We start from the raw sequence: 70,676 nt of genomic DNA, 5'->3' as shown, positions 1-70,676 counted from the left end.
TTTGGGGAGGCACTCCCTCAGTGCTTGGGGTTGGGCAGGAGGAGCCTGCATTTTGTAGAGGAAACTTGATCAGCAGATGCTGGAGAGGCAGAGGCCAAGAGAATCACAGAATCACAGAGGAGGCTGGGCAGGGGACCTGTGGTCTCATGGGCATTTTATAAGTCCTTCAGTCACCCAGGCCTCCCAACCCCAACCATGAAGGACAACAGCCAACTGTGCCTGGTGGGTGACTCCTGCCCCAGGCACTGCCAGGGAAGGCACACCTCACCCCTCCTGGGGTAGGGCAGCGCCCCTCTGATTTGCCATGCCCGCCCCAATGCCCCGACTGCCAGCGACCACAGGAAGCACGGCCCCAGCTCAGCACTTCCCTTTTCTGAAATCTGTCCCCAGCAGCCTGGTGGCCAGGGAAGGCAGACTTCCCGCTGCCCCCTCCCTGGGCTCTTCCCACCCGTCATGAGTGGTTTGCTCCTGAGCTTCCCTGGGCAGAGGTGACCTTCTTGCCACAACCACAGATCAGTTATTTATCAGAACAGGAAAGATGGCACCAGAGATATGTCCTCACCCCACCCAGGAGGGCCTGGCCTGCTCCAACGACCACGCGTCTGTTCCCCACATCATACGGGGCTGTTCCCCACATCACTTGGATGTGTGCGGCTGGCACGTGCGTGTGGGGCTACACAGGCAAGAGACGGAGCAGGAGGCCTCGCGGGCGGGAGGATGGGATAGGCGAGGCACCCTGGCTGTGTGCTCAGGTGAGGCTCTGCTGGGAGGAGTCTGGGTACCTGGTGGCCTTTGGATCCTGGGGGCCTCAGGATGCTTGCTCCCAGATCCGTCTGCCCAGATCAGACATCCTGGGGATTCCGGATCCACTAGTGAGAAAGGGGAGAAGTAGCCATCAGGGTTTCCCAACAGCAGTGTTATTGATGTATGGGCCAGATAACTGTTCTTGGGGTGTTTTATACCTTGTAGGGTATTTAGCTGCATACCTGGTCAGGATCCCCTAAATGCTAGTAACATTTTCCCACCAGTACCATCAATTGTGATGACCCCAAATGTCTCCAGACATTGCCAATGTCCTCTGGAAGGGCAACATTGTCCCAACTCAAGAACCATTCATCTAAGTGCACTAAAGGGCCCTAGTTTCCATGGTTGGAAGGTTCCAGTTCTCAACTGACCCATTTTTAAATTTTGTGTTAGCTGGCACAAAGGGGAGGCTGAGATAGGAAATAAATGATAAAACAGTGCTGGGGGTGTGGCTTGGAGGTCAGACATCCCTGGGTTCCATACGTATTAAAGGGCTGGAAGTGTAGCTCTGAGGTAGAATTCCCTGGCTTCAATCTGTAGTTTTTTGTTTTGTTTTGTTTTTTAAGTACCAGAGAGAATGAGTACTACAAAGGAATGACAATTGGACTGACAAGACTTCTCACATTATCAGTGGTTATCAGAAGGCTAGAGGAAGGTGTCTTCTAGGTGCTAAAAAAAATAATTTCCCACCCAGAATCCTACACTTAACTAAGCTACCGTGAAATAAAGAGTTGAGGTGCAAAGGAGTGTGCTTTGGGCAAGGTGCTGGTGTTTAGGAACATGACAATCTTTAGAACAACTCAACTCACGGTGGGTGGAGCCAGTGGGGAGTGAGCCAGTGGGCCTTTCGGACGTGGCTTCACTTTTAATGGACTCTTTAGATTGGAAAGTGCTGAAAACCCAACACCAAAAACTGAGACACTTTCCCAAGAAGAATGAGCTCGAATGGCAAGAGAGTCCTGCAAGCCAGTTCTGTGCCTGCTCTGCTGAGGCCATGAGTGTGGGGTCAAAGGTCACACGTGACCCTTTAGTCCAGGAGCTACTTTGGCTGTTAAGCACTGCAACCCTCCCCTACATCTCCACCTGACCCCTCTTGACGCTCTACTCAGAAGTTAATTCTCTTGTGTGTCTTCTCCGACCCCTCTTTCTCTTATGAACCATCTTAGATTATTTTGACTATTCTCTAGGTCCATCCAGGGGAAAGGGCAGCCTGGAGGAGAGGGGGCCCGGTGCCATGGGCTGCACAGAGGGTGGTCAGCATCCTTGGTTCAAAATATCCTTCCTTGAGGGCACTTGGCCACTGCCTGACCGCTGTTTCCTCATGGGGAAGTTGGACACATGGACGCCTCTCCTAGCCGTGGCTGATGGGCAGAAAAGAACAATAAGATAAAGATAGTATTGTGCCGACAGAAATAGTAGCAATAACAAGAACTTACACAGATGTTCTCTGAATTACGGTGGGCTACATCCCATTGAAAATTCCTGCCATGGCTTCTCATTGTGATTTTTGGTTTTGATACTGGGAATTGAACCCAAGGATATTCTATCTCCAAGCTATATCTCCAGCCCTATCTTATTCTTTTTTATTAATTTTTTATTTTTATTTATTTATATTTTTGGTGGTACTGGGGTTCCTGGAAACCCTTCTACCTCCAGTCTACACTCCCAGACCTATTTTATATTTCTTTATTTGAAAACAGGGTCTCTTAAGCCAGCGAGGCTGACTTCGACCTGCGTGATCCTCCTGTCTCCGCCTCCCAAGCGCGGGGATTACAAGTGTGTTCCACCACGCCGGGTGCTATTTTATTATTATTTTTTTAAATTTTGAAATAGAATCTTTTCAGCTATGCCACTCCTGGGTATGTTTTCAAAAAACTACAATCATAATATTGTAGTAATATAGTAATATACGCATATCCATGTTCATAGCAGCATAATTCAAAATAGCCTAATTATGAAACCGACCTAGGTATCCATCAACAGATGAATGGATCACAAAAAAAAAAAAATCATTGTGTGGGATATCCACACAATGGAATTCTACTCAGCAATAAAGAAGAAAAAATTGCATAATTTGCAGGAAAATGGATGGACCTAGAGAACATTATGCTAAGCCAGATTAGCCAGTCACAGAAAGTGATGTTTTCTCTCATAAGAGAAGCTAGGGAGTAACTGGGATTATCAGACTTCACATAACAGAGGAGAAACTCCAGGGGAGCCGGGGAGGTGGTCTAGTGGAAGGGGGAAGGAGGGAGGGAGGATCAATGAAGGAATTATTTCCATCAATATTATGTGCATATATGAGAATACTAATGTGAATCTCAAAACCCTGTATGGAGAAGAGGGAGGGGAGCTGGGAAAAGCCTACCGATGCTGTGTACATGTATGTGAACCACATTATGATGTGAGATGATAGCACACCAATAAAAGTACATACACACACACACACACACACACACACACACACACACACACACACGGTCTCAGTAAGTTGCTGAGAGCTTTGCTAAGTTGCTGAGACTGTCCTTGAACCTGGGATCCTCCTGTCTTAGCCTCCCACATACTGGGATTACAGGCATGTGCCACCATGCCTGGCTGTCTGCTATGGTTTAAATGTGCCCCCAGAAGTTCAGGCATCGGAAACTTAATCCTCAAATTTCCATGTTAATGATACTTGGGGAATGGATGGGACCTTTTCGAGATAATTAAGATTAGATGTAGGAATGAAGGTGGGGCCCCTGTGATGGCTTCTTAAAAGGAAGAGAGACAGCTGGGCATGTGGACCAGTACTTGGGAGGCTGAGACAGGAGGCTCACGGGTTCACTGGCCAGCCTCAACTTAGTGAGACTGCTTCAAAATAAAGAATAAAAAATTTGGCTAGGGGTGTACTTGAGGGTAGAATGCCCCTGGGTTCCATCCCCAGTACCACAAAAAAAGAGAAGAGAGACCCAAGCTGGCAGGTTTGCTCTGTCTTGCCATAGGATGCCCTCTGCTGTGCTATGATGCAGCAAGAAGGTCCTAATGAGATGCCATGCACACACCAGCTCCGTGCTCTTGATTTCCAGCCTCCAGAACTGTGAGGCAAATAAACATTTTCTTTAAAAATTACCCCATTCCAGATATTTTGTTTTAGCAACAGAAAATGGACTGAGACAATATTGTAAGTAAAAAATGCATTTACTACCTCTAACCTACCAAAAATCACAACTTATCCCATAGTTCACTGAGCAGTTCCGGTTATTTTCCCTTGTCATGACTTGGCTGATGGGGAGCTGTGGCCACTGCTGTCACGGCCTGGCCTCACACGGGTGATCATACTGTATGTCACGAGCTCGAGAAAAGATACAAATTCAAAAGTGTTATATGTGATTTCTACTGATGTGCATCATTTTCACTCCATCATAAAGCGTAAAACTTGTGAGTCAATCATTGTAAGTTGGCGACTCCCTGTACTTACTGAGCACCTGCTGTTTACTAGACATGGTTCTGGGCACTTTGCATGTGAACTTATAAGAGATTTCCAGCCTTGCTCATGGAAAGGCTACACCTCACTACAGTATGGTACACCCAAGGAAGATAAGACCTCCACAGCACCTAGGCTCAGCGCTTGTGGGCTGGAGAGAAGGGCTGGGACCTGGACCTGGGCAGGTCTTGGGTGCAGGACAGAGGGAAGATGTCCTAGGACAGGAGCCAGGAAAGAGAGAGATTGCATAGGTTGGCAGCATGGAAGTCCCAAAAGACCCCAAAGTGTCAGGCTTTCTCCTGGAGCCAGTGGGAGCCAGCCAGGCCTTTGAGCCGGGGAACTGCAAATGGGGGTTCTGAGCCCCACCTCTGGGACAGCCAAAGGAGCAGAGGTGAAGTACAGCTCCTCAGCCAGCCTCCCTTCATGGCCCCATGCCCATCAAGTAGCCTGGGAGCCACCTTTGGGTCACCCCCAGGGGATCCAGAGACCATGCACAGGGTTCCCAGCAGCCAGTGGGAAGCGGGGCAGGCAGGCACCCGCCTGGCACTGAGGGCCACTTCCTAGTTTCATCCTGTCCTAGCTGTGAGCATGACTCCTGGCCAGACAGGCCGGCTCGCCACCCTCTAGTAGGGCCAGATCTGGGGCTGGGAGGGGACTGTAAGCCTCTGCTGACCCGGAGGAGGGCTGCAGTCCAAGCAGAGCCAACTAAGGGCACTGTACCCTCAGCCAGACTGGCATGGGGGGGGGCTCCCAAGAGCCGAGCGCCTCACCCTGGGAGGGGGTCATCTTGGGAGTTGGGGTCTCTCACTTGCTTTGCACAGGTCATTACTCCAATGACCTAGCGGCTGCCCACGGCCCCTGCTCACCCAACTCTGTCAGGGAAGCCTAATAGGAGTGACCGGTACTGACAGCTGTGGCTCTCCACAGGCAGGGATGAGTGGAGTGAATGAAGGTCACTGGCGGTGGTGACCTTGGTGAGTAGTGACAACAGGCAGTGGCCACTCCGCCCTGCCCTTGAGGGTGGCAGGGCGGCCCCAGAGTTCTGTCTGAGCCAGGATCCTACCTCTGCTCCACCTTTTGCAATCTGGGCCACCCCCAGAGAGAAGGCAGCTTTCACCTTAGGGCTCCAGTGGAAGGGCCGCACAGGCCTGGGAAGGAGCCCACAGGAGGGCTAAGGCCACACCTGCCTCTGTGGCCCCACCCACCCAGCTCCTTCACAAAGGACCATGAGGCCTCACATTTTCCTGGAGCCTGGGGCACTTTGCAGCAGAAGAATCTGGCTCCTGGGGTGGAATGTCAGGTTGAGGCTGTGGGTCACAGGTCTCCAGGCGCTGATCTCCAAGACAGGTCCCCGGCTCTGACGTGCTCAGAGTCAGAGAACTGAGGCTGGCCCAGCCAGGGCACTGGGAATGACCTTCTGCATGGGGGTGGGGGGAGCAGAGGTGGGTCTGAGCACAAGATGAGGAGACCCCAGCCCATATGAAGTCCTGTATTCAGAACTGCAAAAGGTGGACTGAGAGGTCAAAGGGTGTGGGGCCCTGCTGGCCACCCTAGGTCAGCCAAGAGGGAGCAAGCAGAAGGTACTGACCCCAAGGGGTACAGAAGGGTGCTTGGCTCTGGTAGGGGCTCCTCAAGGCAGACCCAATGAGGCGACAGTCCCCACTCTGAAGGGTGCAGGGTCAAACCCTGGCTCCCTCTGAATTTCTCCCCCGTCCAGTTCTCCTGAGCTCCAGCCTCTGCTAAGTGGGGGCTCGGGGACTCCTCAGGCCTGTGGCCTTGGGTCCTGTAGGCTGACCCCGCTGCTCCCTGAGTCTGCATGTGCACCATGAGGAAGAGCAGCAGGGCCTGGCGTGCGTTCCTGGCGTGTCAGTATGGTGTGTGTCATGTTTAGTGTGTGACATCTGTGGGCTGTGTCGGTGAGGTATGTGTGGTCTGTGTGAATGTTGTGCGTCTCTGTGTGTTGTGTGATACCTGCAGACTGTGTCAGTGTGGTATGTGTCTCTGTGTCTCTATGTGTGGTACGTGTGGTATGTGACATCTCTGGGCTGTGTCAGTGTGGTGTGTTTCTGTGTATGTGTTGTGTGAAACCTGCGGGCTGTGTCAATATGATGTGTGAGTCTGTGTGTTATGTGACATCTGTGAACTGTGTCAATGTTGTATGTGTTGTATGTGTGTTATATGACATCTATGGGCTGTTTAGATGTTGTGTATGTCTGTGTGGGGCATCTGTGGACTGTGTCAATGTTGTGTGTCTGTGTGTAAGGCATATCTGGGCTGTTTCAGTGTGTATTTGTGTGTGTATGTGTTAAGTCTGTGGGCTTTGCCAGTGTGACACCTATGGGCTGTGTTGGTGTGTGTGTGCGTCTGTGTGTGATGTCAGTGCTCTGTGTTGATGTTGTGTGTGTCTATGTGTATGTATTGCCATCTGTGAGCTATGTCAGTGTTGTGTTGTGTCATGTCTGTGGGCTATGTCGATGTTGTGTCAGTGTGTGTGTCTTGTGTGACATTTGTAGGCTATGTCAATGTTGTGTATCTGTGTGTTGTATGACATCTGTGAGCTGTGTCATGTGTCTGTGTGCCCCATGCGCATACGGATCTGATTGGAGCCCCATCTGGGCCTGGTGGAGCATGGGAACGGGAGGGGCCCCAGCCTCTGCAGGACCTGGAGGAGCCTGGGTACCCTGGGCAGCCCTGTCCACAGTCTCTTCAGGGGTGTAGGGAGGATCGGTTCCCCTCAGGACCAAGGCTCTACCTTCTCCTTCCCTACAGATGTAACTGTAGCCACAGGGCGTGGGAGGCCTCGGCCACTTTCCCCCTCTCTGGCAGCCAAGGAGGTCCCTGGGCACCTGAGTGGGCAGAGGAGCCTGCGCAGACCCAAGTACACCTGCGGCCATATGGCCCAGCTCACCCTGAGGGCAGATTTCCCACTTGGCGGCCAGGTGCTCCCTCCTCAGCAGTCAGCAGAATGGTTGTCACACAGGCCTAGGTGGGGTCCCAGGCTCGGGGCCTCACACTGTAAGCCTGGGTTCCCATGGGTGGGTTGCGGCACGTTGTCCCCACCTGATTGGTCCATCTCCTAGATAGAGAAGAAAGAGTGGTTCCCAGAGAGCCCACAGGTGGGAAGCCTGGCCAAGGCCACGTGTGCGATGCAGGCCTCAGTGAGACAGGCTGTAGTGGAGCCTTGTGTGCCCCCGCACCACTGACCTCACACACTTGGCTGGATTGGGTCAGCCCAGGAAATTTCCCACCCCAACCTGACCCAACAGTGTCCCAGGGAAGCAGAGCAGCAGGACCTGAGGGTCCTTCAGTGAGTCAGGGATCGCCTGTGGCCAGTGCACCTGGAAGTCAAGAGCAAGGCTCATAGGACGGGGAGGGGGAGGGCTCCTGGGCTGAGTCAGGCTCATTGAGTGGATATCCTTGACTCTCCCCTTCTTGAGCCTCAGTCTCCTCCCCCACGGTGCTACCCCAACCAAGCACTCCTCGCCTGAGTCTCCCATCTTAATTGGTAACCTCTCTCTCTCTCTCTCTCTCTCTCTCCCCCACCCCTCTCTCTCTCTCTCTCTCTCTCTCTCTCTCACACACACACACACACACACACACACACACACACCGCCCCATTCCTTCTGTCTTCCTTTTTCCTTTCCTCTTGGGAAAGGGAAATGTCTCATAACTGAGACGCTGCCCCTCCCACTGTAAACACACACACACACACACACACACACACACACGCACGCACACACCAGAAGATATTGCTGTGGGGCCCACAGGCTTCCTTCAGAACACCCATGGAGGAACAGAGGAGTAGGAGCAAAGGAAGGCAACCTCTGGGTAAGGGTCCAGGGTGGCCAGCCTTCAGGAGGCAGCGGTGTCTGCCAGGGAGGCCAGGTTGTATCCTCAGAAGAGGAGGCTCCTGCACCTCCACAGGGCCCACGGGTTTTAGCAGATGGGCTCAGGCCTCCAAAGGGAGCAGGATGAGCAGGCAGAGCGACAGGAGGCCCAGGAAGCACCGTGGGGCCTCCGAGCAGCTCCTTCCTCATTCCCAGGTCAGGGCCTTAGTCCTGGGCTGACTAGGGAACTGGCTGCAGTGTCTCCCTGGCAGGCAGTGGTCTCTTGCCCTGCCGTTGGGAGCAATGTGGGCTGCGTGCCATTCTCAGCTGCATTCCTGTCCTGTCCTGGGGGTCTTTCTCAGTCGGGACAACTCTAAGAAAGTTTTGAGCCTCAAGGCCCTGAAAGTTTGGGAGGGATGGACACCTTTGTGGGCCTCACAGAGAAGACAAGAAGGACAAGGCCTCTTCACTAAGGGCTCCCAGGGCCCTTGGGCCCCAGGAAGGAGCTCCAAGCCCTTAATTCACAGCATGTTTGGTAGCTTCATCTCCAAGCTTGGCTCCCCCTGGCCGAGCCCCATACCCGGTGCCTGCACTGGGTGGGCATCCAGCTACACAGCAGCCCTGAGTCTGCAGAAGTTGGGTCAGTGGGAACAGACAGCCTCACACTCTCCCTTCCCCTTGAAGGCTGGACCGAGCCAGGGTTCAGCCCCTCACCCACCCCAGAGACCAACGCAAAGATTGGTAAAAAGACCGGTAGGTTCAGGGGTCACCATGTGTGGCCAGGCCAGAGATCAAAGATCTGCTGACAGCAGCCTGGGAGGCATTGATCTGGTGGGGGAGGAAATGGATCTCTGTCCCCTGCCAAGGGCTGTGGGCACGAGCAGGTGGTCAGCAAGATGGACTGGGCGAGCAGGCTGTGCTGAGGAACTAGAGGTTCCAGCACCGCCCACAGCCCCAGCTCCACAGCAGGGGACCAAGGGGTCAGTCGTAGCACAGTGATTCCAGGGTCACTCGTGTTGATGTTCAGTGCATCTGGACCTGCCTGGCCAGGGGCAACAGGGACAAGGAGGAGGCATGTGCTTCAGCCTCTCATGCTTTCCCAGGCTTGAGACAGCTGAGGAATTGAAGGGTCAAAGAAAGACCCCCATCACTAGTCCACTAGCAGGGACTGAGGCTGAGTTGGCTTTGTGTGTGTGTGTGTGTGTGTGTGTGTGTGTGTGTGTGTGTGTGTGTACTGAGGATTGAACCCAGGGGTGTTTTACTTCTATGCTAGACCCCAGCCCTAAAAAATAAAAAAATTATTATTTTTTGTTTTGAGACAGGGTCTCATTAAATTTCTGAGTCTCTCCTTGAACCTGTGATCCCCCTGTCTCAGCTCCCAAGTACTGGGATTACAGTCATGCAGCACCATGCCTGGCCCGGACAGAGGTTCTTTCAGAGGGCATAGGCTGGGCGCTGGGCTGGCCTCCTAGGACAGAGGTCCCTAGCTGCATAGGACTTCCATGGCTCTCCCAGGCTTACCTGCTCCAAGGGTGACCTTGGGTCCCCCCCGACACTAGAGATTGACCAAAGCACCCACCTTGGTTCTTGGCCATAAGATGCCAGAGCAAATCCAGTTCCCCACCACAGAAAGCTGCAATGAGTGAGCCCCAAGGAAGGCTCCAGAACCCGCCTCTGTTCAGAGCAGCTCCAGGTGTGGCTGGTCAGTCCAGCTGCCCGTACTCCCCCTACACACACACACACTCTATCCAGGCGAAGGACAAGCTGGCCCAGCGGGGAGGAGCAGACATGTCTGGTCTGGGTGGGTGGGAAGAGATCTCACCCCCAACTGAATTCACCCAGAACAAATTGGTCCTAAAAGTGTCCTCAATCCATCTCTGAGCCTGGCTGGGGAGAGAGCAGGGAGTGCATATGAGTAAATGAGTGTACATAGGGACTTCTGAGCATGTGTGTGTGCACTGTACTTGTGAGTACATGTGTTTGTGTGTACATGTTTGTATTCGTGGGCATCATGCAAGGGCAAGCACATTTGTGTGCATCTAGGCATGCACATGTCTACATGTGAGCACATGTAGTCTTGTGTTCCGTTGCATGCATTGGCTTGGGTCTGGCCAGGGTCTGAGGCTTGGCTGGCCCCCTTCCAGGTACTGACTGGAGAGACATCGCAGCTGTCCCTTGGAATGGCTCCGTCTGGGCTTAGCCAGAAACCCTTACCAGTCCCCGTGGTCCAGGCCCTGGCAGATGTCCTGGAGCTGAGGGCTTTTTGACAGGCACTGGCCAGCTGGCAGCATGGCCAGAGGGCAGCTCTGTCCACTGGGAGGACATGTGGAGACTCCTGGCTCAAAACAGACCCAGGCTGGAGGTCACTGGCACTGAGGTAGAGACACATGGGTCCTAGTGGGCCTGGAGCACTTGATTTGGCCAGGGCCTGGCGGAAACTTCCTCCTACCAGTGACCCCTACTGGCCATATCAGGTACTGCAGACTGACTCTACTAGCCCTTTTGAAAATGGATCCCCTCCATAGAAATGGTGTTTCTCCCGGAAATGTGAAGGATCTTGAGTTTGATTTGTGGTTTTCAAACTGTGCTCTAAAGAACCTCTAGGGTTCCTCACAGTTCCTTTTAAGGGCTTACCAAAATTCGTGACCCCCATCTCCCTCATCAAAGGGAGCATAAATTTCTAATAATGTGGCTTTTTTTTTCAGTACTAGGAATGGAACCCAGGAGCATTCTACCTCTGAGCTACACCCCCAGCCCAATTGTTTATTCTTTATTTTTATTTTTATTTTTTTGGTGGTACTGGGGTTCCTGGAAACCCTCTTACCTCTGGGCTACGCTCCCAGACCTATTTTATATTTTTATTTGGAAACAGGGTCTCTTAAGCCAGCGAGGCTGGCTACGAACCTTCACGATCCTCCTGTCTCCACCTCCCAAGCGTGGGGATTACAAGTGTGTGCCACCACACCCGGCCATTTATTCTTTATTTTGAAACAGGGTCTCACTGAGTTGCAAAGGACCTCACTAAGTAGTAGCTGAGGCTGCCTGCAAACCATGATCCTCCTGTCTCAGCCTCCCAAATGCTGGGATTACAAGTGTGCACCACCAGGCCTGGCTAACGTGGCTTTTCTTTTCTTTTCTTTTCTTTTTTTTTTCCCCCCCTAGTACTGGGGATGGAACCTAGGGGCATTCTACCTCAGAGCTACACCACCAGCCCTATTTTTTATACTTTATTTTGAAACAGGGTCTCGCTGAGTTGCAAGGGTCTCACTAAGTAGCTGGGGCTGTTCGTGAACTGTGATCCTCCTGTCTCATCCTCCAAAATGCTGCGATTACAAACGTGCACCACCATGCCTGGCTTAATGTGGCTTTTTCAAGACATTTATTTAAAACATTTTTTTAAATCTATAGGCTAGATTTTGACCTTTCATCTCTAGGAATAAGTATGTCTCAGTCATATGTTTCTGAATATAATAATATAATATAATATAATGTAATATAATATTATATTATATTATGTAATTATATATAATATAATATAATATATAATATAATGTTTCTGAATAATTCTGAAAATAATTTTCAGAATTATTTAATGGATTTTCATGCATTAATGACCCAATTGTCTCCTAAAAAGTAGACAAAATTACTTCCAGGAAACTAAATAAGCCCCAAATCAGGGGGAGCTGTGATTTAAATATCTCTTGAGGACCAAAAGAGGAAACGAGGAGGAGCGGCATCCTTCTCAGACCTGGCTGCCTCCGGTAAAGGGACCTGTGGGAGGTTCCCAGGGAAGCTGCCTTACCACTCGATCCTTGGCATGGGGGACCCTAATAGCAGAGTGTCTCCATCCAGGTGTAGTAGCCCATGCCTGTAATCCCAGTACTTGAGAAGCTGAGACAGGAGCATCACATGTTCGAGGCCAGCCTCAGCAACTTTGCGAGGCCCTGTTTCAAAATAAAATATAAAGCAGGGCTTTGCACCTTGGAGATAGAAAGCCCCTGGATTCAATCCTCAGTTCATAAAAAAAGAATCTTTACCTTTCCCACTGCCCTAACCCACCCAACCTCTTCCCCCAGCCCAGAAGACACTTTCTAGGAGCCTGGCCACTGAGACAGGCCAGCCTGGCTCTGCCTTCCTGAGGAAGCCTCAGTCCATGGGAGAAGAGCCCCTCTTGTGCTCCTTGGCTCACAGGGTTGTCAGGGTCACATCCTGTTTGATTCTCTGAACCAAAGCATCCTCTCCTTACCAGTCACCACCAGCCCCAAGCGGGACAGGACCTAGGGTGACATGCTGCTCTGCAGAGGGGATGGCCCCAGAGCACCTGGGGAGAAGGCAACTGGGCCCAAGGCCCTCAGTTTCCTCCACCTGCCAGCCCCCATCATTGCAGCATCCACACAGCCTCACACTGGCCTGGTGGGCTTTATGAATCAAGTTCAGAGGAGGACCTGGCTGGGGACAGGGTAGAGAGGTATAAGCAGGGACCCTTCCATGCCACTTCCCTGAGGGAGGCAGGCAGAGGAGGTGTAGGGCCAACGTGTGAGGGGAGGGGATGCTGGCAGGAGGGGCCACCTGCAGCGGGGCAGCTGAGCAGGTGAGGGCTAGGAGAGCTGCAGGTGAGGGCTGCCCCTCCACACCTCCCCAGCTCCGTCCTTAGCTTGGACCGGAAGTGGTAAGGAGGTGGGAGGGGGTGGACTGAAAGGGGCAATAAGACTCCACCCACTCAGCACAGCTAGTGGCCTCTGACACCTTGACAGGCCAAGGAGCACCCTCTACCTGCAGGAGTGGGAATAGCTGGTGGGAGAGGGGGTCTGGCCCCTCACCTGGGGACCCTTTTTCTGTCCTGTGTGCTCCTGGTGACACCTGGTGGCCATGATTTTCCGATGCATGTCTGCCCTCATTCTCCCAACAATCTTCTCTCTGGGATGGTCCCAAAGAAAGCAGGGGCACCCCTGCCCTAGTCTCCACCCATGGACTCATTCTCAGCGCCCTCCCCCACAAGTGCAGTCTCTTGGGCACCTGCACCCACACACTCACTCTCACGCCCTCTGTCTTGGCTCATCACACACACACACACACACACACACACACACACACACTCCCAGAGTGAGAGCCACATGGGACCATTGGTGGGTGTCCTCAGGCCCCTGGACAGAAGGTCTTTTCCGGTGCCCCCACTAGGCTGCTGCATCCCTCCAGCCACCCACCCCAACCCCAGGTGTGCCTGCCCAGGAACACCCCCAGGAACAGCCTCCCCACGGCCCAGCCAGGCCTCACAGCTGCTGCTGTAAAAACAAGTCCGGGAAGAGCCAGGAAACCAGGATCAAGAACCAGCAAGAGCCCAGGTAGGAAAGAGGTCACCAACCTGACCAGAAGCCTAGAAGGAACCGGCTCAGAGGCACAGCCTGTGTGGATGAGGGCCAGGCCCAGAAGCCCAGGTCCACATTAGCCAAGAGCAGCCTCCTGCAGGGCCAGGGCCAGGCTGCCTGGATCAGGAGGAGCCTGAGGAACTGGGGGAAAGGCCTGGAGGCGACGGCGCCCAGCACCCGGCCAACTGAGACACCGGGCACCCGTGACCAGCGGTCCATGACAGCCCTGGGGAGCTGAACTCCCTGGCGTGGCTGACCCGAGGGGGCTGATCTCAGGTATGCCACTGGGGCTTAAACTGAGGCCCCCACCAGGAGAGGGGGTGGAGGTCACTTGCCCCATTCTCCAGCTGGAGACGCTGAGGCCCGGCGGGAAGTGACAGGAAGGAGATGCCAGATACTTCGCTTCCCAGGCATGGGGGGTGGACCCTGAAAGGTACTGGAGTTCTACTTCCTATGCCTTCCCAGGACCAAAGTGTGCCGGTTCGGAGGTAGCTTCATTTTCTAGGGTGCTCCTTGGCCTACACTTCCCCGCCTGGCTTCTCGTCCTGTACTTTATGCCGAGGTCTCAGGAGTCTGGAGGTGGGAGGGCCAGGGACCGAGTGGGCTGAGGAGCAGGCAGGTGAGGGCAGGCAGAGCCTGGTCCTGCCCCTCCGATGGTCCCAGCCTGCTCGCCTGCCACGAGCCTTGGTGGGGGCAGGCGAGCTTCAGGGCAGATGAAGAGAGAAGTGGCCGCAGAGGGTGTTGCAGCTGCCACCATGCCCAGTGCCCAGTGACCCAAGGACCCAATAGGGTCCTACAGGCCTGCACTCCCAGGGGACCCCCAGGTAGGAATTGGGGTGTCCCCTGACTCCCCAGTGCTCTCCCTCAGCCTCAGCTCCAATTTGGCCTGGAGTGATTCTTGCCTGGTGTGCACTTTCAGGTGGAGAAATTCCAAGGTCCACCTACCTGAAGGGATGGGGAGGAGGCCTGGCAGCCGGTGGCACCCAGGACCTTCCCAACTGAGGTAGAGGGCACACCTTCCCACATCCTTAGAGAAGGGAAGGAAGCTTGAAGCAGGAAGGCAAGATTCCAAGGTGGCTCCCAAGTGGATCTCCTGAAGGGCTGTAGCCCTGTCTACCGCATCCTCACAGCTCCTTCAAGTCTTCCCCTTAGAGTCCCTGCTTCCCTTTGGGGGAAGGTAGAAGCCCCTTCAGAATGAAGACAGGATTGAGCCTTGACTGGCCACTAATATCTATGATGCCTTTTAGGGGACTGTCTTTGAGCCATGACTGAGAAGAGAGAGGAAAGGCCCTTGCTGTAGGGCAGGAAATACAGATGAGAGGTGTGCTGGGAGCTGCCCCTGCAGCCCAAAGCCCAGGATGGGAGGCTGGCCCATCCCTTCAAGGGAGGGTGCAGCTCTTGAAGGCACCCAGAGGAGAATGCCTGGGCTAAGAAACTCTGCCAGACCAAGGGTGCAGATGAAATTCCAGGGTGACTGCAGAGAAAACGGCTCAGAGGAATGTTGGTGCTTCAAGCAGCAGAAAGAGAGAGATTAGACAGTGGAGCCAGTGGAGATATGTTGGGAATGAGTCAGATATCCCTGCAGGGGCCAGTAGGCAGCAGCTGAGACAAAGTGGCTGGGCCTGAGGGAGAAATGGGGACAGTAGGTCTCACACATGTGTGGGGAAGGGGCTCGGCTGCTCTTATCCCACACACCTGCACTAGAGAATCAGGGAGGCCGGAGTTCCTCAGCTGTGTCTGTGCTTCTCCCACAGGTCGTTTAGAAACATGAGAGAGATTTTGGCTATTGTAACAATGAGGGTGAGCTGCAGTTCGTTTTCTATGACAAAATATCCCAGACTGGTTAATTTATAAAGAACGGAAGTTTATTTAGCTCACAGCTCTGGAGGCTTGGGCAGTCCAACACCAAGACGCTGGCATCTGGTGAGGGCCTTCTTGCTGCATTCCAATATGGCAGAAGGCATCATGGTGGAGACAGAGCAAGGAATCAGAGAACTTGCTCTTATAAAAAAGTCACTCAGCTCCCAGAGTCCCACCCCACAAATGCCACTATCATAGGACTTTAGTGATTAAGCTTTTGACACATGAACTTTGGGGAAACATATTCAAACCACACATGGTACTCTAGGCATTAGGGTGGGGATCTGGGAATCCAAGGACTTCTGTTTGGCAGCAATCTCTCCAACCTACAGAGCCTCTAGATATCCCACCAACACTCGTCTAGATCGTTACTTCCCAACTACGGGCAGTCTTGCCCATCAGGAGATATTTAGCAGTGTCTGAGACACTTGGCTGTTACAATCTATGTGGGGGGTCACTGCTGGCACTTGATGGCTAGAGGCCAGAGATGCTGCCAGACCTTCCACATCCACAACCATTATTCAACAAAACACATCTGTGGTGCTGAGAACAAGAAATCTGGTTAGGTGAAAATTCTAATGGAAGAACCAGAGTCAGAAACTGGCTAGTCAACTTTCCATCCCAGTGATAAAACGCCTGCGATGACCACCTTGAAAGAAGGACAGGCTTATTTTGACTCACGGTTCAGAGGTTCCAATCACTTGGTCCCGTTGCTTTGGGCCTGTGGTGGCGCAGCACCATGGAGCTCAGGGCAAAGGAGGTTGGCTCACATCATGGCAGCCAGGAAGCAGAGAGAGAGGGGAGGGGCTGGGGTTCCAAGGTCTCCTTCCAAGGCACACCCCAGTGGCCTAACTCCCTTCCATTGGGCCCCACCTCCTACAGGTCTCACTACTTCCCGGTAGTGCTGCAGGCTGTCAAGGAAGCCTTTAACAATGCATGGTTTCTTGGGAGACTTATCCAAACTATAATAATAAGAACCTACTCCTGGTTTACATAGTTTCCAAATACAGAATTTCCAAAGATTCAATACACATAAAAATGGAAGGGAGACAGAATCCTGTTTTGTTTGGAAATTTACCACGGAATGTTTGCCCTTTCAGAAAAACACATTCCTGAGTTGACATGGTGGCTCCGGTTGGAACCTGAACCTAGAAGGACGCTACTACTTCTATTTGCGTCTCTCATGGTTACAGCCTCCATGGGAGTTTATCTGTAGAGCATATGCAAGCATTTCTCAAATCAAATACGCATCATGAAAGTATAAACTACTTTCCTTTTATTTCTCCCTTAAATTTAGGACTTTTAAATTGATTTTTAAAATTAAAACCACAGATTATATTATCCATGAATTTTATTTGGGGAGGTAAGAAGGCATTGTAAAACCCTATTATAAAAGGAGCAGTAGTCTTATTGTGCTTATGGGAGGTGGGAGATAGGAAGAAAACAATAAAGAGACCCTCACCAGGTTCTCACCTACAGAAGTGTGGGCAGTGGAAGGAGGTGTCACCGGCTAAGGGAAGGCAGGGGCGGCCCGGCTGCCAAGGAAGATCCACGGTGCTTGGACGCTACCCACAGGGCCTCAGCTTGAGAAGTGAGGCTGCAGACCCATAGAGCGCCAAGAGTGAGGAGGAGCCCAGAGCTCCAGGCACTGAGGGTCAGGTGCATTCAGGGGCCTTGACTGGGCCCAAGATGATCAGGCAGGCCACTCCAGGAAGCTCAGGAGGGAAGGGCCGTGCCTGGCTTTTCTAAGGCAGGTAAGCGGCTCTGGGGTGTGATGAAAGCACAGCAGTGCACGCGGAGGCTCTTTTCAGGATCAAAGGCAATTCTGGGAAGGAGCTGCCAACCCCCACGCAGGTCCACTGGCTGGCCTCACCTGGCCACTGGCCAAGCCGAGTCTCTGCCCATCAAACCAATGGGGCTGGGGTGAGCACTTCGAGGTCTCAAAGCAGGATGGGGCTGGGAGCCCCAGGACCAGTGGCCATGGCTCCTGGAGCTTACAGGTTCCAAATATGGCTATTCCAGCTCCTCACTGATCAGCTAAGTGACTATGGGCCCACTATTTCCTCTCTCTGTTCCTCAGCTTCTGCGCGCGCGCGCGCGTGCGTGCGTGCGTGCGTGCGCGTGCGTGCGTGCGTGCGTGTGTGTGTGTGTTTTGTTTGGTTGGTTTTGGGTACTGAAGATTGAACCCAGGGGCATTCTACTCAAGCTGTGCCCCCAGCTCTTTTTTTATTTCTTATTTTGAAAAAAGGTCTTGCTGTGTTGCTGAAGCTGGCCTTGGACCTCTTTTCTCAGCCTCCCAAGTACTAGGATTACAGGCAGGCCCCACTATGTCTGGCTAACCACCCCCTCCTTTGAAATGGTAAGATAACATAGACCTGCCGCATTCCCATCTACCCCAAAAAATGCTGTGACCACATCCCAGGGGCTGGCCTGGGCCAGGTTGAGGGGCCCCAGCCATCAGCAGCCTGGGCCAGCTCACCGGCCTAGAGAATAGCTTCACATCCCAGGGGCTGGCCTGGGCCAGGTTGAGGGGCCCCAGCCATCGGCAGCCTGGGCCAGCTCACCGGCCTAGAGAATAGCTTCACATCCTTCTCTCCCGATAAAATGGCCTGAGAGAGCACACTGTCGTCCTTAGACGCTGCTCCCAGGGGCCCTGGCAATGATGTTGGGTGGCCCGCTGTGACTCATGGAGTGGGGGTCACACTTAGGCCCTCCAGTGGAGATTTCAGGCCAGTCTCCCCAAGCTGCTGGCACCTTGTGCTCAGAGAGGGGTCCACAGAGAGGGAGGCCAGGGGCAGGTGGGGAGGGAGCTTCAGATGCTGAGGCGGCTCCTTCTCAGACCCTTCTGATGGCACCCAGGACCTCACAGGCCCTACCCGGACAGGGCCCCCGGAGAAGTAGCCTGTGGGCCTGTTTCTCCAGGGTGGTTCACCCCCTCTTCCCCTGGGAGTGAGATCTAGGTGGGAGTGGATGGGGGGTACCCCAGAGAGCCAGAGTCATGACCAGGCTTTCATGTTTTCCACCACTTAGATTTCTTTTTTATTTCTTCTTTTTTTTTTGGGGGGGGGGGTAGGTATTGAGGATTGAGCCCAGGCACATTCTACCTTTGAGCTACACCCCCTAGTACTATTTTATTTATTTTGAAACAAGGTCTCACTAAATTGCTAAGGCTGGAGGTGAACCTGCAACCCTCCTGTCTCAGCCTCCCAAGTGCTGAAATTACAGGCATGTGCCATCCCATCAGGCTCCTTTTTTTTTTGTTTTTGGTGGTACTGGGATTCCTGGAAGCCCTTCTACCTCCGGGCTACACTCCCAGACCTATTTTTACATTTTAATTTTGGAAACAGGGTCTCCTAAGGCAGCGCACGCGGCTGGCTTCGAACCTGCGCGATCCTCCTGTCTCCGCCTCCCAAGCGCGGGGATTACAAGCGTGCGCCACCACAACCAGCAGTATCAGGCTCCTTTTTACTTTGGACTTTAAAATAGGGTTTTGCAAAGTTGCTGAGGACCTTGCTAAGTCTCTGAGGCTAGCCTTGGATATACAATCCTTTGGTCTCCGCCTTCCAGTACTGGGACTGCAGGCATGTGCCACCACACATGGCCTCCCCTGGTGTTTTTCACACACAGGCCTCAATCCACCAGCAGGACTGAGGACAGTTGTCACCATGGCGTGCCCTCCTGCTTCAGTGTCCCATGAACAAACACATTCCGGAATCACGGCAAAATTTTGTTTTATGTTAGAAGCGCTCATATGTTAGATGTAAACACCTAGAATTCCCCATTTTATCTGAGCCTGGTTTTAACATTTTCTCAGGCCTCCGAGGGGCCTGGGTGGCGCCGGGCCCACAGTGGCCGCTCCCGTTCAGGGGCCGCCCGCGCCTTTCCCATGGCCCGGCCTCTCTGCCTGCAAGGCAGGTGGGGATCTGAGCCCACAGGCCTGCACAGTCCCTGCCCACTGGCCAAGGTGGGCCTGGCGCACTGCTCAACTCAGCTGTGAGAAAGGCCTGGCCATCAGATAAGGCGCTGGGCCTGCCCACAGCCTCACCACCGCAGGAGGTTCTCTGCCTCCCAGGCCCTCCCAGCCCTGCCCTGAGGCAGGTGTGCAGCACGGAATGAATTTCACTACGAGAGCTTTCTGGTTTCACTATGAGTTTCCTGACCCAGGTTAGCACCCACGGCCCCTTGGGGGGGCCTCCCCTGCACCTCTCAGGCCAGGAGGCAACCCTTCCGCTCAGGTTACAGCAAGAGGGAGTCTGGGCAGCCCTCAAGATGGGCCCTCCCGACTCCGGTGATCTCATGAGAGGCTGGGTCCTGGTACTGTGGAGCCTGGCAGGCTCTCCTGACCCTTTCCCTAAATTCAGCAGTCCCAGATTCCTGGCCTTTCCAGAGAGGCAAGCCCCTTAGGGATCCAATTCAGAGACCTGTGCTCAAAATCTGAGTGGCAGGCTGCCCTCTGCTGGCGTCTTCTGGGATGGCAGTTGTCCTTTTTGTGGAGGAATTCCGTTTAAGATCCCAAGGAGAAAGGGTTGGGGCCTGGGAGGCTGGTCCCCCATGGTTCAGGACTGGGATAGAGCAAAGGAGAGCCCGGTTCTAGAGGACAGGCCCAAGTGCCAACGTCTCATGCTCTCTACTAGTATCAGCCCCTACAACGACCAACTGAGGGCTGCATAGGGCTGGGCTTGTAGGGGACTCAGGGGAGAATATAGGTCCACAGGATGATAGGAGTCCTGACCCCCACAACAGGTCGGCCTTCCCCTCCATTTCCCTTCTATAGCCAGTGAACCCCACGGCCTGGGGACCAAGTTCAGGCCCCCATGAAAGCTGTGGGCACAAAGGGATCATGGCTGCCTCTGCTTCCTCCACCTCACAGAGAACTGGGACTCCAGATGCTAAGTGACCTGTCCGATTTATGTCAGTGGCAGATCTGGGACTAGAACCTACATTTCTTGGTTCCCTCGTCCAACACCTGGAATCTTCCCTGAGGACTTACCCCATGGAAGGAATAGGATCAGCTCCCTGCCTTTGAGCAGCCCAGTGGGAAGAGGGACCGTAAGGAGAGGGGGCAGAGCAGACACAAAGGGCCACCTCGTCCACCCTGGCATCCAGGGAGACCTCCTGAAGGTGATTCCCATATTTGAACACAGACTGTCCCCTAGAAAAATTCGTGTATTGGCAATGCAAAATATGTTCAGAGGGGAAACAATTGAATCAGGACTTTAATCTCATCAGTGGATAAATCCACTGATGGATTAATAATTTGAATGGATTTAGTGGTAACATAGCCAGGTAGGATGTGGCTGAAAGAGGTAAGACACTAGGGTCGCCTTGGGGGCTATTTCTGTCCCTAGTTTCTTCTTCTGGTGTTCACCTGCATGATCTCTCTCTCTCTCTCTCTCTCTCTCTCTCTCTCTCTCTCTCTCCTCTTCCTAGTGCTGAGCAACTTTCTGCCACCACACCCTGTCGCCATGATGTTTCTGCCATGATTTCAGAGGTGTGAGCCTCTGAAATCATTAGCCAAATAACTCTTTCCTCCTCTAAGTTGTTCTTGTCAGCTATTTTGGTCACAGTGATAGAAACGCTGCCTGAGACAGCCCATCTGACTTGCAAATGACTAGTGAGCATGAAGGGGTGAGGAGTGGACCCAGGAGCCAGCACGAAGAAGACCAACAGCCTACTGCTGCTAAGCACACAGAGTAGGGGACAGTCTAAAAAGTTAGAGAGCGACCACACACACCTGTTTGCCCGGACACCCTGCTTTACACCTGTCCTCCTGGAATTATCACTAATAGTGCCTTAAACTAAATGGCCTCCCTACTGAAGCATCTCTGTGGCTGCACTGGGCTGGGGCCGATCAGGATGGGGAGGGGATTATTAGGCTTCCTCCCCCCTAAGCAGCCCCAGGGTAGGGAAGAAACTGCTTTCAGACTGTAGGAAAGAGAGGGCTGTGAAGAGCATTGGGTGGAGGGTGCCTGGAGAAGGGAGGGGGTACTGGACACTGGGGTCCAAGCCCCAGTCACAGGAGGGAGTTGGTACCTGTGGCATTTGATGGCTGGGGGAGCTCAGGGCTGACACTCTATTCAGTCATTCTAGACCACTGTTTAGACCTGGGCAAGGTGGTCTCTGCCATGGACCACACCATCTTGGCAGAAAGCCAAGATGTAACCAGCATCAATAACAATGATTTTCTTTAAATTTCCATCTCATAAGAGAGTTTTAAAGTTTAAAAACTAGTGGGGCAGGCAAAGGTGAATTGTGGGATAGGGGCAAGTGTGAGAGAAAGCCCACCCAGGCAGAGGACGCTGGGCTAAGAGTAGTGTGTGTATGAGATGTGGAGAATGTATGAATATATCTCTGTGTGTGGTGTGTGAATGTGTGTGTGGCATGTAAGAATGCAATTGTGTGTGACAATGCATGTGTCTGTGTGTGGTATGTGAATATGTATGTGTGTGTGGTATGTAAGAATGTGATCATGTGTGTAAGAATGAGATTGCATGAGTGTATGTGTCCTGGGGCTGTCATAGCCTCTGCCCTGAGAAACCAGAGAAAGAGGTAATGCTCTTGTTGAAAGCCCCAGATCACCAGGATAGAGATCCAGGCAGCCTGGCCTCCTCATAACTGTTCCCTCCATTTCCTGTGCCATTTGGGGAGGAGATTAGAATGGCCTGGACATCTTGGGTTGGAAAAGCGAGGCAGGAGGAGAGGGTGTCCAGGCCAGTCCCCATCCTTGGTGTATGCTCACACCCAGGAATCTTGAGCACTGTGCTGGGTTGCTGGGGCCATGAGACTGGCTTGGGGACACCATGCCTCCAGGAGTGGGCCACAGGGCTGAGGTATGGGTGATGGCCGTGTTGTGGACACAGTTTCCTGGTAACTCCTAACCATGTAATATGCAGAGCCCCCTGTAAAGGCACCTACCCTAGATTACTGTGTGAGGGCTGGATTATGGTAGAGGGCACCTAAGGAGGGGTCAGGGAGAGCAAAGAGGTAACTCAAGACAAAGGCCCGAGAGGAAGATAAGATGTGGTTCCTCTCTGCCAAAACTCACTGTGACACTTGACGTCCATCGTGGGAGCAGTGGGAGATGGGCCTTGGAGAGGTGACTGGGTCATCAGGAGGGGCTCTGGCCCTTCTCAGAGGCCTGGGTTACTTCTCAGCAGTGAGTGCAGGCTTGCTCACACAGGGCTGGGTTAGGTACTTCAGCAAGGCTCCTCTCGTGTTCTCTCTCCCTGTGCTCCTTCACATGTGGCTGACTTTTCCATCTCTAAATCATGTCTTCTTTTTTCACTTAACAGAGGGTATTAGTTAGCTTTTTGTCGCTGTGAAAGATACCCAAGAACACAAGGCCGGGCGTGGTGGCACACGCTTGTAATCCCAGCATTCAGGAGGCTGAGACCGGAGGATCGTGGTTCACAGACAGCCTCAGCTACTTAGTGAGGCCCTACGCAACTCAGTGAGACCCGGTTTCAAAATAAAAGAATAAAAATTAGGGCAGGGGGTGTAATTCGGAGGTCGAATGCCCCTGGGTTCCATCCCCAGACCTGCAAAAAACCAAACCAAACCAAAAAAACCAAACAAACAAAAACCTAAGAACAACAATTTGAAGGAGAAAAGGCTTATTTTTGCTCTTGGTTTCCAAGGCATCAGATGCTCCCTGCTCCTGACCTTGGGTCGAGATGAAGCACAACATTGCCCTGGACGGGTGAGGCAGAGGAAAGCAGCTTGGTGTGCATGCCCAGCAAGGAGAGAGAGAGAGAGGAGAGAGGAGAGAAGAGAGAGAGGAGAGAGGAGAGAGAGGAGAGAGGAGAGAAGAGAGAAAGAAGAGAGAGGAGAGAGGGAGAGAGAGGAGAGAGGAGAGAGGAGAGAGGAGAGAGAGAGGAGAGAGGAGAGAGAGAGGAGAGAGAGGAGAGAGAGGAGAGAGAGGAGAGAGAGGAGAGAGGGAGAGGGAGAGAGGAGAGAGGAAGAGAGAGAGGAGAGAGAGGAGAGAGGGAGAGAGAGGAGAGAAGAGAGAGAGGAGAGAGGAGAGAGAGAAGGGAGGGAGAGAGAAAAGAGAGGAGAGAGAGAAGAGAGAGAGGAGAGAGGAAAGAAGAGAGAGGAGAGAGGAGAGAGAGGAGAGAAGAGAGAAAGAAGAGAGGAGAGAAGAGAGAGATGAGAGAGGAGAGAAGAGAGAGATGAGAGAGGAGAGAAGAGAGAGATGAGAGAGGAGAGAAGAGAGAAAGGAGAGAGGAGAGAAGAGAGAAAGAAGGAAAGAAGAGAGAGGAGAGAGGGAGAGAGAGAAGGGAGGGAGAGAGAGGAGAGAGAAAAGAGAGGAGAGAGAGGAGAGAAGAGAGAGATGAGAGAGGGGGAGAGAGGGGAGTGAGGGAGAGAGAGAAAAGAGACAAGAGAGAGAAGAGAGAGGGGGAGAGAGGAGAGAGAGGAGAGAGGGAGAGAGAGGAGAGAGAAAGAGAAAGAGAGAAAGGGAGAGAAAGAGAGAGGCCAGGGACAAGATGCTGTCCCAAGGACACTCCCCATTGACCCATTTCCTCCATCCATGCCCCACCCACCCACAGTTTTCACCACCTCCCACTAATCATTCAAATGTAGGCCCTGTACACATTAGACAAGTGCTGAGCTACACCCCTGGCCCTAAAGGGGATATGTCTGCAGAACTGATTTCTAGAGATGCGATTGCTAGGCCAAGACTATATAAGTATTTAAAATTTAGTAGATAGCTTTACATTGCATTAAAGTTGTTTCAATATGCTCATACCAATAGCATATATAATTTTCTATTATTTTAAAACGTTATAAAGTTCATAAATACAATTGATGAAAAAATATCTATAAAATTGTTGCTTTAATTTATACTTCCTGGATTTCCACTAAGCATGACCAGCTGCTTATATGTTTTTAGACAAACTCTGGTTACATTTTATTTATTGACTAATAAATGTTCTTTACATACTATGCATAATAACCTTTGCTGATTATCCCCATTGAAAATGCTTTTTGCTTGTCTGTTACTCATTTTTTTTTTTTTTTTTTTTTTTTTTGCAGTACTGGGGATAGAGCTCGGGGGCATTCTACCTCTGAGCTACATCTCTAGCCCTATATATATTTTTTTTATTCTCTATTTTAAAACAGGATCTCACTGATTTTCAGAGGGCCTCACTAAGTAGTAGTTGAGGCTGTCCAAGAACCGCGATCCTCCTGTCTCAGCCTCCCAAATGCTAGGATTACAAGTGTGTACCACCACACCTGGTTTTATTTTTTATTTTGAAACAGAGTCTCACTAAGTTGCAGAGCACCTCACTAAGTAGCTGAGGCTGGCTGGGACCTGGATCCTCCAGTATCAGCCTCCCAAGTACTGGGATTACAAGCGTGCTCCACCATGCCCAGCTCTACAAGAAATTTTAAATTGTATTTACTTAACTCCTTTAATTTTGTTACATGTATTTTGGGTTTTGTTAAACCTTTCTCTGTGTACAGTTTACAAAATATTAATTGTAAGGGTTTTATTATTTGTTTATATTTACTTCTTTCTTTTACTTTGAATTTGTGTGTGTGTGTGTGTGTGTGTGTGTGTGTGTGTGTGTGTGTGGTATGAATAAAGAACCTATTTTCCCTAAATAAAAAAAGATGTAGAGAAGTTGGAACCTTCATATACTGTTAGTAGGAATATAAAATGGTGCAGCTACCTTGGAAATGTCTGTAATTCCTCAAAAATTTAATATGTAGTTACCATGTGACCTACCAATTTTATATCTAGGAATATAGCAAGAAAATTACAAATATGCTAGGCGTGGTGATGCACACTTGTAATCTCAGCAATCAGGAGGCTGAGACAGGAGGATCACAGTTCACAGACAGCCTCAGCTACTTAGGCCTTTTGCAACTCAGTGAGACCCTGTTTCAAAATAAAAAAATAAAAAATAGGGCTGGGGGTATGGCTCAGAGGTAGAATGCCCCTGGGTTTCATCCCCAGTACCACAAAAATAAATAAATAGATAAATAAATAAATGTCTGCACAAAAATGTAAACAAAAAAAAAGATTAATCCATCGAAAAAGATTAATCCATCGAGTGGACTCACCTCTGGATGAGGTCAGAGCCCTTGTGACCCAGTTACTCCCCAAAGCCCACTTCTGGGCATTGTTGTGTTGTGAGCCAAGACTTCAGTGCATGGGCTTTTGAGGGACAGTCCACATCCACAGTGTAAGACAGGAGTTTGGATTCTTTTTTTTTTTTTTTTTTGTACTGAGGACCAAACCCAGCTATGTTCTACCTCTGAGCTATACTCCCAATCTTATTTATTTTTTATTTTGATAGAGAGCCTCACTAAGTTACTAAGATTATTATTACTGCATCGCTATAACTGGCCTAGAACCTGCAATCCTTCTGTTTCTACCTCCCAAGAACTGGGATTACAGGCATGCGCAAACATACGTGGCTTGAATTTAAATGTGTTTCAATCTGTTACTTTTGCCCTTGGCCCTTCTTTTCCACTATTTAAGAAAACAAATCTATTTTCTCCCCTAGGTCTTATTCTAGCTATTGTTTTGCTTTTCACGTGTACATTTCACCTGAAATTGTGCTACCGCTTGGATCTGGAGTGTCCCCTTGTGTTGAAGGCTTGGTCCCACCCGAGTTTAGTGCTTTTAGGAAGTGGCAGAATCTTTAAACAGTGGACCTAATAGGTGGTCTCAGGTCACTGGGGTGTGCCCTCAAAGGGTGATGAGAACCCTGCCTCTGGCTACCATGACATAAATAGCTAAACTCCACCACACACTCCCCACCAGGATGTGCTGCCTTACCAATGGCCCCAAAGCAGTGGGCCAATCAGTCATGGAGCAGAACTTCCAAAACTGTGAGCCCAAATAACAAAATAAGAGAAAACAATGTCTTTCTCTTTATAAGCCCGATCATTAAGTTTTGTATTTGTGACAGTAATACAAAACTACTAACACAGCTTTGTTTCAGGGTATGGTATAGAGTATTTTTTTCCCAAAATGGATCTGAAATCGATCCACCGCCGTTTGTTGAAAAGTCTGTCCTTTCTCCAAGGAGTTGCAATGTCACCTTTGTCATAATGGGTCTGCGTCTGCATTTTCTGTTTTGTTTCACTAGCAGATGTGTTGATCTTTGCACCGGCACCACACTGTCTTCCTTAATCTATGCAGTCCAAGTCCTTCGATTTTGTTCCCCTTCATATACATTTCAGAATAAATTTGTCAAGTTTCATACCCCCTAAACAAAGAAAACAACAAAACGCTCTAAGACTTTGATTGAGATTGCATCAGACCTATGATCAACGATCAAGTCTAAGATGAAGTTGAAGGAAACATCTTAAATTCCATTCCTTTTTTTTTTTTTAATTTTTCTGTGGCACTGAGAATGGAGCCCAGAGGCCTTCTACCTCCTGGCTACACTCCCAGACCTATTTTATATTTTATTTAGAAACCGGGTCTCACTAAGTTGCTGAGAGCCTCCCTGAGTAGCTGAGGTTGGCTTCGAACCTGTGCGGTCCTGCTGTCTCAGCCTCCCAAGTACTGGGATTACAAGCATGTGCCAACATGCCCAGCCCAAATTCCATTCCTTAAACATGGTATATCTCTCCAGTAACTCATATCTAACAATTTTTTCACTCATGTTTTATAGTTTCCTGTGTACATCATTCACTAGGTTTATTCTTAGTATCTGAGTTTTATGATACTATGTTTGATTTTCTAACTTTGCTAATATATAAAATACAGTTAGTTTTGTACACTGACTTATGTTCAAATTGAACTTATTGACCTTCAAGTTATCAACAATATTTCTTTTTTTTTTTTTTTTTTTTTGTGGGTCTGGGGATGGAACCCAGGGGCATTTGACCTCTGAGCTACACCCCCTGCCCTATTTTTTATTCTTTATTTTGAGAGGGTCTCACTGAGTTGCAGAGGGCCTCACTAAGTAGCTGAGGCTGTCCGCGAACCGTGATCCTCCAGGTCTCAGCCTCCCGAATGCTGGGATTACAAGCGTGCGCCACCACGCCCGGCTTATCAACAATATTTCTACAAAGCGAATCATGTCATATGCGGATGACAATTTTACAACTTCCTTTTCTATCTTCAAACTGTTTTATTTCTTTTTCTTGCCTTATAACCCTGGCCAGGACCTCCAGTACAGTATTGTATTGATCAGTGCCAATATCCCTTCTCGCTTTCAATTTCAGTGGAGCATGATGACGTCGCTATAGTTTTGTTCTTGTTTCTTGGCAATGTGTTGTTAGGCTGATAACTTTGTTGGATAAAGGAAGTTCTTTTATGTTTCTAATTATGTTTCTAATTTGTTTGATTAAATCATGGATGGCTGGTTTACATCTATTAAGAAAATTCTATGCTCCCCCCCACCACCATTAGTGTGTTTTTGTGTGGTGAACTAATCTGGCCAACCTTTGTTCCCACTGGAGTTTGCAGGTTCTTAGTTGAATTCCACTAAAACCTCCTGAGCTATGAGTCCGTTCTGTGCAGGGCTAAGACTCGCCACTTCCTCCAGACACAAGCTCACATTCCAGGATCACTCCTGAAACCACAGGCTTCTGGCCTGGGACCTCAGGCTGGCCCCTAGGCCACCAGCCCTGGCGCACAGCTTCCTCAGAGCCTGCGCGCCCGCCCAGCCAACCCTAGAGTTGAGTGCAACTGCGTGGCGAGAGTCGAGCCCCACGCAGCTGGAGCCCACGACCCAGGCCCAGGTGCGACAGCCCTAGCCGCGTTCCGGGGCTGCTCCTGCACCCCAGCCCCAGGCCCCTTTAAGGGAGTCGGGGCGGCCTAGCGCGGTCTCTGGGGCGGGAGGCGGAGGTCGCCAAGAATGTCGACTCCGACGGCAGGAGCTCGCAGGAGGGCGCGTCGTCCGGTGGCCTCCCCCGCCGGGTCGCCGGGTCCCCCCAGCACGCCCACCCGGGCCCTCCCGCTGCAGCTGCCGCTCTAGGGTCCCGCTCTCCGCCTCGAAGTCCCCTCCAGCCAGCAAATCCCGAGGCCCGCACGCTCCCCTCCCGCTCCGGCCCCAGCCCTGGACGCGACCCAGCCCGGCTCCGCTGCGCGGCCGCGGCGCCCCTGCCGGGCCCCAGCAAGCCCCGGGCAGAGGCTGGGGAAGGGCCGAGCAGCGCGGCTCATCCGCATGCAGCGGGCGGCGCGGCGCGGCGGCCGCCAAGAAGAGACAAAGGCTGTTCCGCCGGCGGCCGCCCGGTGCCAGCCCCGCCGCCCGCGCCCGGGCCGGCGCAATGCGCAGGGCTCCCGGGAGGAGGCGGCCTCCCGCGGCCTCCGCACCTCCGAGCCCTCCCGACCACGGTCACCTCTGCGGTGTCTCCAGGCCCCCCCCGGGGGGTCGGGCCACCTGGAGCCAGGCTGGACAGCGCCCAGGTTCTGGTCGGCGGAGGCCTGACCGGCCTGTGGGAGGAGTCTGCGGTGGGGACTCAGGCCACAGAGAGACCAGAGGCGCTGTCCAAAACCTCCGCGAGGCCCTGTCTCCCCAGGCCTTTCATCCTGAGGGCATAAGAGTCTCTTGGCCCCCGGGAGAATTCCGGGCGCAGTCCCCACCCCCCAGAGTTGGACCTCATACGAAGTCATTGCCGCCTGGAGGCCCAGGAGGCACGAGAAAGGGGGTGCGTCTGGACCCTGCCACTGCTCTGTGCCGGCTACCTGTCCCTGGGCCTCGGCTTCCACCTGCAGAATGACCCCAAGTCCCCACCACCACCACACTTGCACACTGATGGATTGGGCATGCCCAGATGAAAGGGCACACACGCGCTGGCACGCCACGAGTCTCCAGTACGCCGACGGCTGCCATCGCAGCCGCCTGGACCTGGCCTCTCCACTCCCCCGCCCTCTACACCATGCCTGGAAGGGGCTCGGGAAACCGGAGGGCCCTTCCTTCACTCAAGGAGGAAGTTCTTCCTAGGTCTGCCCCAAGTCCTCTCCTTCCTTCCCAAGCCAGGATTAGGGGGAGGGGAGTTCCCTTTAAGGGCCGTGGGGGAGGGGGCTGCGGGCCGGCCCTCCTTCCGCAGCTCCCTGGCCCCCACTGCCCGGGCCCCCGCCGCCCGGGCCCGGAGCCAGCGCATGCGCCCGCCTGTGGGCGCTGTCCCCGCTGTGAGGGCTGCGGGCGCACCGACAGACCGACTGACCCACGGACTGGCAGCCAGCCGGACAGACGGGACAGCGCAGGGAGCGGGGACCCGGCGGGACAGCGACATGACTGGCCACATACAGCAGCCCAGCGGGCGCGGGAACCCGGGCTCCAGCTCCGCTCCCTCGCCTTCCCCTGGCCCCGGCCCTGGCCCCGGCACCTCGGAGCGGGTGGCGCTCAAGAAGGAGATCGGGCTGGTGAGCGCCTGCACCATCATCATCGGTGAGCAGGGCCCGAGGCGGGAGGGGCCGAGACCCACCGCAGGGCCAAAGCTGAGGGTGAGCGCAGCCAGCCCTCCTAACAAGGGGCGCCCCCTCTGCCACCTGTAGCACTTGTGGCGTCTGTGCTGGAGCTGGCAAAGACTCCTTGGTGAGGCAGGGGCTCGCTCAGCAACTGCAGAGCTTCTTGGGTCCACCTCCCCAGCAGCCTGGATATTTGCTCCTGAGGGAGCTGAGGGTTGCGTCCACCCCAAAACCCTCCTGGGGCCTTTGCCTCTCTGTGGGTTTGGCAGGGCATCTGTGGCCCACTCACCCTTGGAAAGGGAACAGTGACTGCAGCCCTGCCTCTCCGGCAGGAGCCTGGATCTGTGAAAGGGGTCTGACTGAGCCCTCCTGTGAGTGGGCTCCAGTTGCCTTGCAGTGTGGAAACTTGGAAAGCAGAGAGGACCGTGGGTGGGCTGGACAGGTAGACCACACTGAGGGAAAAATGGGCTCTGAGCAAGTGATTACTGACCAGGGCCCCGGGGCAGGGAGTGGGTGGCTGGGGCAGGGTGGGCAGACCAGGCCAGCAGGAGGGATCTCAGCAGGCTCTTCCTGGCCTGGTCTGCCCACCTGTGAATAGTCCCCTGTGGCCCACCCCCACACAGGGGCTTCAGGGTGGGCAGAGAGCTCAGGAACAATAAGAATGGTGGTAGAATTTTTCTCCTTCTGTCTCAAGAAAACTGGACTAACCCAGTTATCTTGGGTCCTCCTGGTAGGGACCTTCTCTGTCCCCTGTGTCCCAGAGCCAGGAACCTGGGGAATGGATAACCGGGGCCTTGACTCTTCTCACCTTACTGCCTGCAGGTCTTCCCACTCCCTAGCCAGTGGGAGCCACGTGTGCACAGACCCTCCCACCCTCTGACACCTGGAGGTAGAGTTTGAGGGGCTCTATGAGGCAGACTCAGGATTTTCACCTCCTCCTGCTCTGCCCTGTAACAGAAGCTCCTGGGTCAGAGCTACCATCTGGCTCCTGGCCATGTTCTGCACTCGCACTGAGAGTTGCCCCCCCCCACACACACACACAGCCCCAAGCAGCGGCTCCTTGTCTCACTCCTTGCCCCTTAGAATGGCATCTCCCAGGAGCTGGCCCTGACCTGCCTTCAGAGCCTCCTGGCCTAGGTGCTCTGACTGTCTGCTAGAAGGAATCTGGAGATTTGGCCAGGGTTCTGTTTAGAGCTTTGCCCTGGTCCACACCCCCTCTAGCAGCTGGACCCCAGGGCGGGGAAGCTGATGCACTGAGTGTCATAGCACTCCCCATTCACTGCTCTGGAAACCACCTCCCCCACCCCAGCCCAGTTTCTGGTCCTGGGTGGGCCCATTTCCTCTATATCCCTAACCTGGGAAGCCTGGTCCAAGCCAAAAGTCTGCAGAGGGTCATATTTTAGCATTCTCAATCTTGAGAACTTTACATCCTGCCCACAATCTACCCTTTGTTTGTTAGCAATTGCTGAACTTAATAACAAATTCCAAAACTTCCAAATAGAGTCACCAAGAAGATTCTTCAATTCACTCCTCATTACACTCTCTGCTCCATCCCAGGCTGACAAGTGAGGCTTCAGGACTGAGGAGATATGCATCAACTAGCTATAGGCAGGAGTGACTCTACCTAAAATCTGTTTAGAGCAGTGCTTGCTGGGGGCTGGGGCGTGGCTCAGCAGCAGAGCATTTGCCTAGCATTCACAAGGCCCTGGGGTTGATCCCCAGTACCACACACAAAGCAAGCGAAGCCAGAGGGGAGGAGGCCAAGCTAGGGAAACAGCCAGCTGTGGCAGGACTGCACAAGACAACATCATCACATCCAATGCCTGTTTAAGAAAGAAAGCTCTTATTACATTATAAAACATGTGACATAAATTACATTATAGAGCCAGGCATGGTGGTGCAGGCTTGTAATCTCAGCATTTGGGAGGCTAAGACAGGAGGATTGTGGTTTGAGGACAGCCGCAGCTACTTAGACCCTTTGCAACTCAATGAGACCCTGTTTCAAAATAAAGAATAAAAAATAGGCTGGGAGTGTAGTTGAGCAGTAGAATGTCCCTGAGTTCCATCCCCAGTACTGTAAAAAAAAAAAAAATTACATTATAAAAATGTCCTTCCTTTACTACATTTAGTTCTCATACCCACCTTCCAAAATGGAAATTTTTGTACCCATTATGTAGATGTAGAAACTAAAGTTAGAAGTTAAAGGACCCTAGCCGGGCATGGTGGTGCACATTTGTAATCCCAGCATTCAGGAGGCTGAGTCCAGAGGATCGTGGTTTATGGACAGCCTCAACTACTTAGTGAGGTCCTCTGCAACTTAGTGAGACCCTGTTTCAAAATAAAGAAAAAAAATAGGGCAGGGGGGGTATAGCTCAGAGGTCAAATGCCCCTGGGTTCCATCCCCAGACCCACAAAAGAAGAGAAAGAAGGAGAAGAAGAAGTTGTTAAAGGACCCAAGTGGTGGACTCGGAATTTGGAACCAGACTTGGATTCAACTCTCTGTTCAGTGCCCTTCACACTGCCCTGATGCTGGGCAAAGTTGAGGGCAGACGCAGAGCCCTGGATGGAAGAAGGTTTGAGATTGAGCTAGGGGGCTCACGCAACCAGGGTCAACTGAGCTCACTCCACTAAGGAGGCACAGACACATAAACAAGGAAGCCAGCCCTCCCCACAGCTGCACACAGAGTGTCTCCCACCTGGACCCTCAGCCACCTCCCTCACGTGATCCACAACCACGGAAGGGATGTGCCCAGCTCCAGCTCACCGGGTCAACTGTGGGTCAGCTGGCCCAGATCTTTCTCCTCTCCTCCTGTGTCTCGAGCATCCAGCTCATTACAAGAATCAGGTTCAAGTATACTCAGGGACTCAGGAAGCTACTTCATGAGCCTTCCCTTTCCAGGACCCCATCCCTGCTCTCCCAGCCTCAGCCAGGTCCCTGTCTCTGGTCTCCAGGGCTGCAGGATGGGCCTCTGCAGAACCTCAGGCCCTCCTCACCAGGACGCACAGGCGTCAAAACCATGCAGGAGCTTGTCTGTGCTTCACCATGGCCCTATTTACAGATGAGGAGACAGAATACTCGCTGCCTCCTGCCCAGGACCAGATGTCCTTGAAGGGCAGCTTCAGCTACAAGGATGCAGACTTGCCAGCCCTAGACACATTCATCTATTTAGCAGTGCTGGGCACCATTCTAGGTGCTGGATATGCAAGGGACAGGAAGACAGAACCCTCTCCTGGAGCTGACGGTCCAGCATGGAAGTCAAACAGGAAACTAAATGTGCAGCCAGTGGCGATAGTACGTGCTGAGACCAGACTTCCGAGCCAGGAAGGGCGCAGAGTGCTGGGGGTAGGTGAGAGGAGAGTTGGGCTTGGTTTGTGTTGGGTATCCTAAGCAACGGTAAGGATTTTGCATTTTTCTCTGGGATCTCTGGAAGAGTTTTGAGCAGGGGAGGGACGAGATGGGACTTACTGTGCTCACTGTGGAGAGGCTGTGGAGGAAATCAAGAAGACCAGACAGGAGACTACTTGAGTTACCTGGACAAAAGGCAACTGTAGCTCAGGACAGGGTAGCAGCAATTAGAGGTAAGGAGAAGAGGTTCAGTTCTGGATGTGTTTGGAAGATAGAGTCAGAAAACTTGGGAAGAACTGGACTGTGGGTGTGGGACAGAGAGCAGGGTCCAGGGTGACAAGGTCATGGGAGGATAGTCTGTCATTGATTGGTCAGGGAAGATGGAGAGAGGATCAAGGTCGGGGAAAAAATGGCATGAAAGCCAGGAATTCTGTTTGGAACATGTTAAGTGTGAGATGCCCGTTTGTTAGGTAGCTAATTGTCTATGCAGATTGAGTTTGTTGCTAAGGTCCACAGCAGGGATATGAATGTAGGAGTTGCCAGCAGAAGCTGAATGAATTCTCCAAGGCAGTGATTGCAAAAAGAAAAGGGAAGGGGCCCCAGGATTGAGCCCTGGGTAGCCAGTGTCTAGAAGTCCAGCAAGATGAGCAAAGAATTCCAAGGAGATTCCAGCAAGTTTCCTCTCAGCCTCCTGGAGGGCTGGAAGGCTGAATAGGGAAGGAGCAATCACCCAGCCACAGACCACTGATCAGCCAGGTGCAAGCCAGGGCTTGACTATTGGATTTGGCAGTGTGGGACTCACTGGGGCCCGTGACAGGACTCAGCCTGGAGGTGGGGGAGGATGGGGCTAAGTGAGCGGGGCAGAGGGCTCCACACTTCTGCTCACCCTTCTCCAAAGGAGAGTAGATCGGGTTGGAGGTTCATGCCAGCCAGTGAGCAATTCCAGGCACACCCTGTGTGTCCCCCACTCACCTCCTTGGGGTTCTACCAAAACCTCAGTGGACACATTTGTCATCCCAGGCTTCACCCAAGTCTCAGCAGGGTCTGGCTGCTCAGCCTGGGGTGCTGGGTCCCCTAGGAATCAGGTCTCCAGAGGAAAGATTGGATGTTCACAGAGGGGGTCCCAGGATGAATGACAATAATGAGATCCATAAACACTTCCCAAGCCAGGTGTGGCGGCGCACACCTGTACTCCCAGTACTTTGTAGGCTGAGAAAGGAGGAACGCAGGCTTAAGGCTAGTCTTAGCAACTTAGTGAGGCCCTCTGCAATTTAGACCCTCTTGTGAGACAAAAAATAAAAAGTGCTGGGGGTGTTGCTTGGAGATAGAATGCCCCTGGGTTCTACCCCTAGTTACACACACACACCCCTCATCAAAGCATGCCAGCATGCCTGCATCAGATAAAGGTGTCCCTTTCTAGCCACCCTCCAGGTTTGTTCCAGGGGAGTGGGGCAGGGTCTCAATCATAGGGGCCAAGGTAGGTAGTCAGGGAGAGCTTCCTAGAGATGCCGTTGCTTCAAGGAGACCAGTGATCTGGGGAGAGGCCGCCACAGCAGAGACATTCTGGCCTGAACAGACTGTTTTCTAGGGCTGAGTATAAATGTGCAAGGTGCATATCCTCTGTGCCAGAGTCGGAGTCAGACTAGCTCTCTGCTGCCTCCTAGTCCAGTGGCCCCAACTGGCAGATGGGGAAACTGAGGCCCAAAAGGGCAGCACTGCTCTGAGGTCACGCAGCTGACTCCTGAATGTGTTTCTAAGGCTAAGGGTGCAACTAGGAGTCTCTGCCCGGCTTGACCTCCCTGGCCCTCCCCAGCCCACCGCACATTCCCTCTGTAAACACACCACAGGCAGGTGACTCCTCCTGCCCACTCAGCCTCCACAGTCCACCTTTGTGACCCCCACAGTCTGCACTGCCTCCCAGAAGTAGGTCAGTATGCACTGCAGCAGCCTCCGGGAACAATGGTCCTTTCTTCACTCCGAGGAGTCGGGTAAGCCCCAGCAGGCCAAACATCTTAATGTGATAAAAAACCACCCAGCAAAGGCTCGAGGAAGAGGGGTGGGAGACGGAGGCTCAAGGGAGGCCTGCTAGCTGGGGGACTCACTTCCTTGCCCTGCCTGTTGGAACCTGGTGGGGCCAGAGAGCCGGTGTCCCATTGGGCAGACCTCTAGCTGAAGCTCTCTAGCTGTCAGTCAGAAACCCAACCAGGTTCTCAGCTGTGTCTCCTAGCCAGTCCCCTCCCCCTGTTAGGCTTTGAGTCCCTGGCCCTCTCCTTCCTCCAGACTAGGACTCCCCAAGTGCTGGGCTGTTTCCCCACATCAAGCAGAATAACTGGGCCTAAACACGGGGTCTGAGGACAGAGGGCTGAACCCACCATCAGGAGGTACTGGGCAGATACCCCCACAGCACCCCAACAGCTCCAGTGACCCCTCCTCTGTACCTCTAACCATTCAAATGCTGGAGGCTCCCAGCATTGTCCTCAGAATCTTCCCTCCTTCTTCCAATCTTCTGCCACTGAGCCAAACCCACCACCCCTGTGGCTCCTGCAAAGGCCCAACCACATGGGGCCCAGAGCAGCCAATGGGCCATGATGAGCTTTCCTATCACCTCCAAGAATGGACCTGAGGTCCAGAGAGAGGGGCGCCTGGGGGCCTCAGAGACACTGGCTGGCACACATGGCCCTTTGAGCCGCATGGGACGAAGTACTGAGGTAGCTGGTGGCCACCTGTCCAAAACAGTAATGGTGCTCCCTGCCCCCTGGAGCCAGCATCTCAGTCTCCTCCACTTGGCACAGGGATAGTGATAGGTCCCTTTCAGACCCAGTCCCGGAAGTGGGGGTATCTCCCTGAGGGCTGTACCTGTGAGGAGACACCAGGCCAAATTGTGTAAAGTTGAGGCCTCCACGGGGTGAGTGGCTCAGGGCCCCAGATGCCCCAGCTCCAATATACCCAGCTCCTTCAAGGCCGCCCAGCCCCCACTGGCTTCCAACCTCGCTGGCTTTTGGCAAACCCTGCTCCGCCAGGTCCTGAGAACTGCTGCCGGATGGAGTGAACTCAAAGATCCTTTAGAAATTCCACAGCCCACCCAGACCCAGGGCCCTCATGGCTGAGGCAGGAGGTGGCTCCTCCCCCTCCCCCCACAAGCAGGCTGAGGACACAGCTTACCTCCAATAGTTGAGGCACATGCATTATTTCATCCTTATCTGGATGTATTTAGGGCTCCTGGGATGTGACCTGAAAACCAAGTGGGGCTTTCGTGGCCATCCGGACTGGAAATCTGTGTCGACTGGAGGTGGGGGTAGGGGTAGCACCGTGGACACAGAGTGCATGCAGATTGGAGGCGACAGCTGTGTCCTCATCCAGCCCTGTCTGCGGGCCTGGCTGGTGGAGTAGGCAGGCTGTGCCCTGATGGATGTGTGACCCCCTCCCAGGTGGGGCGATCCCTGTCCTGGGGCTGAGCTCTGGCTCTTTTGCCCATGTGGCCCGTGGGTCTAGGAATCTTTCCTCTTGGACAGCTCTAGTGCACATCCTCAGTGCGGTTACCTGATTCATTGGCATAGATGGTGAGATCCACATAACCCAGATGTGGCCCTGCTTTTCCCTGATTGCCAAGGAGCTCAGGGCTGAATGGGAGCTAAGAGTGTCACTCATTAGGGGAACCTGCCCCACAGGCTTGACCCTTGGGACCTTTCCCATTGTTTTGGGAAGCAGAGGGACACAGCATCTTTCCACTCCTGGATATTCTGAGTCCACAGGAGCAGCTTCTCCACCCCCCTCCTTCAAAGATAGAAGGATGAGTCTTTGCTCAGGGACAGGACAGGGCTTCCAGAACCATAGCAGATTGCACATAGAACCTCAGGAGCTTGCCACCCTCGGCTCCTCCTCACAGTCCCTCATGCATCTATTAGTTTATTCAGCAGATGCACATTAAGCAGCTGCGGCTGGCGGGCAGGTGCAGTGGCTGCCTACCCGGGCGGTGGGCCCTCGTATTAGAACATACGGCACCACACACAGAACCACACCAAGATGTGTGCAGCTGGGGATGAGCCGAGGTCTTCACGCATGTGTCTCGCTAGGCCCTCACGACAACCCCATGTACAGACAAGACTGGGGACTGAGCACCAAGGCCTTCTGCCCTGAGCAAGGAGCATGCCCATACCTTCCGAGCCCAGCTGGGGTTTCACATGGCACAATCAGAGGTGGCTCCAAGGGGAGTAGACCCCAGGCCAGGCCAAGAGTCTCTGCCCACTACCCCTACCTCTCCTGTCCCTCCCTGCCTTGAAGGCTGATGATACCCAGCCCTGAAAAATGCTCTCTCAGGGAGAGTTTCTCTCTCTCCCTGACTGGCCCTGGCCCAGAATCTGAAATATTTCAGTAGCACCAGGAAATAAGATCTCTTCAGAGTTTGTCCACAGCCTGGGTTCTAGATCAGGGAGGGGCTCCCTGACAGCAAAAGGGGAGATGGGAGATATAGAAATCAAGTCCGGGGCCGGGTGCAGTGGCACATGCCCATAATCCCAGTACTTGGGAGTGTCAGGAGGATGAAGTTTCAAGGCCAGCAGGGCGAAGTAACTTAGTGAGACCCTATTTCAAAATAAAAAGAAGCCGGGCATGGTGGCACACACCTGTAATCCCAGTACTGAAACAGGAGGCTGAAACAGGAGGATCACAGGTTTGAGGACAGCCTCAGCAAGTGAGACTCTCGGCAACTTAGCAAGACCCTGTTTCCAAATAAAAAATAAAATAGGGCTGGGGGTAGAGCCCAGACGTAGAAGGCCCCTGGGTTCCATCCCTAGTACCACAAAAAAAGTAAAAAATAAAAAGGGCTGAGGATGTCACCCAGAGTTACAGGATCCCTGGGTTCAATTTCCAGTACTGCAAAAAAAAGATGAGGGGAGGAGAGAGGGAAGGAGGGAATCAAGTCCAGGGCAGGGCTGTGAAGTGGGCCAAGGAGCCCAAAGCTGGCACAATCAAGAAGAGCTCTGTGGAGGAGGCACTCCTCACCAAACCCTGTGGGTTTGGACTCTGGCCAGTAAGAGAGTTGCAGGTGGGGGAGGTCAGGGTCTTGCTTTAGGGGGCCAGCAGGCTGGAGAGAGGTGAGGTGCTGGAGGTTGACGAGACTCAGGGCCTGAGCCATGGCTGTATGGAGAAGCGCAGAAATGTCTGCCTACTGCCTTTTTTCAGGTGTCTGAGCCACCTCACTTTGCTGGTTGCACCTCATGTCCAGGGGCAGAATGGGGTCAGTGGACAGAGGAACTCAGGACCTTCTCTAGGAGTGGAGCCCGGCTGGCTGGACAAGGTGCCATTTTCCATGCCAGGGACCAGTGATGAGCCCAGGATGGGCCCTCGCTGGGCCGTCCACACACTTCCCTGCTTCTCCAGGGACCGCCCTGGCCTCCTTCCTCATCACAGCATCCAGACCCACAGAGAAGGCTGGGCTGCCGGAGGGGCCCAGGCCTGACGCCTCCCATCTCTCCCTCCCCTGCAGGGAACATCATTGGCTCAGGCATCTTCATCTCGCCCAAGGGTGTCCTGGAGCATGCAGGCTCCGTGGGTCTGGCCCTCTTCGTCTGGGTCCTGGGTGGGGGCGTGACGGCTCTGGGCTCCCTCTGCTATGCAGAGCTGGGAGTTGCCATCCCCAAGTCCGGCGGGGACTACGCCTACGTCACAGAGATCTTCGGGGGCCTGGCTGGGTGAGTGTGGGGCTCCGGCGGGGCAGGGGACAGTCTCTCCAGAACAGGATGGCTACTGAGCTGTGGGCCTTGGTCTCCTCATCTGCTTTCCATATCACAGGAAGGTCATGAGAGTGAGAGGAAAGAAAGACGAGTCTTCTAGGGCCACAGTGGGTGACACCAACGCCCACTCCACTTCACTAGAGCTGCTGGCTTCCTGACCTCTCTGTGTCTCCTTCAAATAGAGGTTCCTTGAACTAAACCCCATCGCCACTGCCCACCTGGGTGCTAATGGAGAGGGGACTAATGAAACCTTTTGACAGCGCAGGTGCCCAGGCAAGGAGGGTCTTGGTTTTAGTAAACCCATCTGCTGCATGGGGCGGGGGAGGGCACAATGTCCTTCTCCCACACCCTGCAACAGGTGCTCCACACAGTTCCCTGACATTGCTAAATCACTTGAGAACATTTGCTGAGCATAGGCTTTGAGCTGAGGGCTGGAGGTGCAGTGATAAATAAACCTGTCCCTGTTCTCAAGTTGCTCACAGTGGAGAGAACAGTCCCTCAAACATGATATGACCTAGTAGAGCCCCGCTTTGATGGCAGGTGCACAGGGTAGCAACCACGCGGCAGGGAACAGGTGTATGGCCCCTGGGAAGGCCTCAGGAAGAACCACATTTGTACCTGAGCCTTGGGAGGACAGAATTTCTCTTAGTCCAGTGCCAGAGGAGGGCATTCCTTTCAGGCTGGTGGGGCCCATACAGAGGGTGTGGTGATCTGCAGGTCGACATATGAGGCTTCACAGATGGTGGCCCCTGGATGGGGTGGGAAGATTTGGGGGTGGGGATTCTCATGTGGGGGGAGTCTGAGGCATGTTCAGGTTGGTGCTTAGGTCTTGGGTAGAGGGTCTGGAGCTCAGAGGAAGGATCCAGGCCAAAGCGTACAAAGTTTGGTTCTGAGGGACATGGTCCAGGAGCTCTGAACTTGGCACCTGGGGGTGTGTCCATGGCTCCTCATCTCTAGGGAGAGGGTTTTCAAAGGAACTGGGATTCAGTGAAGGAGAAGCATGCCATGGGCCCCAAGGGAATACTCAGGCAGAAGGTGAGAGAGAAGGAGGCCAGGTCTGCCCTACAGGAGCCCAGCATGGGAGGGTGGGTGGAAAGGACACATAGCTAGAGAGGACTATGAAACTATAATGTTCCAGAAGCCAAGGGGAAAGGGTTGTGCATAGTAGGGGCAAGAGTGTGGCTATAGGGTAAAGGTGGGGACCAAGAGGAGCCCGCTGAATTCAAGAGTCCAAGGCACTGCTACCCTTGATAAGGCAGTTCTCACCCTTGCAGAGCTGGGACCACCCACAAGAGCAGGCCTTCCACTGGGTACAGGCAGAGCCTCTGGGAACAGAACCCCCAGCTTACCAGGGTGCCCTGAGGAAGGGAGAGTCTGGTGGCAGAAGAGGCATAAGTCATCAGTCATCACACACATACACACACACACACACACACACACACACACACACACACACACACACACACTGCCAGGGCCCTTTTCAGCATCCACTCTGGGTAGGCCAAAGCCTTTGTGGGGGCCACTGCTCAGAATCAACCACCTCCAGCCACTAGGCTCTGCTGAGAGCCATGACTGAAGCCATGACTGCAGGTCTGGGGCACAGCCCACCCTGGCTCAAAAAGCAGCCAGGGGCCAAGTGCCATAGGAGTCTTCAGAAAGGAGTTTGGTCCCCATATCCTTCCCAATACCTACTCACGGTCAGCCCTGCCTTCCCGGCTTCCTTAGGTACTGGTCCAGCCAGCTCCCCATACCTGGACTGGGGGCCAGGAGGGGCCCGGATGCTTGTGCCACTCCTGCCCTCACTCCTCCCAGGTTCCTGCTCCTCTGGAGCGCCGTCCTCATCATGTACCCCACCAGCTTGGCTGTCATCTCCATGACCTTCTCCAACTATGTGCTGCAGCCCGTGTTCCCCAACTGCATCCCGCCAGCCACCGCCTCCCGTGTGCTCTCCATGACTTGCTTGAGTAAGTACCCTGTGTGGCCCCTGACTGGGCCTCTGTCCCCAAGGCAGCCAACTACCCCACCCTGCCCTGCCTGGGTGCAGGGTCTCCCAGCTGCCAGCCCCCTGCAGGGATGCCATTCTGCTGCTTGGGCTGGACGTGCCTGTGGTCCCTTCTGAGGGTCTCGGCCTCAGGTGCCCACTCCCCCCCCCAGTGCTCCTGACGTGGGTGAACGGCTCCAGTGTGCGCTGGGCCACACGCATTCAGGATATCTTCACGGGTGGAAAGCTGCTGGCCCTGTCACTCATCATTGGCGTCGGCTTTGTCCAAATCTTCCAAGGTAGGGCTTGGGGGAAGCGTGGGCAGGGATGGAGAGACCATGCTGACCCCTGATGCCTGGACCCCCAGGGCACTTCGAGGAACTGAGGCCCAGCAATGCCTTCACCTTCTGGATGACGCCTTCCGTGGGTCACCTGGCCCTGGCCTTTCTCCAGGGCTCCTTTGCCTTCAGTGGCTGGAATTTCCTCAACTACGTCACTGAGGAGCTGGTAGACCCTCGCAGGTGAGTTGAACACCTGGCCAGTTGCAGGGAAGGATCGGGGCCCACTGGTGGGAGATCTGCCATCACCTGAGGCTCATTCTAGTCATCTACTGACCACTCCTGTGGCCCCACAGGGCCAGTCCTAGAAAGAAAGCCAGAACATGGTGTTCTGTATGCCTGTAGATGCGTCCAGCCCTTTGCTGGGCCTCAGGACAGCTGAGTATCATAGTCCCACTGTAAATAGATCCAGTGGTTTCCAAATTATACATATGCACAAAACATGGTCCCTGCATATGAAGCCAAGAACTCCTTCTGATGCTCAGCCAGGGATCTTGATGGGACGAGCTGCAAATGAGTGAGTGGGACTGATGGAGAGTCCCAGGGAAGACCCTAGACCTGCAGAGAGGCGCTGAGGGCCTTCAGGGGAGTCTTCCAGGCGGATTTTGGTTATGGGCAATTTTGTTTATGAACAGAAATGAATGTATGAACATTAATTAGATCCCACCCTCAGGATGCAGCATGGCCTTTTCCCTCACCACCCCCTTCTTCCTACCAACCTGCTGTCAGGTGACGGTAGAGGGAAAGGTAGACAGAAGTGCCCCAGTGTCCCAAGCAACAAATTTGCCCAAATGGGCCCAGCAGCTGCAGGAGAAGGACACTCACAGCTCCTCCTGTTGCTGGATCCCCTGGCCCCGCCCTGGCTCCCGATCCCCCACCACGGGGCTGACACTGCTCGACTGGCCACCCCCAGGAACCTGCCTCGTGCCATCTTCATCTCCATCCCACTGGTGACCTTTGTATACACGTTCACAAATGTGGCCTACTTCACTGCCATGTCCCCCCAGGAGCTGCTGTCTTCCAACGCAGTGGCCGTGGTGAGTGGATGCGCCCGCTGGGCCCCTGGCCCTGCCCCAGTCCCTCCCCCAGACTCACATACTGCCTCTCTCCTGTGCCCACTCAGACCTTTGGGGAGAAGCTGCTGGGCTACTTCTCCTGGGTCATGCCTGTCTCGGTGGCACTTTCCACTTTTGGAGGGATCAATGGATACCTGTTCACTTCTTCCAGGTGACTAGGCTGGGGAGAGGGTGGTCACAGTGAGGCGAGGCAGGTGCCCAGTGTGTGTGAGCCATGCTGGGACCTCAGGAAGGGAAGGCTGGGATGAGGAACCCACCAGTGGCAAATGTCTAATCCCAATCCTGACATAAAGAAAGCAAGAGAGAGACAGGCTGGACAAGGGTGAGAACTGCCCAGGAAGGCTGCTTCAGCCTGAAGCAGGAGACCACTTAAGAGAGAACCAGGTTCAGAGCTGAGATCTAGGATCTAGCTGGCAGGGAGTCACCAAGGCTGGGCTCGTGGCCCCTACCCATTCTGTCCTCACCCCCAGGCTGTGCTTCTCTGGAGCCCGAGAGGGGCACTTGCCCAGCCTACTGGCTATGATCCACGTCGAACGCTGCACCCCTATCCCCGCCCTCCTTGTCTGTGTAAGTTGGGGGACCCAGGCCAGGCAGGATATGGAGCCAGGGCCACTTAGCACTGGGGAACTTTCTGGGTGATGTCAGGGATGAGCCCTGGACATAGTGGGCAGCCCTTGGAGGGTGGGGGATGGGATGGAACTCAGCCCTGCTCCTGGCCTGAGCAGGCAGGCCCAGGGCAGCCTGCAGAGGTGACGGGAGGTAGGTGGGGGGCCAGCTGTGAGCCCCAGGTCCTCTCCCAGTGCGGGGCCACGGCGGTCATCATGCTCGTGGGAGACACATACACACTCATCAACTACGTGTCCTTCATCAACTACCTCTGCTACGGTGTCACCATCCTGGGCCTGCTCGTGCTGCGCTGGAGGCGGCCGGCGCTTCACAGGCCCATCAAGGTGAGGCCCCGGGAGGGCAGGCTGGCTGATGGGAGAGAAAGTGTCAGAGCCTCCCTTTCATCTGAGGTGGGTACCAGAGGCAGGGACAGATGGCAACGGTGTCTGTAACTGCAGCTTTTGCTCAGGGCTGGGCTTTCAATGCACTCCTCAAAACAAGCCCACAAGGAGCATGCTTTTAATACTCCCAGTCCACAGATGGGGGAAGTGAGGTTACGCTGCTGGTGGCAGAGCCACCATTCCACCATCCAACACAAAGACAGCAGAGGGTAAAACAAGCTAGAAGAAAAGCCCTCCATTTGTGTACAGATCCTTAAGTGGAGAAGTGCTCAGTGCCTAAAATGTGAAACACTAAAAATAGTTGAATTCCAGCCAAGTGTAAGCAACAAGTCTACACACAACTGCTGTGTGGAGCCCAGAGCTGCTGAAACTTTGACAAAAACCTTAATAGTTTGGCCAACTGGTCAACCCACAGATTGGCTCCCCGCATTCTACTGCCAGTAGGGGAACCCTCAGACCCCAACTCCCAGGAAAGGGAGAAAGCTCCTCAGCCCCCGGGGGTGGAGATGGGCCAGGGGAACTGGGGGTTCCTGCAAATCCACTCTCTCTCCCCCAGGTGAACCTCCTCATCCCCATCACATACTTGGTGTTCTGGGCATTCCTGCTAGTCTTCAGCTTCATCTCAGAGCCCATGGTCTGTGGGGTTGGCGTTATCATCATCCTCACAGGGGTGCCCATTTTCTTCCTGGGTGTGTTCTGGAGAAGCAAACCAAAGTGTGTGCACAGACTCACAGGTGAGCCAGGCAGCCTTGCCACAGGGCCCAGGACTGGGAGAGGGACCCTCGCTCCAGAGCAAGGTCTCCCAGCAGCATACTAGGTAACACAGGGCCCAGCCACCTCCACATGTCTCCCCAAGTTGTGACCAAAGAGAGAGCAGCTCCCTGAAGGCCCCGCCTACTGTGGAAGATATCTGGAGGTGGGATCACCCCATTCCAAAGGCCCCAAAGGCCATCTGTTCATCTGTCTGTCCTTTCTCAGAGTCCATGACACGCTGGGGCCAGGAGCTGTGTTTCGTGGTTTACCCTCAGGGCTCCCCCGAGGAGGAGGAGAATGGCCCCTGCCAGCCCTCCCAACTGCCTGTGGTGGACAAGCCCTTAAAGACACAATGAGACATTCGTAGACACCGAAGCAGCTGTTTCTGTTTACACGTTTATTGAAGAGGTGTTTTTGCAAAAACTTTTTTTTTCCTGGAAAAAGGAGATTCAACTCTTAAGAGGCCTGTTGTAAGGAAGCCCTGACGATGTGGATGGGGTTTCCTGTCTTAGCACTGCCCTGCTAGCTTTTCCTGAAGAGGCCTATGAATAAACAGGGCTGGTTGTTTGCTTGTGCTAAGGGGTGTCCCTGATGGGTCCAGATGGGGGCAGGTGGTGGCGTAGCTCAAGGGGGGCACAGGTGTTGCTAGCTGGGAAGGTGGAGCCCAGGCAGACGGCCAAGGTGGTGCCATGGAAGAGGTGCTCAGCATCTGGGAGCTTTGCCACTTGACCCAGGGCTGTCTCTGTGGATCCGAGCCACCCTGCCCCAAAAGGACAGTGAGGACAAGGAAACCACTGTCTGCCCCTCACCTATGTCCCCCTATGCCAGCCTGTGCTCAGCCACTCAGAAGACACCAGGGACCCCCGGCCAGGATTATCTTTCTTCCCATAAATCACCATTTCAGAGCACACAGCCTCACTCTGGTTAACAGGTGGGGAAACTGAAACCCTGAGGCAGGATGGGATGGATTTGGCCACTGTCAGTCGGTGCCTCAGCCTCTGCCTCCTAAGAAAGCGCAGAGCAGGGTGTCTTGAGGACCTCAGAGCCTTCGAGGGACTCCACGGTCCTCTGCCTCATACCCACATTTCCAACCCTGCCACAAGTGCCAGGAGATTGACCCCTCACTCAAATGGCAAAGGGCAGCAGGCTGGCCAGGCCCACACTGCTCCACAGGCATACAGTACAGTCACCTATCCCTGCTCCTCTGGGGACCCTGCCAGGGCTTCATGTGGACAGCATGCTTAGCACGAGTGAGGCTAGCACCATGGCCCCCTTCAGTCCCCACTGAGCTCCTGGTGCAGCTTTGAGGGGCAGCTGATGCTACCACAGGGCGAATGAAGCAAGAAGCCACACAAAAAACTCCAGAGAGCCCTGCCTCAGACTCTGCCTCTCTAGAAATGGATCACCAGCTTGGACCTGGGTAGAAGTCAGACCCCAAGGTGCTTGGGTGTGCCAGGACCCTGAAGATAGGCGTATCATTCCACCCTCTCCCCCAGTCAACACTCCCAGCCCTCTGCCATGCCCACCGGGGTGGGGTGTGCTGATGCAGCCTGCTGCCTGAGGACCCAGCCCTTCCAGTGGGGCTGCTGGTGGGTCCCTCTTCTGTAAGAAAGGACGCGGAGGCAGGGTAGAAACGACTCTGTATTCCCTGGTTACAAAATGGGGCTGTGGTGGTCACCAGAGCATCTCATGAGTCAACAGACCAGCAGAGCCTCATCATCACTGGCTTCCAATGCTGGGGAGCAGGGTGGCAGGGGGCTCCTGCAGACCCCCGGTGGCTCTGGTGAGTGAGGGTCTTGGGTGCTGCTGGCAGTGGGATCCTGGGGTTGGGTGTCCTGGGCCAAGCAAGGCTCAGGAGGCGTGTCCAAAGGGGCCGGGCTGTCCACCAGAGGGTCCCTACAGGCTTTTCTGTCCTTGTCTGCTGGCCTGTACTCTGGGTCTTGCAGGCCTAAGAGTGGGGGTGGCACTGAAGGTCCCGCCTCTGGTGCATGGCCAGGGGCACTGGGAGGCCCGTCCCCTGCTGCTCTGGGGCTGCCTGTGTCTGTCTGGGGTGCCAGGGGGTCTGGGGCAGCCCCTGGTGCAGACTGGAGGAGCCCGTCGCCCAGCACTGTCTGTGATGTGCGCGCAGCAGTCAGCAGGGGGATCTGGCCTCGAGGTGCCCGTGGCCGGTGAAAGAGCCTGTTCCAGAGGCGGCCAAGTCGGCGGCGGGAGGGCCCTCGACGGGAGGCATGCCGGCGCATCTGTCGCCGCATGGCTGTGCGAAGGTTCTGTAGCACCGAGGCCTGGGGAGTAGCATAGCAGCTAAGAGTGTGGCCAGGCCACTCAGGGAGAGGTCAACAAACCCTCCAAGAGCCCAGGACCAACTTACACCCCCTCCACCCTGCCCAAGCCTCGCCTCCCCTTCTTCTGACCCCTGGACTGGCCTCGCCCACACACGGTCCCACCTGGCCCCTTGGCCTCCTGGTCTTGGGTGTTCTCTGAGGTCCAGCAGGAAACCCAGGCCCTGTGGGTTCTTATGCCCACTGGGGCTCACCTGGGACGCGCTGTAGACAGGAAAGTCCTCCACAGGTGGAATGAGGCCTTGTGCGATGAGCTGACCGTAGGACGGGGGTGCCTCCCGCCGCACGAACTCGGCCTCCAGGCGCGTCATCTGGGTCTCGAAGGCCCTGAAAGCAGCGGGCAGAAGGGAAGTGTGGCAGGGCTGGCTGGGATCTGCCACAGCAACAGGACTCGGGGATTCTGCCCCCGTCCAGACCCCAGCACATTCCCACTAGCATGGCCCAAGCCTCAGGTGCAATCCCACAGCTCAGTGTGGCGAGCCTGGGGTCTCTCCCCAGGAAAATAAGGAAACCAAGGTCCCTGGCCAGAGCACGACACCCACCTGTACTCCTGTGTGCGCAGTGAGTGGAGCTTAAAGGCACAGCCCAGGGCGATCACAAGCAGCAGGCCGCACACCAGGCTGCCGATGAGGGCGGCAGTGATGACCTTGCGGGGCACAGCGGCCAGGCAGCCGTGCTCATCGCTCCCATCCTGGCAGTCCTCCTGGCCATCGCAGCGCCACGTCTCAAAGATGCACAGGTTGGTGCCACAGTGGAAGGTGCCGGGCTGGCAGGAGAAGCAGTTCTTCTCGTCGGCCCCATCAGGGCAGCTTTTCTGGTTGTTGCAGCGGTCGGCAGGCGCATAGCACAGGCCGCTACCACCCTCGCAGGGGTACTGGTCAGGGGGGCAGGCAGGGCAGCCCTGTTCATCACGGCCACTGGCACAATGCCACCAGCCGTCACAGCGCTGTGGCTCTGAGAAGCAGCCCTGCTCTCCTGAGCTGCCACCATCCCCCTCAATGCTGCCCCCACACGGCTGTTCCCACGGGAGACAGTAGCCCTTGACCTGATAGGTGGCATTGAAGCCATGGCCAGCGCTGCGGGCACGGGCATGATAGGCCACGGTGAGGCGGCCCTGCGCAGCCTCGAGGCTCACTGGCCGGTGGTTGCTGCGGTAGGAGAGTGTCTGCAGTAGGCGGTCGCCACGCTCGCCCAGGCCCTCATACACCTGCACGTAGTCGTCGTAGCCCAGCCGGAGCTCCAGCTGCAGCAGCACGTGCCGTGGGTCTTGTGTGTCTACCAGCCACGTGCAGTGAAGGTCCGAGGGCCCACGGGCTGCACCAAACAGGTCTGGTGAGGCGAAGGAGCCATAGAAGCTGCCCAGCCGCCGGCCACATGCCAGGTCGGGACAGCCAGCCTCGTCAGAGCCGTCACCACAGTCCTGCGTGCCATCACAGCGCCGCTCCACTGGCAGGCAGCGTGTGGAGCGCGCCCCGCTGCAGGGGAAGGTGCCCCCGGGGCACAAGGTGCCTGGAGGCTCGGAGGCAGGGGCTGAGCAGTTGCCCTCGTCGGAACCATCTCCACACTCGTCCACAGTGTTGCACTGCCACGGGCCCGGCAGACACTTGCCATTGTCACAGCGGAACTCATCAGCCTGGCAGGACACCTGGCCCAGCTTCCCTGTCAGCAAAGAAGTAGCAGGAGTGTCAGGGGGAACGGCCCCCCCCTCTAGCACAGGAGACTGGGGCCCCCATCCCAGCTGGGCCTCTGCAGGATGCAGGGCACAGGGCACAGGGGCAGGGCCGCCTGCCTGGCAAGTTAGTCCCTGGCCTGACCTTTGTGGAAGGGTCACGTCCCCTGGTGGCCAAGCCTACAAAGTGGGCTAGTGACCTGGAGAGGCTGTCAGGCCAGCAGCATGACAGTCCCACCCAGTTCTAAGATTGACAGGACTGGTCAGAGGAGACCCTGCAGGGAGTGGGGCCAGTGGAGGGCACTGTCCTAGCCCAGGAGCCCTGCAATGAGTGCTCTGCGGTGTCCCTACGGTGCCCTGTGATCGGCATCACCTCGGATGTAGGAGAGGCGGAAGCCCTGGGCTTGGCCAGAGCTCGAGGCATCAGAGTGAAAGAAGATCCAGACATGGTCACGGGCAGAGATGAAGGCAGGCGGGATGGCAGAACCACAGAGCCTGAAGGCCTCCTGGCGAGGCGGAGCTGCTGGGCCCAGCAGGAGCCAGTCCAGGGAGCACTGGTGGGACTCCTCCACATCAAAGTTCCGGAAACTGTCAGGGCAGAGAGGACCACAGAAACTGGACCAGGCAGGCAAGGACCAGAAGAGTGGCCAGGCTACAGCTCACAACAAGGATGGCCAGCCCTGCCCCCACCCACCATCCTTGCTCCATGTCTTCCAAACTGCCCTCTACTCCCACCCCCTCCATCCCCATTCTATTCCCACCCAGGGCTCCGAGGGCACCTCCATGAAGAATCATGACATTTGTGAACAGCATCTGTCACACAGCTCCACTGCAGCAACGTCTCCCCCTCCATCAATGCATACACAGCCCAAAGCCAGAGTGGAGAGGGTCAGGAGCCCCTCAACACGTTCCCCTGAAAGGCAAGAGGGCCCAGGGCCCAGATCCCTCCCGTACTCTATCAACTGGAGCAGACACAGCACAAACTCCCAGACATGGGCACCGAAGGTGCAGCGGTGCCCACGGGGCCAACTAGAGCTGCAAGGAGGCACAGCTAGCCACCTAGGGAGGAACACTGGCCCCAGACCTCTCCCAGAACCATGACCCTGTGGTCACAGCTCACAGCAAGGATGGAGGCAGAGTGGAAGGAGATCCAGATGTGGTCATGGATCCATGACCCTGTGGCCATGGGGAACCCAAGGCATAGAAACCAGGACAGCCCCTGCCTGTGCCCACCACAATGTCTTCTGGAGCTATGGAGTAACTGGGCCTGGAGGAATTCTGGACATTTGGCATTTAGGAGAACAACGACAAATGGGACTCACAGTGACCTCCTAGCCAAATGTTCCCAGGGGCACCCCAGGCCAGGGCTTCCAGCCTCAGTGCCACTATCTGGTCACCTCACTCATCTCCCACTGTGCATCTCTGCAGCCTGAGTATGCAAGCTCCTGCTTGGCTTCCTTCCCTGCTGAGACCATCCAAGGCCCCGTGGGAATCCTGATCTGGGCTCAGTGCCAACCTGGTGTCTGCCACCTCAGAGGCTGGAGCCAGACCATGCCCACCAATTCCCAGGGCTCCTGTTCTGGTGGGGCTGAGGTGACACAGCCCTCGTGCCCCATCAAAGAGGCTCAGGATAGAGAGAGATCTGGCTCAGGACACCCAGCCACAGGCCCAGGGAGCTGGACACTCATACATTCACACACACACACATGCTTACAGCTCACACATGGTCACACATGCCCTCTCAGACACCTCAGGCACCCTATACCTACATACACACATGTACATACATGTGTTCACACACACAGCCTCACACACATGTCCTTTATGCCTGCTCAGATCTGGGCTTCTGCAAGTCCATAAGCACATGTGTGCTCATACAGGTATATACACACACCTGCTGGACACATATACACATGGTCTCACATTCCCCAGCACTTTGAAGGTCGCCCTTACCTTATGGTGATCATGTCCCCTCGGTCACCCTGGATGTACCAGCTGCAGTTGGTACCTGGAGGGTAGTTGAGAGGCCAGGCTGGGCTGTAGATGACTCCGCGCCGTTCCGTGTGCTGCTCCAGCTTCCCGCTGCAAGCGGCTGTCAGGAGAAGAGGCTGAGAAGTTTCTGGCCCGCCCTTGGTGGGGACCGGGTTGGGTGCATGAGCCACCCTCCACCCATGGCTTGAGCACGGGCTTCCCCATGGTGGGATCAGGTCCAGCCAAGGGTGGCCGTGGACAAGGTGTAACAGCATGGTCTCAAGGCCTCAGCTCAGTGGAGAATTCTGCCCTCCTGGGCCTACATAGGCCACCTCACGAGGGTCCTTTGCCTGCTCTGCTGGGACTTGCCAAATACTGACCTCAACCCCAGGAGGAGAGAGGGCTTTGCTACCCAATTCATGAGCACCTGCTATGCACCAGCTAACCACGACAGGCCTGCTGAGTAAGACGGAAGTGCCTTGCCCACGAAACTCCTGAGCTGGGGATGGGAACAGAAAGACTGCAGAACCCTGGTGGAGCGAGGACTTTTAACAGACCTGGAGGGAGGTGGCAATGTTCCAAAAAGGCTGGAAATGCAGGCTGGGTCTGAGTACACCTTGTATAGAATTGGAGTTTCATTCTAAGCATATATATTAGAAGCCTCTGAAGGTAGATGTCACAACCGAAGAAACTGAGGCTCAGAGAGGTTCAGTGACTTTCCCAGGGCCACACAGGCAGTAAGTGACAAAATCAGGCTTCACCCTGGTCCTTGGGTAGGCTCGGCCTCTCACTGCCAGTCCTAAGCCAACAAGCTCTTGTAGAGTGTTGACTATATGCCGTGTCCAGGATGAGCACCGAGCATCACATCAGCCAGTGTGGGTGAGGAGCCCCACCATGCCACCGGCCCCACTTTAACCAATCCATTATCTACACCCTCTGCCCCCCAGATGAACACATCTATCCTGATGGCTCCAAACCGACTGGGCAGCATGGGGTACCCAGGCCTTCCTAGGGTCAGGGCAGTGGCCAGTGAGCTTGGCTGCCCCCCCCATACCCTCCTTAGGCCTGCACCACAATGGTTTACATGACCCAGCCTATGGCAAAGGCCAGATCTCTTTTACAGATGGAGAAACCGAGCCACAGATAGGCAACTAATGACCAAACCCAGTGATACCAACCCCTAAACCCCCCATCTTTCACTGCAGACACCTTCCACTGCTGCCCAGAAAGCCAAGTTCTCTCCAGCTCTCATCAAGACCCTCTGAGACCCCAAATAAGGCAGCTGCAGGAAGGGGGAAGCCCAGCTGCCGCACATGCTCTCAGGATAGGCGCACCATTCACCTACCTACCCTGTCGGCCATTCCTAAGTCCCTACCCCCACAGCCCCAGTCCTTGGCGCCTGCTGAGCCCTGGAGGCTGCTCATCCCTTATGCCCACTGCTCACCCCTGCTTAGCCTCAGTTCTCAGCTCCCTTCCCCCTTCTTGGGGAACACTCCTGGACACCCCGAGGGGAGCTCCATCCTCCACCCCTCTCCTCCCCAGCACCTGCCACAGCAATGATTTCCCTGTGGTTTCTGGGATGTTTGGATGGCAGGGTCCCACAGGACAGCAGGGCTGCAGTGCTCTGGCCCAATATGCTGACCCCAGAGTCTATGCTGTGCCTGCTGCCTGGCAGGTACCCAGTCAGTACGGACCACTAGCATACTGAGGCACAAGCTGTGAGTTGAGACCCCTCGGCTGGGGGCTAGCCATGACCATGGAGGTCCAGTTATCCAACACAGTGAGTATCTGTGAGCTGGTCACTCTACCCACAACTCCTGAGAACATCAAATGGCTGGAACAGAAAGGCCACCCTTATCCCGAAAGCAAGGCAGCACCGACTCAGCCAGATACAAGCCAGCACCTCTGTACCTGGTCCTCACAAGCGGCCCTAGGAGGAAGCTTCTCTGTGCCTCAGATTCTTCACTCAGAAAATAGGAACCATTTACTCTGATCCCAGATGGAGGCCAAGAACTAAACAAAGCTAGGTCCAAAACATGCAAGGCCCCAACCCCAGCCTGGTTCCTGCTGATGAGAGAGGCAGCCAGCCACATGGATCTCTCAGAAAGCTGGGGCCTGCCCTGGGAGGCTTCCCCTTCCAGAGGGTGCTGAATGGGAGGTTCTGAGAAGGCAGGCCCAGCGAGGCCAGGGGCGCATCTTTCTCCCATGTCCAATCTCTTACAGCACAGGTGGACCAGAGCACCAGGCTGCAGTCAAGGCTCTGCGTCAGTGAGGGCAGTAACTTGCCTGCTCCACTGTACCCTTGTCCCTGAGGACAGGGCTGCCCTCACCCCAGAGGGTGGGCGTCCTTCCCAGAAGATGGACACAGGCCTGCCTGTCTTACTGGGGCACCGCAGAGGCCATGCAGGCTGAGGAAAGCCAGCCTTACCTCAGGTGGCAGCGGCCAGCCTCACAGACTACTCCCTCTACCCTAGTGTCCAGCCATTTGTTCAGGGGTTAGGAGGTCTGTCTCTCCAGAGACTGGACAATTGCCAGCCCAGCTCTGCTTCTCTACAAAGCCTGACAACATGTCCCACAAGAAAAACTCACCCCCGTGGCCCCGGCACTGCCCCAGAAATCCCCACATCACAGCCTGAGGGGCACTGGCCTTGATTAACTATCTGTTCTTCTCTGAAGGGAGCCACAGAGACCATGGTTCTGTAGTTGCCAGCCTGGCCTCACATGGGGGTTGGGGGGCAGGAGTGAGGCTGGGGTCTGTCCCTGGGGCTGGGAGCCCCATCAGGGGTCTTGACTGGATGCCACTTGGCTGAGGGCCTGGAGGATTTCCCCAGCTCAGCCGCCCAGGCTCATGTGTGCGCTCTCTCTGTCTCTGTGAAGGCAACTCACCCCACACAGTGCACCACCCCCAGAGCAGAGCTCACGAATCCAGTCCCAGGCCCATACTGCCGAACACATCATTCTGCCCTGGGGCCTCCACTTGTCCATCCATAAAATAGTTAGAGCATGCTTCTTATCTCAGTGAGATGGTTGGGAAATTAGCTAGCCCAAGGCCAACAAGCATGTGACAGGGGAGTGGGGGACATACCAGTGGGGCAGAGGAGACTCCAGGAATACCCCGTGGGAAGTGAGGGTTGTGACAGGGATGTAAGGGTGGGTGGGCAGGGAGAGGTGGGAGGACTGTGTATTTGAGGAGATACAGAAGAAAGGAAAGGCTTTGAGGGTATTGGGGGCAATCAGAGGCATTTCTGAGCTAACTGGAGGGAACCTGCCTTCATTCTGCACAAGATTACTTCGACCCTCTGTGGCCTGCTCAACTGGAAAGGGATGACTGGGCACTTTTACTGTCAACGTCTTTTCCTGGTCCAAAGATTCTGAGAGGAGTGAGCAGGGCCTGGTGAAGCACAGCTCGCAGATCTTATTTCCAGAGGCGATCAATGCTCTGGCCAATCCACTTGGTGTAACCTGATGACCGGGAGCTGGAGTCCCAGGCCAGGTGAACAGAGGACGGCACGAACTCTGCCCAGGCTCAGCCCCTGGGGCCACAGTGGAGCTTGGGGGAATGCAGGAGGATGTCACCGACCCAGGCCATGCCTGACACACCAGGGAAGGCAGGAGCTGCAGGGCAAAAACCTGGGAGGTCCCGGCAGCCCAGCTAGGTCTCCAGGAGTATCTGAGCCGAGGGAAGGCTGAGAAGGGGCTGGAGGAATCGTTCCTGATCCAGACTACTGAAATTGCAGAGAAAATCCTAAAAATGCAGTCACGGAACCATGGTGGAAGGGTGGATGCCTCGTGCAGCCAGAAGCTGGTCAGCAATGCTGAAGGGATCAGCGTTGGACCTTGAGAGTCCAAGTACCACCAACTGCCATGTGTGCTGTGTATGCGACTGACAGCACAGACAGTGCTGTCATGGGCACCATGTGTGAACAGCAGCCCCGCCCCTGGAGGTAAGCTACACGCACCCTTCTGGGGATCGAGTTCTCAACAGCTAAAACAACCAAACATGAGGACCCAGGGGTGTCCTTCTCTCCCAGGCTAACACTTAGCTCTAGAACATCATTTTTCTAAACGTTCATGTAGTAGATCTGGGCACATGCCCACATACCACCTCATCAAGAGGGCTGGCCTGAGGCTCACGTTTGTAAGATGTGAACTCATCTTGTCCCCTTTTCCTACTCTACCCTGGCTACAGCACCTGGCCCAGACCAGGCCAGGCAGTCTTTTTCTGGAATCCAGGACGGGAGACTGAGCCATCCTCTGTGCTGGGACATGAGGCAGGGCTGGAATGGTCACTGGTGAACAATGCAAGGCCTCAAGCCAGACTGAGTCAGCAGAGGGGGCCAGGCTGCAGAGAGCACAGAGCTCAGGTGCACAGAAAATCAGGAAGGAGACAGAGACCAAGTTTTGGAGCTGGGCAGGGAGGCCAGTCTCTGTAGACCCCAATCTCTGTGACCACAGCTAATTGGGGTGCCCCACCTTGAGAGCTCCCAGCCAGCCTCAGTAGGTTTCTGCAGCCGACAGAACTAGAAACCCTAGGTAGCCCCTGCCCCACCAATACAGCACAGCAGACAACAGGCAAGTCCAAAGTCCCCAGGCTGGGGACCACCTGTCCTCCCTAACTACACCTTGACCCAACATTTTTATGCAAATTCTGTGCTTACTTTAATACTTTCCTGAGCTTGCTGCAGATGCCTGTATATAGGCTGAATGAGCAAGGCATGACCAGGTTTATCAGGGTATATTAATCATAGAACAGACTTCCTGAGCCTCCTTTCTCAGAACTCCCCAGATGGCAGTGAGAGCCAGAGATTTCATCCATTCACCAACCCTGGCAACCCTTCAGCAATGGAGGATGGATGTTCCTGGCTGCCCCTCCCACTTCTGACAACCTTTGCTGTGCCTGGCACCACTGAGCCCAGAGATGGCACTGGACGGCCAGCTCAGGCTGACAGGCAGGAGGCCACTGCAGGGTCCTCGCTGTGTGGCCTCACATCCTGTGTGCACTACTGGCCAAAGTTGACCTCTCTGCCATGTGGCGGCTGGCCTGGAAAGCACCTTCATGTGCAAAACAGCAATTAAGGATGTGCCCTTACTGCCTTCTATATGACCCTTGCACACCAGGCCAACACTCACTCTGCCCTAAAGCGTCCCAGGACCAGGTACTAGGCACCTTACTGCCCAAGCCCCAGAAGGATTCAAACTGCCAGTCTTAAGCTATTCATTCTGCCCTGCCTTGACTTTCTCATGCACAAAAAAGGCCCGGCCTTCCCCTCTCTCCTGCTTCTGCCTGAGCAAACCTACAATTAATCCCCCCATGGCCCTGCATGGTATACTATGTCTCCTTTTGTGAAGAGTCATAAATTACTTCAATGTCTTTGGCCTTTGTATTACTACTAAGAGACACAACCTAATCCCAGTTGTTGTTGTTGTTGTTATTAGTACTGGGGATTGAACACAGGGGCAGTCTACCTCCAAGCTATACCCCAACCCTATTTTATTTTGTATTTTGAAACAGGGTCTTGCTAAGTTGCTGAGGGCTTCACTAAGTAGCTAAGACTGTCTTTATACCTGAAATCCTCCTGTCTCATTATAGATGTGCACCACCACACCTCGTTCCCAGGTATTGTTAGACACAGGTAGGCATCTCACGGCTCTCCAGAACCCCACAGCCTACAGGACGTGTGCTCTGTCAAATGCACAGAGCCCTTGGCAGTCTGCCCGTGGTAGTAAACCACCACATACCAGACACCATTCTGATCATCTTGCCGCCTTGGTTCACTGGACTCTAAAGACCAGATTTTGAGAAAGCCTGTATTTTACCCTGGAAGAAGAAACTGAGGTTTATAAAAGTTTAAGCTTGCCCCAGGCCAAACAGCTCCTCTGTGATGCAGAAAATATGCACAAGGACTGATTTTTCAATAGGAGGCCAGGTGACCACAGGGTGGAGTCAAGACCTGAAGGCCAGTCCTCGGAGATCACTAACCCAAAAGGGCTCGGAGGGAAGGAGGAAGAGGCCTACTTACCTAAGGCAGGAACTGCACTGCTAAGCCTCCCCGTGAGAAAGAGGTTCACTGTGGAAGACACAAAGAGGAATCAGTAGGGGCTGATGGCTCTCAAGTCCTGGCACCTGCCTTGGGCCAGTGGCAGGCCCTGCATGGGCCCGGGACAGCACAGCTGAAGTCAGGGCTGGTCCCCTTCCCTGCACGGGCAAGGCCCAGGGTGCTGCCACAGACTCTCACTCCTGTCCAGCGTCCTGCTGGGATGGGCAGAGGCAAGGACCCCAGAGGGTGTCAGGACACACACGGCATACCCATGGCCAGAGAGAGCAGCATGCCAGCCTGCCTGTATCACACTGCACCATATCACCCCTGCCTCAGAATTGGGGGGGCTTCCTCTCAGGCTTGGGACCACCCATCACAGAGAACCACGGCTCAGCCTAGGTGGGGGACTATAATCTTGAAGGGCTTCCTCCCTCCTCATGACAGCCACCTCATACACCCAGCAGCCAGGGGGGATGGGAAGAAGTTCTGATTATGTCCATTCCTTTATTTATTTATTTATTTTGCAGTACTTGAGATAGAACCTGGGGGCATTCCAAGCTACACCCCCAGCCCTATTTTTTATTCTTTATTTTGAAACAGGGTCTCACTAAGTTGCAGAGGGCCTCACTAAATCGCTGAGGCTGGCCATGAACCTGGAATCCTCCTGTTCCAGCCTCCCAAATACTGAGATTACAAGCATGTGCCACCATACCTGGCTTGATTAACGCAACTTTAGGACACTCAGCTAGTGGGGTGACAGTCCCACCCACTTTTATTCATGTCTCACCTCTTCATTTTACCACTCTGGACTTAAGAAGAGAGACAAAGAATTTTCCTGCCATGCCCCCATGTGTGTGGAGGGAGCACTGGGGACGGACCCCAGGGGCATTCTACCTCCATGCTAACACCCCCAGCCCTTTTAATTTTGAAACAGAGACTCACTAGGTTGCTGAGAGTCTCACTACTACTGAAGCTGGCTTGGAATCTCCGATCCTCCCGTTAGCCTCCCAGGTACTGGGATTATAGGTGTGCGCCACCACACTCGGCTCATGGGGCTGATACTTGTTTTTACAAATATCAGCTCTACTTCAGAGATTTCAGGTCCAGGAGATATAGGCAGAACGGGAAGGCAAACCTAACTTCCTGGGGTTCAGGATGCTCCCCTCCCTACTGAAGATGTCAACAGAGCAGGGAGCATCTCTGGAGGGCATCACCACCTGGTGAAGAAGCAGGGGCAGCTGCACCCCCGCCACCTCAGGATGCTCCAGCTCTTGACAGGAGGGACCTGTCCCCTGGCCTGGTCAGCAGCCCTGGACACAGACACTCAGAGAACCCAGAGCCCGCGCACTGGCCAGACTGTGGGGTGGGCACTCTGGGGGGCTATTTCCCTTACTTAGACCAGCTCACAGGTTGGGGGGCAGTGGCCTTCCTCCAGACTCAGAGCCCCGACCCCCTGGGGGAGAGGGGAACGTACAAACGAAAAGGTCCCTTTTCCACTCCGTCACTTCAGCGGTTTCAGCAAACGTGTCAGGTTACAAAGCCCTCAAGAGTGACATCACAGGTGTCCCCTAATGACCCCAGCTTCTGCGGCCTCCCTCCTCATCAAGGTAAATAAAGGAGCCATGTGGATTGAGGTTTAACTCCTTCCTTTCCCTCTCCCCCACAAAGGCCCTGGAAGCGCGGACAGAAAAACTCCGGGGCAAGGAAAGACGCCTGGGGCCCAGGTGCCAGGCCTGGCAGGTCCGGGCCTGGGAAGCACACCTCCCGAGCTGAGCAGGCCCACCGCGGGGGCCGAGAGGACACAAAGGGAAGCCGTCGTCCTCCCGGCTGCCGCCCCGGGCCAGCCGCCCGGGCCCGCGTCCCGAGTCCCCGTCCGCTCAGCACCCCGCCCGCCGCGCTCCAGGCGGGAGCCGTCCCCTGCCCGGGGCAGCCCGCCGGGCCTTCGTCCGCAGCTCCCGGGCAAGCGTGCCCAGGCGGGGCCGACCGCCGGGCTCCGCGGCGCGGGCCGGGCTGCGCGGCCACTCACCCAGGCAGACGACGGCGAGCGGCGCCCGGGCGCCCGGCGCCCCCTCCGGCCCGGCGGCCCGCGTCTCCATGCCGGGGCTGGCCGCGCGCGGGCTGCGGCTCCGGCGGCGTCTCGGTGCAGGGCCGCGGCGCGGGGCCACATCGGCCGCAGCGTCACGGGCCCCGCGGGGGCTCAGCGGCCGCCACCGAGGACCCCCGGCCCGCGGAGCCGCGCCGAGGCCGGCCTGCCCCGGGCCCCGGCGCGCCCATGCCCGGCCCCGCCCCCGCCCGCCAGGCGGCCACGTGACGTCCGAGCCGCAGTGGCGCTGCTGCGCGGGGCGGGGCCGGGGGCGGGGCGGGGCGGGGCGGGGCGGGGACGCTGGACAGCTCCGCGCTCGCCGGCCGGCCCGGCCCGGCCCAGGGCTGGCTCCGCGCTGGCCTCCAGGGACCAGCTGTGCTGGCCGGGGGAGGAGAAAGAGGCTCGAGAGACCCGGCCTAGAGGAAGGGCGGCCTAGAGCTCATCAGGGCTTCGGAAAGCAAGACAGCGAGTGACCGCTCAGGCCTGTCTTCCTCCTGTCCCTGCTCCACTACAGTCAAATCCCCTCTCACATCCCTAAGGCGGTCCACCTGTGAAAAAGCAAGGCTTGTGAGGGCCATTGGTGAGCACCCTGAAAGGCCTCTGGGAGCCACCCAGTCATCCCCACAGACACCGGGAACGGCGAGGATGTCTGCTTCACAGCCATGGGGCTAACATTCCGACAGCTGTCCACCAGGATATGGATTCCAGAAAGGGCAAAAACTAGAAGGGACAGAATGGTCGAGGGGGCCTTTTAGAATCAAGTAGAATCAATCCTCCTTCTTTAAGACTGATGCCAAATCAGAGGTCCCAATACACACACACACACACACACACACACACACACACACACACTCACGTGAACACACACGCGCTATTCTGGAGAGAAGGTTGAGAAGAATGGTCTATCAGTGAACTTTTTTTTTTTTTTGGTACTAGGGATGGAACCCAGGGGCATTATTCTACCTCCGAGCAACATCCCCAGCCCTATTTTTTATTCTTTATTTTGAAACAGGGTCTCACTGAGTTGCAAAGGGCCTCACTAAATAGTGGAGGCTGGCTGCGATCCTCTGGTCTCAGCCTCCCGAAAGCTGGGATTACCAGCGTGCACCACCACGCCTGAGTATCAGTGAACTTTGTAGACAGAGTGACTCATTAACTCATTTTCACTGAGCAGACCACCTGGATTTTAATTAGCTTTGGGGGAGCCAAGCATGGTGGCACACACCTGTAATTCCAGTACTTGGGAGGCTGAGACAGAAGAATTGTAGGTTTAAGACAGGAGGACCACAGGTTCAAGACCAGCCTCAGCAACTTAGCTAGATTCTCAGCAACCTAGCAACACCCTGTTTCAAAACAACAACAAAAAATTTTTTTTTTTTTTGGTGGTACTGGGGTTCCTGGAGACCCTTCTACCTCTGGGCTACAGTCCCAGACCTATTTTATACTTTTTATTTGGAAACAGGGTCTCTAAAGCCAGTGCAGCTGGCTTCGAACCTACACGATCCTCCTGTTTCTGCCTCCCAAACTTGGGGATTACAAGCATGAGCCACTACGCCCGGCTCAAAACAAAAATTTTAAAATAAGGACTGGAGGTGAAGCTCAGAGGTAAAATGCCTGAATTCAATTCCTAGTAACACACACACAGATTTGGGGAGGGAATTTTTTTTTTCTGATTTTCTTGTTCTTGCTCTTCTAATTCCTCTGATAATTTTTCCAAAGCAGACTTCTTGGGTGATGTATTAAATGATTAAAAATCAAATACTATTTCTGACTTGCAATATACAGCACTAGCCTATATGTAATTTGCTTTCAGCATTTCTTGAGACCACTGACCACCCATGACCACCGCTGCAAGGCCCCTGGCAGGGAATTTGGACCCCACTTGAGAGTGCTGCCTACCTCATATACATATTCCAAACTATACAGAGAATCAAGGGCTGAGACCAGTCCCATCAGTAGCCGTATTGGAGCTAGAGACCAAAGAAAAATGTGAGCCATTACGTATACTTATCAAATCATCCTTCAATATTTTGAATGGATCAGGAATGGTTAATAAAAACCCTGTAGTTGCAAAATATGACTATATCTAAAGCTCCATGTTCCCCCAGTTTGTTCACATCCATTGTCTACCATTATAAGCCCATGCAGCAGGGATGCCCAGGAACCTGGGAACCTAGGGCTGAATGGAAACAATGATCTCGCTGAGCAATAGTGAAGGATCATAAAACACAACCTGTCTTATGTCAACTCTTCCTGATTTTCCTGATGTTCATATTTTTGCATTTACTTAGTGGGTTTTTGTTTTTTGTTTTTTGTTTTTTTGTTTTTTTGTTGTTTTTTTTTTTTTTGCACCACTGGGAATGGAACCCAGGGGCATTCTACCTCCAGCCCTATTTTTTATCTTTTTTATTTGGAAACAGGGTCTCAGTAAGTTGCAAAGGGCCTCACCAAGTAGCTGAGGCTGTCCACAAACCGTGATCCTCCTGTCTTAGCCTCCCAATGCTGAGATTACAAGTGTGTGCCACCACACCCAGCTACTTAGTGTTTTTAATGTTGCATTCAAATATGATTTATCTTGAGTACTGAGCTTTTGGGCACACCCTTAAATGTTGTGCACACTGCCAGTGCTTCCCTGGCCTGCCCTAGTCCTTGCCCATACTGAGAACTTGGTGATATGATATTTCATTTCTAAGCCTTATGGTGATTGAGTGCCCTCTAGAGGGTGTCTTGCTGGGCACAGGACTTTCTGGAAGGACTCAGGGCAGCCCTGGACCAGTCTTCTCCCCCATGACCCTATCACCACTTCTAGAATGGTTTCTGGTAGCCCCATCCTGCCTGCAGTCACCCAGGTCCCTTCACATTGCAATAAATGCCCCATGTCACTGTATCAAAGAGGTTTCCAGCCATCACAATCCAAAACCTTCTACCTAGTGGGGACTTTAGCACCAGGGAGGGAGCAGTGTAAATAATAAATCTAGAGCACACAAACTGGCTGGGGCAGAGGAGGGCGCTGCAGTGGGGCCAGGGTCCTCCTGGCAGGAAGCCTGGCCCTCCTAGGTAGGAGGAGGCAGAGCCATGTCCCCACTCCCATGCATCCCATGGACCTGGGCTGTAGGCCAGGGAGGCCTTTGGCAACCCAGGAGCAAGAAACAAGAGGGCCAGCAGAGAGAATAAAGGGGCGCAGAGGCTCCCACATTAATCACCTTCCTGAACAACAGGCCTCCACCATTGCCCACTCAGCAGCCACATACCCTGAGCCCCCACGGGACACAGAGGAAGCCAAGGCTACAGGAGTTTCCCACATCCTCCTCCATCATTCGCCCCCACACACATGCAAACTCTGCCTCTCAGCCAACTGTGTACCGGACCCTAATTAAGAGGGTCCTGTAGGTTATGTGGTAATCCCCTTCTTGAGTTCAAATAGCTAGAATCTATTCAGGGGTCAAATGCCAAATATAACTCTGGCAAATAAAGCTGAAACAGAGTACTGCAACCACCTGGTGCAGGTTCATCACAGGTGCCTTCCGGGAGGGCAGACCTTTGATTGTACGAACAGAGCTGTAGACCAGACATCCGTCGCTCACATCTGCGGTCTATACCTGCTCTGTTGTGCCCACTCGGTTCATGGCCACATAATTTACTGGGTCAATAACTTTTACTCCAATTTTCCCAAATCCAATCCATCACTAAGACCTGCTAGTGCACACAATGTATCTCAAATCTGCCCACCTCTCTCCAGCACCAAGGCCACCCCCATGGTCCCAGATACCCTCTCCTCTCTCCTCGACCTCTGCAGAAGCTTCCCAGGTGACCCCTGCCTCCCAGTCCATCTCTATTTTTACCATGCATATTGTCATGCCCCCTGCAGAAAATGCTCCAGCACAGACTCCACAGGTCCCAGCCTGAGCTGTGTGACTCTGTGAAACCCATCCTACCTTGGCAAGCCCCTACCATCAACTCATTCTGCAATCAGAACTTTTCCACTCTTCTCAAAGCTAATTTCTACTCTTCCTCTTCTTCTGCCAGGAGAACATCCAAGAGCCAAAGCCAGAGAGCATTCAGAGGAGTGTTCTCAGCCTCATGTATAGCCCTCCAGCATGTGGACCTACTGAGGGATCCCCAGGTCTCTGGAGCACCCCTGAAGAGAAGAACCACAGACACCCGGAGCTGGCTGCTCACTCGCGCCGGCAGTGAAAGAGAGGGAGGGATGACTGTTCTGCATGTTCATCTCTCCCCGGGTGGAAACTGTTCTTGGATGGATCCATTCTTATAAAGATAGTGCCTTCTAAATGGCTATTTTGCTCTCATAAACACATATTGTTGCTTTTCTGGTGGTTCTTCCTTTTCTTTCTTTCCTTCTTTTTTTTTTTTTTTTTGTTAACTGAGGATAAAACCCAGGAGAATCTATCACTGAGCTATCCCCTTGCCATTTTTTACTTTTATTTTTTATTTTTATTTATTTATTATTATTATTATTTTTTTTTTTTTTGGTGGTACTGGGGGTGGAACCCAGAGGCTTTCTACCTCCGGGCTATACTCCCAGACCTTTTTTATATTTTATTTGGAAACAGGGTCTCACTAAGTTGCTGAGAGCCTCACTAAGTAGCTGAGGCTGGTTTCAAACCCGTGCGATCCTCCTGCCTCCCAAGCGTGGGGATTACAAGCGTGCGCCACCATGCCTGGCCTCCCTAGCCACTTTTTAAAAAACAGGATCTCGCTATGTTGCAAAGACTGGCCTCAAAACTGCAATCCTCCTGTATCAACCCTCCATGTAGTGGGATAACAGCCATGCACCATAGCCCTCAGCTTCCTTTTGTTTTAATTAATTTTGTTTTGTTTTGCGGTGCTGGGGACTGAATCCAGGGCATCACACATGCTAGGCAAGTGCTCTGCTGCTTAGCTACATCTCCAGACATTTCAGTGATACTTTTGGGGGGGTCTGGAGATGGAACCCAAGGGCATTCAACCTCCAAGCTGCACCCCCTGCCCTATTTTTTATTCTTTATTTTGAAACAGGGTCTCACTAAGTTGCAGAGATCCTCACTAAGTAGCTGAGGCTGTCCGCGAACCGCGATCTTCTGGTCTCCGCCTCCCAATTGCTGGGATTGCAACCGTGCACCACCACACCCAGTGTCCAGTGATACTTTTAAATTGCAGTCATCTGGGTAGAAATTAGCATGAAACCCTGTAATGTGGGATTTCTAAGTGGGAGATGATGTTGCACCACTTTGAAGTAAGATGGTGGAAGAACAGAAAAGAGAGGTAAGAAGAGGGAAAAATGGCTTTAGAGAAAGGACATTAAGATTTATTTGAATTAAAAATATGAGAACCATAGCTGGGCATGGTGGCACACGCTTGTAATCCCAGCATTTGGGAGGCTGAGACAGGAGGATCCGGGTTTGGGACCAGCCTCAGCTACTTAGTGAGGCCCTGGACAACTTAGTGAGACCCTGTTTCAAAATAAAAGCTAAAAAATAGGTGAAGGAGTATAGCTTGAAGGTAGAATGACCCTGGGTTTCACCCCCAGAACCACAATGAGAGAGCCCTTCACAAACTTTAGGATGATGATTGAGGTAAATACAAATAATAATAAGTATTGACGCTGATGTGGAGAAATTGGAACTAATTCCCATTGCTAATAGGAATGTAAAATGCAGCTGCTCTGGAAAATAGTATGGAAGTTTCTCAAAAAATGAAAAATAGAATTACCGTATGACCTAGCAATTCTACTTCTGAGAATATACCCAAAAGAACTGAAAGCAGGAACACTAACAGATACTTCTACACCCATGTTCACAGCTGCTTTATTCACAACAGCCAAAGATGGAAGCAACCCAAGTGTTCACTAATGGATTTGTGGATAACCAAATGTGCTATAACCATATAATGGAATATTATTCCGCCATAAAAAGAAGGAAATTCCGCTGGGCGTGTTGGCGCAGGTTTGTAATCCCAGCATTTGTGAGGCTGAGACAGGAGGATCACTGTTCACGGACAGCCTCAGCTACTTAGTGAAGCCCTTTGCAACTCAGTGAGATCCTGTTTCAAATAAAGAGTAAACAATAGGACTGGGGGTATAGCTCGAAGGTAAAAACGCCCCTGGGTTCTATCCCCAGTACCACAAAAGAAGAAGGAGGAGGAAGAAGAGGAAGAGGAGAAGGAAATTCTGACATACGCTACAACACAGAGGCACCTTGAGGATATTATGCTAAGTAAAATAAACCAGTCACAAAAGAACAAAGACTAGCCATTCGTGGTGCATGCCTGTAATCCCAGTACTTAGGAGACTGAGACAGAAGGATCGCAGGTTTGAGACCAGCCTCAGCAACTCAGTAAGACTCTCAGCAACCTGAGACTCTGCTTCAAAACAAAGAATAGCCAGTGGTGGCACATGCTGTAATACCAATACTTGGGAGGCTAAGACATGAGGATCACAGGTTCAAGGACATCAGCTAGTACTGAGACTCCCATCAACCTAGCAAGACACTGTTTTAAATTAATATAGAGTAGGACTGAGGGTGTAGCTCAGAGGTAGAATGCCTCTGGGTTCAATCCCCAGTGCCACACACAGACAGATACTATATAATTCCACTTAGAATTTTTTTGTGGAATTGAAGATTAAGCCCAGGGGCATTCTACCTCTGAGCTACACCCCCAGCCCTATTTGGTTTTTTTTAATGTTTATTTGTTTGTTTGTTTATTTATTTTGGCAGTACTGGGGTTGGAATACAGGGGCGTTCTACCTCCAAGCTATGCCCCAATTCTATTTTTTGTTCTTTGAAACAGGGTCTCACTGAGTTGCAAAGGGCCTCACTAAGTAGCTGAGAATATCCATGAACCGTGATCCTCCTGTCTCAGCCTCCCAAGTACTGAGATTACAAGCATGCGCCACCACACTCCGCTTAGTGGTGTGTGTGTGTGTGTGTGTGTGTGTGTGTGTGTGTGTGTGTGTGTATGGGTGGATGGGTCTGGAGATGGAACCTAGGGGCATTTGACCTCCAAGCTACACTCTCTGCCCTATTTTTTTATTCTTTATTTTGAAACAGGGTCTCACTGAGTTGCAGAGGGCCTTACTATGTAGCTGAGGCTGTCTGCAAACCATGATCCTCTGGTCTCAGCCTCCCAAATTCTGGGATTACAAGCATGTACCACCACGCCCGGCTAGTTTTTATTTATTTTTAATTTAATTTTATTTATTTATTTATTTATTATTTATTTATTTATTTATTTATTTTGGTGTTACTGGGATTCCTGGAAACCCTTCTACCTCCGGGCTACACTCCCAGACCTATTTTTGTACCTTTTTGATTTGGAAACAGGATCTTTTACACCAGCACGGCTGGCTTTGAACCTGCGTGATCCTCCTGTCTCCGCCTCCCAAGCTTGGCGGGGATCACAAGCGTCCGCCACGGCGCCTGGCCTAGTTTTTATTTTTAAATAGGATCTCACTAAGTCGCAGAGGGCTTCACTCTAAGTTGCTGGGGCTGGCTGCACATCTATGATCCTCCTGTCTCAGCCTCCCAAGAGCTGGGATTACAAGCATGTATCGCCATGCCCCACTTAAAAAATACATTTACAATACTAAAATTAACCTGGCAAAATTGATGGTAACGTTTCCATTTGAACTCTATGTGCTGGGGCAGCCACCTGGACTGCTGCTTGGGAATTAGTGAGGCTGCCTACTGATAAGTTGGGTCCTGCACTCATGTGACTTTGTGTCACATGACTTCTGCAGGGCAAGGGAGGGGCCGGAACCCCCCCCCCCCCCCCGCTAGAATTGGGCGTTCCCGCGAGTAAAACCCCCATCTCGCAAGACGCATATCTTGAAAAGGAGAGGCCCCGCCACACCCCGTCCTCTAACTTCGGACAGGCGCGCGGGCCCCACAGTTCCTCGCCCTGATCCCCGGGAGAGAGCCTTGCAATTAAAACTTTACATGCCATGTGTACCGGACCTCTCTCGTGTTTTTCACACTCACATTATTTTTTATTTTACTCGCATAATTTTTTATTTTACTTAACACCTACTACTGTTGGTCCTCCTGGAGCCCTAGTGTGCCAGGGTGGGACAAGCAGGGCACAGAGCTGCTCCACTGTGTGAGGTGCCCAGGCATTCTCACCACAGTCCATCCATCAGCCCACTGCATCTGTGGCCCAACCATGGTGATGGGTTTGGGTGGCCGGCACATCCAGACAGATGCTCTTGAGGTCATGGCTGGTTCTTACAAATTTAATAGACCCTCAGCAGTAAAACCATTCCACCTTCAGTTTGAACTGTAATTTTAAAATTATAGGCCTCAACCAGTAATATTGTATCATAAAAGCACCACTGCAAAAAAATGTTTTTATTGCCATAAAAATGTCAGCACCAGGCCACCCCTTGGTTTACGTAACCCTGTCTGCAGTAACTCTAAGTGGTGAGTGACGTTCCAATGTCCAATCCAAAAGCTCCCCTCAGTCTTACTGAAGCACCCAGAAGTGCCCTGAAGCAGTAATTATTTGTGTATTGATTTGGGGGAGGATCAATCCAATTCAGTCCATCTCGCTGAATTATTAATGGAGCAGAGCCCATTAGAACCCCGGGTGGGTTAACAGAGAGGTTTGTTCTTTAATCCTGTTGCTGCCACCGTAATAAAGGTAACACATGGAGAGAGCCTGTGTCCGGAGACACAGGTGATGATCAGCGGGTAGATTAGGACGGCCAGCCTTGTACCAGTATTGGGATGGCCTAGGAAAATCTGAGAAAGCTATAATTATTAATATATTTCAAAAATTGGGTGAGGGGCAAATCTGTGCAAGGACTTGGTTTCTGCCTAAAAGCAGGCAACTATTCCAATGTAAATTAACCTAGCTAAAAGCAATTAACCAGTCAATAGGAGAGGAGAACTAGGCCTGTCTCTATCTAAGGACAGATCTTACTGGAGGAGAACTAGGCCTTTATCTAAAGACAGATCGACATGATTGGATAAGCTAGCTAAGATGGTAGGAGGGGTCGACCTTCATGAAAGGAGACACCCTGACACACCTTATTGGGGGAGGTACCTTACAGGGTAAGGGGAGGTACCTTACAGGGATGTTCACTACGTCAGAGTCATGCAAACAAGATGGAGGTCATGGGTATAAAAGGCCGAGTCCACGTGTAATCCCTTTGGTGTATTTATTTCGAGTCACCCCCCATGCAATTTTGGCATGGTGCTGTATTTCTATTTTCTGTATTTCTGTCTTTCTAATAAACTTCTTTAATCTTCAGCAACTGTCCAAGGTATGCATATTTATTCTTAGCTTAGGACAAGAATCCATGGCTTTTTCTTCTGTTTGGGGTCATTTGGGGTTTTTGTTATGGGTTGGGGGAAAGTGTGTCCAGAACCCTAGCAGGGGTCCCCGGGGAACAGTGTCCCCACACCATATTCTCCCAGTCCATAACAGGCCTCACATCCCACGAGCAGCCTCTGAACAGGAAGACTGACAGGGGTGGGCCAAGCCCACTTTCAGAACCTGTGAGAGATGGAAGCAGCCTGAGGAGGGGTCCTGGTGTCTGCTAATAAGACCACCATGACCTTTAGGGCCCCAGGGCAGTACTACCCACCTAAGGGACTTGGAGGTCCCCTCCATCAACAACAACAGTAAGTCTTTATTATGCATTTAATAGTTTCACATAAGTTGATACTTTTTAATTTAATTATTTCTACTTCAAACTAAAATTTTTGTGTGTGACTGAGCTAAACCTCCAGTCGTGTGTGTGTGTGTATGTGTGTGTGTGTGTGTGTGTGTGTGTGTTACTAGGAATTGAACCCAAGGGTGTTCTACCTTTGAACTATACCTCCAGCCCTATTTTACTTTTTATTTGGAAATAGAGTCTCACTGAGTTTCTGAGGGCCTTAAGTTGCTAAAGCTGGCCTTGAACCTGTGATCGGCATCTCAGCCTCCCAAGCACTGGAATTACAGGCGCGCATCACCACACCTGGATGCCTCCAGACCTTTTTATTTATTTGAAACAAGGTCTTGTTAAGTACTACATGCTGGCCTTGAACCTTTGCTTCTTCTGTCTCAGACTACTGAGTATTGGGTTTACAGGCAAGCGCCACCACACCTGGCTCAAAAGGAATATTTTATGAGTGTGTGTGTGTGTGTGTGTGTGTGTGTGTGTGTGTGTGTGTTATACTGGGGATTGAACCCAAGGAATTTCTACCTCTGAGCTATGCCCCTAGTGATATTTTGTTTTTTATTTGGAAACAGGATCTCACTAAGTTGCCCAGGCTGGCCTTGAGCCTGTATCCTCCCGTCTCAGCCTCCCAAATACTGGGATTACTGGCATGCACCACGGAACCTGGCTCACTAGCCATAAACAGATAAGCACAAATGCAAGCATGACAAGAACAAAACATTTTAGATTGTGTTGCCCTCATCTCTCTCTCTCTCCCTTTCTTCCCCAACCCAAACAGGGAAATGTTGGAATTAATCTAGAACATTCAAAGCACATTTAACAGGCCGGGCGTGGTGGCGCACGCTTGTAATCCCCGCGCTTGGGAAGCGGAGACAGGAGGATCGCGCAGGTTCGAAGCCAGCCGCGCTGGCGTAAGAGACCCTGTTTCAGATATATAAAATAGGTCTGGGAGTGTAGTCCAGAGGTAGAAGGGCTTCCAGGAACCCCAGTACCACCAAAATATAAAAAAAATTAAAAGCACATTTAACATCAAAACAAAACTTCTAACCAGGTTTGGCGGTGCACACCTGTAATTCTAGTTCTTGAGAGGCTGAGACAGGAGGATGAGACAGGAGGATTGTAGCTTTGAGACTAGTCTTAACAACTTAGCGAGACCCTCGGGAACTTGGCAAGACCCTGTTGTTTCTTCCTTTTCTTTTCTTTTTTACTTTTTCTTTTTTTTCTTTTATTTTTGCAGTACTGGGGATTAAACCCAGGGACATTCTACCTCTGAGCTATACTCCCAGCCCTATTTTTTATTCTTTACTTTGAAACAAGGTCTGCGATCCTCCTATCTTAGCCTCCCAAGTACTGGGATTACAAGCGTGCACCACCATGCCCAGTGACGTTGTTTCAAAATAAAAAATAAATTGGGTTAGGCCGGGCGTGGTGGCGCACGCTTGTAATCCCCGCGCTTGGGAGGCAGAGACAGGAGGATCGCGCAGGTTCGAAGCCAGCCGCGCGCGCTGGCTTAGGAGACCCTGTTTCTAAATAAAAATATAAAATAGGTCTGGGAGTGTAGCCCAGAGGTAGAAGGGCTTCCAGGAACCCCAGTACCACCAAAAAAATAAAATAAAATAAATAATAATAATAAATAAATAAATAAATAAATAAATTGGGTTAGACTGTAGCTCAGAGATAGAATGCCCCCGGGTTCAATCCTCAGAACCACCACCCCCCAAAAAAGGAAACTTCTTCCTCAACAGAATGAAAAGCACTGAGAGAATGAAATGGAGAAGGATGTGTGGTGGTATTTACTGCAGTCCCTATCAGCCCCATCCCACCAGAAGTCACCCCGGAAGGTAGGAAGACTGGCCTGGTTGAGCGCAGGGACTCTGAGGTCCCCTCAGGCCCCCACTGACACCATGTGAGCAAGGGTCCTGTGAGCAGTGGCCTTCAAGCTGAGCCGTGAACAAGGGTCTGTCCATCGATGCTCCCTGCCCCGCCCTATCCCACTGCGCTAGTCAGCTTCCCCCACACTTCGGCCAAAGTCCCCGACAAGAACAGCTTAGAAGAAGGATTTGTTGGGTCTCAGGGCTTCCGAGGTTTCAGTGTGTGGGGCAAAATGGCAGTGGTGGTGGCAGAGTGTGGGGAGGGACCCTGAGCGAGGGCGGAGGCCAGCACAGAAAGCGAGGGGCAGGGATGAAGGACAGGAATAGTCCCCAGGGCCACACCCCAGTGACCTGCTACACCCTACCTGCCTCCCTTACCACCCGGTAAATCCATCAGTGCATCGACGGATCTGTCCACTGATAAGACTGGAACCTCATGATTCCATTATTTCACCTCTGAACATGTTTGCATTACCCATACACGAGCCTTTCTGGGGGACATTTTATTATAGTCAAAACTCAGGCCTTCACTCTGGGGGTGGGGAGGGAAAGGGCAGGAAGACTTGGAGTTCCATCTGGAGATATCTCCTTGTTCTGCTGGTGCCCAGCTTTCCTGCAATAGAGTCCATAAACCATCCCCAGAGCTTCCTCCCTGGCTACACACAAATTCCCTGGCAGCCGGAACAAGAAGTGTGTCCACTGTGGCTTAGCATGCCTCCTGCCAGCTGAGAGCTAAGTGGTGTGGCAGGATCCATGCCCAGAGTCTGACCCCTCAGCCAGTCTTGGGAAGCCTGAGGTGGAGGGGGAAGGGGGCCAAGAACTAGACACTTGCTTCTAAGTTCAACTTGACAGAAACACTGGACAGCATAGGGCACCTCCAAGTGTGCATGAGAACATTTTAAAATGTAAACAGGCTGGGTGTGGTGGCGCATGCTTGCAATCCCAGCATCCAGGAGGCTGAGATCGGAGGATGGCGGTTAGCAGACAGCCTCAGCTACTTAGAGAGGCCCTCTACAACTCAGTGAGACCCTGTTTCAAAAATAAAAAGACAAGCCGGGTGTGGTGGCACATGCTTGTAATCCCAGCATTCTGGAGGCTGAGATCGGAGGAT

General features: G+C 53.4%; 2 protein-coding genes across 2 annotated transcripts; one reads left to right on the top strand and one right to left on the bottom strand.

The window, feature by feature from the left end:
• Positions 1-29,391: 29,391 nt before the first annotated feature.
• On the top strand, positions 29,392-44,289 carry SLC7A10 (solute carrier family 7 member 10; the record flags this gene model as incomplete). Its single annotated transcript, XM_080704575.1, has 11 exons — positions 29,392-29,680; positions 38,532-38,736; positions 40,591-40,742; positions 40,933-41,058; positions 41,127-41,280; positions 42,011-42,134; positions 42,221-42,324; positions 42,644-42,740; positions 42,974-43,123; positions 43,737-43,914; positions 44,159-44,289. 11 exons carry the CDS (start codon positions 29,392-29,394, stop codon positions 44,287-44,289), a joined length of 1,710 nt encoding a protein of 569 aa, XP_080560701.1.
• Positions 44,290-45,627: 1,338 nt separating this feature from the next.
• LRP3 (LDL receptor related protein 3) lies at positions 45,628-58,046 on the bottom strand (the record flags this gene model as incomplete). The annotated part of the gene is made up of 7 exons (XM_080704388.1): positions 45,628-46,215; positions 46,467-46,599; positions 46,815-47,931; positions 48,315-48,529; positions 49,895-50,033; positions 55,933-55,980; positions 57,977-58,046. 7 exons carry the CDS (start codon positions 58,044-58,046, stop codon positions 45,628-45,630), a joined length of 2,310 nt encoding a protein of 769 aa, XP_080560514.1.
• Between the last annotated feature and the right edge of the window lie 12,630 nt (positions 58,047-70,676).

The sequence above is a fragment of the Muscardinus avellanarius genome (assembly GCF_963383645.1).
Source record: "Muscardinus avellanarius genome assembly, chromosome: 10".
NCBI classification, from domain to species: domain Eukaryota; kingdom Metazoa; phylum Chordata; class Mammalia; order Rodentia; family Gliridae; genus Muscardinus; species Muscardinus avellanarius.
Note: the sequence above shows the minus strand (reverse complement) of the source record. Positions and strands in the feature narration are given on the sequence as shown.